Source organism: Hibiscus syriacus, unplaced genomic scaffold, assembly GCF_006381635.1.
Source record: "Hibiscus syriacus cultivar Baekdansim isolate YM2019G1 unplaced genomic scaffold, ASM638163v2 tig00117034_pilon, whole genome shotgun sequence".
Lineage (NCBI taxonomy): Eukaryota > Viridiplantae > Streptophyta > Magnoliopsida > Malvales > Malvaceae > Hibiscus > Hibiscus syriacus.
In genome coordinates, this window is record NW_024063533.1 from 1,433,288 (window position 1) to 1,505,376 (window position 72,089).

At 35.3% G+C, this 72,089-nt stretch overlaps 1 protein-coding gene and 2 pseudogenes across 1 annotated transcript; 2 read left to right on the forward strand and 1 right to left on the reverse strand.

The window, feature by feature from the left end:
- Positions 1 to 2,300: 2,300 nt before the first annotated feature.
- On the reverse strand, positions 2,301 to 3,137 carry LOC120196601 (annotated as a pseudogene).
- A 25,734-nt stretch (positions 3,138 to 28,871) lies between these two features.
- Positions 28,872 to 29,664, forward strand: LOC120196409. The gene is made up of 2 exons (XM_039198219.1): positions 28,872 to 29,338; positions 29,455 to 29,664. The coding sequence occupies exons 1-2, from the start codon at positions 28,922 to 28,924 to the stop codon at positions 29,560 to 29,562; spliced, it is 525 nt and encodes a 174-aa protein (XP_039054150.1). The 5' UTR covers positions 28,872 to 28,921; the 3' UTR covers positions 29,563 to 29,664.
- Positions 29,665 to 31,047: 1,383 nt separating this feature from the next.
- LOC120196410 lies at positions 31,048 to 38,411 on the forward strand (annotated as a pseudogene).
- The last annotated feature ends 33,678 nt before the right edge of the window (positions 38,412 to 72,089 follow it).

Sequence of the window (72,089 nt, forward strand, 5' to 3'; positions counted from 1 at the left end):
AGTTGGTAATTTTCGAAGTGAAATAGGTGATTCTGGGTAAAAGTACGGTACTAGAAGAACAGTATCGATACTTAAGGTTAACTAGGATGAAATTATAAGAATCAGATGAACAATATCGATACTAAATGGTAGTAGTATCGATACTGGTAAGGGTTTCGATACCAATAGTAAGGTATTGATACTATAAGTAAAGATGAAATTACAGAATGTCAAAATGGTATCGGTACTGAAGTGGGCATCGGTACCATAGAAGAAAAGTATCGGTACTGTGGGTAGAGTATCGATATTCAGCCGAAATATTTTTATTAGGTGTTTCAATTCGCTTAAGTAAAGATTATGTGGTTAAATGTTTTTGAGGTCAAATATTTATATTGATTATGTAATGTGTAGATTCGATCGAAAGTAAATGTTGAACAAAGTGAGAAAGTAGTTGCTTAGGACTTAAGTGAGGTAAAAGGTGAGTGCAACTTACTTTTTATATATATTTAGAGGGTGGCTTACGATAAGCAACCTCGAATGTTTTTGAATAATGATTTGTATTATGTTATATAACATTTATATGACTTGATTTATTATTTGATTTGTTATAATTTTGGTACGAATTACCCAAACTATTTGTATATGATAATTTGAATAATTCTACATGAAATACTATGAGTATATGTTTTATATGAATAAATGATAATTTGAATAGTTCTATGATATATGCTATGAGTAAATGTTCTACGTGAGCTGTTTTATGTGAATAAATGTTATGTGAATATGTGCCAAAAGAGTTAGTTATGTAAATATTATACTCGAATGTGATCTATGAGAATAAAAGACCTATTGAATAATAAATGTGGTCTAATTATATGGAATAAGTCCAAAGTATATTTATGAAAATTAGGGGTATAGTTGACATGCCAAGAGTCGAGGGTTCTATGTGGTCCTTCGGGACAAACCTATGTGGTCCTTCGGGACAAACCTATGTGGTCCTTCGGGACAAATATGTGGCACTTCAGTGCAAATTATGTGAGCAGTGGTGACTACATTAGTGCACAATCTCAATGTATTCACATACCTTGAGTTCTCAGCCATATACGTTGGGCAAATAAAACAAACGTGATATAACTTGAAAAAATAAGTAACAATATTAATGTTAATGAAGTGTTTATTGATTCCATATGAAATGTTTTTAAGGAAATGTAAAAATCAAGTGTTAAATAGATATAAAGTAATAAATGTTTAGTAATATATGTTATAAATTATGAAGAGTATAGTGTTTTTGTACTTGATGTTATTTGAAAAAATATAATTGTTAATGCTTTGATATACTCATTATGTCTCACTAAGTTATAGACTTAGCTTGTGATTGTTTCACACGTAGGTGCAAAGAGCTTCGAGGAGTAAGTCGAATAAGCAAGGGAAGGACAACATATGCCTGTGAAAGATATCAGATCAGTGAAATGTAAATTTGTATATGTTTTGTTCTTTGAAATGTTGTTGGCATGTACTAAATGTTTAAATTGTAGATGTTCTGATATGTTTATAAAAATGTTTTCATTTGTCAATAAAAGTCAAATTTTAGTCAATTTTTAGAGAGTCAAAGAGTTGGAAGTCAATGTGACACCTCAGAGTTGTATCCGGGTCGGATACGGTCCGAGGTGCTACAGATGTAACATGGCTATGTTGGAGAGAGGGATGAAGTACCAATGGTGCGAAGACGGGAATGGTGCACAAATAGGATGGTGTAACACCACACATCGATGATCGCATGGGGTTTCTTGTGTACCCATTTCACTTGTTGATAAAGCACGATTGAAGACAATGATGACAATGACAACTACAAAGAGGATGAAGGTTAAGGTTAGGGTTTAGAGAAAATGATTTTTTTTCTAAAAAATACATTTTAGATTTTTATGAAGAGTGCAGATAAGTTAATTTTTGAAACTTCAGATGTTAAATTTAAAATTAACCTTTTTTTCAACGTGCCATGTCGGTAAGTAATGACAAGTAAGCAAAAAAAAAAAAGGCAAATCGATAATGCAAGTGATAAATTATTTATAAAAAATCAATGATAAAAATAAGATAAATTAAAATAAAGGAACCATTCTAATAGTTCACCCAATTTAATCTTAAACATGAGACTTTATCAAATTTTCATTTATAGAAATTTTATTGCATCTTCGAAATAAACATTCTAGAAAAATGTCCCCAACATTACAATTAAGTGGTGCAGGTGATCAAATCAAGTTGAAAATCAACAAAACAAACTCTCACATCTTTTCATGTCTCGACAATCTTCACGGCGAAACTCCAAATTTTCTACAGTTTCATATCTTGTCATGAGATGAAGATGATTTTATTTCGTCCAAAAATGCTACTTCATGCTTATGTTGGACATGGAATCCTGGAGGTGGAGTCTTGCCACAATCGATGAGTACCTGAAGCCCAATTGGTATTATAATATTAATGTTCAAAAGCTTGGCCTTGATTGTGGTGCAAAGACAGATCGCGGCATCCAAGTCCAACAGCCCTTGAAGCAACGGGCAACATGTGTCCTTTGCGCTGCTGCCTATACCGATGTGCACTAGGCCACCTAACACGTCAACACACGCACCTAACTTGAGAGTGTCAATGGGGCATGTTTGCTTCGCCGGAGGTGGTGGATATAACACGGGTGATGGTGGTGGCGGCGGACATGGGGTCCTCCGGAGGTGGCTTCACTACGGGAGGACTAGGTATATGGGAGGCTTCGGAGGCAGAGTTGGCGGCGATGGTGGCTTCACAATTGGAGGACTCGGGTATACGGGAGCCTTTGGAGCTGGTGGCTTCACAAATGGAGGACTCGGGTAGACGGGAGGCTTTGGTGGCGTTGGAGGATTGACGACGATGGGAGGTTTCGGTACATAGGGAGGCGGCGTGGGGGGATGTTTCGGTGGTTTGGGGTGAAATGGAGGCTTCACAATGGGAGGTGTTTTGGTGGAAGATTTGGAGGACAATTTGGCGGCGGGGTTGGAAGGGGACATTCGGGACATGCAAGACAAGTGAGCAAAGCTCCCAAGTTTAGAAGCAGAACAATCAGGTTGGGTAAACTATGCTTCCCCATCATTAAACTCCTTGCTTTATGCTCACTGCCCCGTTCAAATGCTGTATTTATAGATATATCATGCAGAGGAGGGAGTATACATCATGCATAGTAACAATTCTGGAATCATTCATTGACTTTAGTACTCCAAGTTGCAAAATTTGAATCAAATTTTCATGCAAAATATCTCGATTATATCTATATGACAAGATTTTCTAAGTTTGAAGATAAGGGAATCGACAAACCGCGTGCTTGATTTTAACCCGTAGTGCCCAGTTGGATCCGTGATTTGCTGCAATTTGCATGCGCTTCTTTCGCACGTCCCATTTTCTTTACATCAAATAAAATATATGTTTGCAGAGTTTCTGATCGGCTTCACATTGGCAACGACATGTCCTCCATCCTCATCCGGAATAATTTTCTTTGGTTTTCACCGTTCGACAGTGATCAGGCCTTGTCTAATTTAGACCACTCTGTGAGCCATGTTCCATTGTCGGCCGGATACTTGCAAACAAACACTGCACTACATTAGATCGTCAGTCAAAGATAAGGAGATGTAATATTTAATGATAGAATATATTTGTATACATAAATTACATTTCAATTGGGAATGAGTAACATTAAATATTTAAGGAAATAATTTTATTGTTTTTGTGATCTTAATCAATTCGACATAATAGTTTCTACTTAAATCGGTTAAAACAAATAAGTAAAAACACTCATTTGGGATGTTATATTTATTTGAAAATGTTTAAAATAAATATAAATAAATTTACTTTTTATAATATTAAAAACATTTTTAAAGTTTTAATAATATATAATAAAAAATAAGATATTTTAAAAGAATCAAATCTATATCCCTTAGAGAAATAATGAGATCTTGTTTGTAAGTCATTACACATGATTAGACTTGTTGTAAGATAGTTTGACTCATGCATAAAACTAAAACTTTTGTGTAATGTTTCGTACCCAGCAACTCAAATACCCCAAAAGTTAGGTTCGAGTTCAGGAAAAAGAGTCGGAGCATGGAGATGGTGATGATCGTAGTGATGACGAGCTTGTGGACGAGGCTCATAGTGACCATGAAGATGAGGATCCAAGCTATCCGAGAGCTTCACAACTCATGTGATCTCTTTAATATAAAGACGGTCCTTTACTTAAAGGATCGATTCATATGATCACAATAATTATTAGATTATATTATTAAAAATTGATCTCTTTTTATAGAAGGTAAAAGATGAAAATTTATTTCCTATTAGTTTTAGGTTTAACCACCAAAATTCTGTAAGAAGAAGGATCCAAATTATAGTAAAATGCCATTAATTTAGGAATTAAAAATAATAATAATAAGATGTATAAATTTAGGGTTTCAAAAGTAGAACCGACGACTTAAGGGGAAGAATTAACCCTTAGAATTTAGAATAAGAAATTTATAGAGTTAATCCCTGATCTATTTAATATTTTCAAAAGGGCACATAATTTTTTAGATTTATATTACTAACCCTAGTCTTCCAAATGTTTACAAAATAGACCCAATTTTGACTTCTTTCTCAATTAAGCTCCAAAATTAAGATCGCAGCCACTATAAATTCTAAATCATCTCAACTGAAATACTAACCCCAATTTTGGAGTGTGACAATGACCACAAACATAGCTCAACCTTGTGAGGGAAGTTCAATGAATGTGTGAATGATTTTCTTGGAAGCTGAGTGATGTGTTATTGAAACTCTAAGCTATCGTCCATATCTTCAATTAATAATTTGATTATGAATTTATTGATTAATATAGTGCATTTGCGTTGTATATGTAAACTCTTTTATTGATGTTGAATAAATTGTTAATTGTGATTAACCCATATTTGAAATGTGAATAATTATTTAAGTTGCGCTTATGAATGATTAAAATTGTAAAATTGATTAAACCGAGCAAGTAATTAAGATATGGTTACATGTGTGGAACGTGACTTGTGAAGTGCAATGTTAAACTTGCATAAATCCTTATGAAAGCAAGGTAAAAAAGATTGGGATTTTTCAAAATAGTAACTTGTGGTGTCATGTATGAGATACTTTGATAATTGGAGATGCTAGTGTAGTAATGGTTAACGTGTTAGTATACTTATTGAGGTGTGTTGTTTGCTGTTGTTTTGGTTGTTTCTAATTTTAAGGTTTTGTCTTGACTAATTTGAATTTTTCGCGTCGCACACCTGATTTTGGTAGGAGAGTCTCTCAACAGAGATTTTCTACATAACAAATACTTGAACTCGAGATTTTGCTTAACCGATATCAAACAATTAGAGTATGCCCAAAGACCATATGGTGTGTAAACACTAATTTTTTCATATTATATATTATTATATTAAAATATTATTATTATTATTGTTATATATATATTATATTATTATTAAATAAAATAATAATAATAATAATAATAATAATAATAATAATAATAATACAAACCCACATCCCATTTACAAAGAACCCAGGCCCAGTTACAAGCCCAACTCGGTGGCCCAACAGAAACCCTAAATGATTAGGGTTGTATCCCATGCACCCAGCCGCGTTGGGAAGATGAACAACCGCCTCTGATGCACCATGCAGCCGACACTCCACTGCCAGGTGACTCAACCAACTGCCACCACCACCACGACCGACTTCTCCACTGCCACGGCGTCTCGACGAAGCCTCCAAAAATGCCACGAAGCCACCCACGTCGAAGCCCTATGGTAAGTCACCATCATAGCTATGGTGACTCACCGAGGGCCATTCCTTTAACCGGTCCGAGGAAGACACTGTGGTGGCTATAAAAGCCACCGCCGAACCTGTAAAGAAGGACCATGACAACAACACATCAACCAACAGAGGAGAAGAAGAATATACGAACAAGAAACGAGCAAACCACAGCAACACCGGCGATAGAAAGTAACGAAAAACAACCGAGAGAAGAGTGAAGAGACTTACCAAGCGGCGTCGGAAGCCAAATGTCGTCAAACCGCCGTTTAATCAAAGGTAGAATCCTTCAATTTTGTTTAAGATTTATGGCCATTGAAAGTGTTTTAAGAGGAAAATATGCTAGATTTAGGCTTAAGAGTAAATAAGGCTATTTTTCAAGTTCCAGCCACCGTACACAGTGGTCGGCGGTGGCGCTTGACGGCGGATTGTGGCTGTCGGTCGGTGGCCGGACTCTCTCTAGCGACTCTCTCCGACGACAGAAGCCTAGAGAGATTTTTGATCTCTCTTTTAGAGAGAAAGAGGAAAAAAGAAGAAAAAATGAAAGGCTTAAGCCTTTCTCGGTCGGGGTTTAGGGTATTTATACCCTCACCAAAACGACGTAGTTTTGGTGAGGGCCTCTGGGTAATTTTCCACATGGGAAAACCCTTTCTGTAGTACTCTCAGTTTGTAATGTTTACGTTTTAGTCACTGGAATTGATTTTTTGAGTATTTTAATTTGGTCTTGTAATTTTCTTTTATTTTATTTTAGTCCTTTCCAGTATAATTATATATATTAGGGTAAATATCTTATTTAGTCCTTTATAATTTATATTAATTTTACTTTAAACGTATTAATATTTAGAGAAATAACCTCAGTGACCAAAAATCCCATATAATATACGATTTTAACCAACTTTTTCCGGATTTGCCAAAATGACCAACAAAATCGCAATGCGATCGCTAATTCGCAACGTGATCTCCATTATCGCAAATCAGTTTCCAGATTCGCAACGCGATTATGACTATCGCAATGCGATTTTCCAATTTCACGTTGCGATTTTCCCAATTCGCAATGCGAATAAGTAAATCGCAACGTAAATTGGGAAATTCGCAATGCGATACTGACTATCGCAACGCGATACTGTCTTTCGCAACGCGATACTGACTTTCGCAACGAGATAATACATAATCGCAATGCGATTTTCAAGGCACCATTAGTATCGCAACGCGTATTTTAATTTCAAATTCCAAACACGAATATTAATATATTGGAACACTGAATCGTCCACAGTATATCCCGTAATCGCAACTCATAACCTAAAACCTAAAATCACAACTCAGTCCCATCTCCATCTCTCACTCTCTCACCCATCTCTGACGAAATCCGTCCCCATCTCCGACGAAATCCGTCTATCTCCATCTCTCAGAGCCACCCTCACAATCAGAAATGGAAAATCAACCAAATCAACCACCGAGGGTTAGTATTTTTAATTATTTTCTCTTTGAAATTTGCATTATTATTAGGTTTTTCATATTGAAATTGATGATAAATTTACTGGTAATTTCAATAATAGATTAACAATTTCACTTAGATTGCTTATTAAATCAACCGAGAATCGCAACGCGAAATGAAAATTGCAACGCGATTTTATTCTCTCGTTGCGATAGTCAAATTCGCATTGCGATTGTCATTTTCGTGTTGCGATTTTCATTTTCAGAAACTATTCTTCTGCAAATTGAAACTTGAATGAATTGCATTACTTCAACCAAAAAACAAAGACAAATAAGAAATTCACAGTGTTGCAAATTTAAGTTGAAGAATAAACTACTACACTTTATGTTTATTATTGTTTTGGTATATCTTCACAGTGTAGTTTTTGGTAATCTAACTTATTATGTTTATTGTTTTTGTAGAACTTTTATTCGGCTTAATTGACCTTAAGAAATAAAGTCAGCCTGGCCAAAACAATTGCGTCGAAGCTTTCACCTGCACAAAGAAAAATGTTTGAGGATACTTGCTTCGGGCCATGGCTGAAAGTAAACATCCGGTGGAGATGCGATGTTGAAACACCTGTTTCTTCAAACCATGACTAGAGATCTACCAGACTATACAACGTGATGAAGAGATATGGTTTGATTTTCCACCGGCGTATACGTGTTTTGGGCGGGAGGAGTTTGCTTAATCACCGGTCTACGCTTCGGACACGATGATGTAGGTCGGTACACTAGACACATTACCCGCCCATCATGGTTATCCCGTGTTTTCTGAGCTGGAGAGGCCGATCTACATGTGGAAGACCTGACGAGATTATTGAATAAGAAAGATGGTTTTACTCGGAGGATGACGTCGATGTTGTCCGAGTATGCCTTCTAATACTTTTGCATGCCGGCTTTTAGGCAGAGAGGCCAGACAACCTACTTCGAATGATCTAATCAAATTGGTAGAAGACCTAAATGCGTGGAACTGTTTCTGTGGGGCTCGTATTTATGGAAAGCTACATGGAATAAGTTATCGTCTGTCTTGGATGATCGAAAAAGTTTGCATGGCGATGGTTCCAAATACACTTGACAGGCTTTATTTGGGCCTTTAAGGTAAGAATTTTTATATATGTTTCCAAAATTATAAGTAATTATTTAATAATTACTATGTTTGTTATTATATTGTTTGTAGATTTGGATATTTGAGGCCTTTCCCGCCATGAAGACATATGCAATAAAAACTTCAAATGATATTCCCAGGGCTATTTCCTGGAAGAGGAAACGGACATTGTAATGGGAAGATTTACTACGGTATACGACAATAAATAAGTAAGTTAACATAAATACTACCATATGTTTATAAACAAGTTATTACTAGTACACGTTTAACTTTGTTGAGCTTTATGTTAGGAGGCCAACACTCCATTACAGAGGTTGACACCCACGGAAGCTGAGCTTGCCACTGATTGGTGGCAAGATAGTAAGCGTTTTTTTGATGGCACGGATGATGAGCAGCCTCCACTTCGGGAGCCATCACTTCACCCAGAGCTATCACCTCACCAGAGCCATCACCTGATCGCCGACTATACACCTCCACAACGACAGCATCACCTATTATGTCACATCATCGAGCCTCTTCTCCCCATCACCGCAAGATAGGCGACCGTCAAAGATGCCACGACGTTTATCTCCCTGTTCTCCACCTCCACCTCTACGGGATGAGTTAGGGGAGTTACGTGATGAGGTCAATGCCTTGCGTGAGGAGGTCGGTACTTTACGCAAAGACGATGGTGCATGTCGTGTTGAGGTGTCTACTTTACGAGGTGAGGTAGCCGCTCTACGTGAGATGGTAGCATCGTTGCAGAATGAGGTTCATACTCTACGCAACGAAGTAAGTTTAAGATTTTTCATATTTAACTTGATGATAAATTTACTCGTAATTTCACTTAGATTAACCATTTCACTTAGATTGCTAATAAATTCATTCGGTTGCTGCCAATACTGCTAAACTATTTTGTTAGTATTTGTTTTTGGTTTTGTTTTTGTCTTTTGGTTGAAGTAATGCAATCCATTCAAGTTTCAATTTGCAAAAGAAGAATAGTTTACTTTCGCAACACGAAAATGACTATCGCAATGCGGAATTGGCTATCGCAATGCGAAATGAAAATCACAACGACAACATCGCAATGCGAAATGAAAATCGCAATGATAAAATCGCAACGCGAAATGAAAATCGCAATGCGATTTGTGTTTCGCGTTGCGATTTTGTCGTTGCAATTTTCATTTCGCATTGCGATTTTTATTTCGCGTTGCGATAGCCATTTCCGCGTTGCGATAGTCATTTTTGCGTTGCGAAAGTAAGTTTCGTGTTACGAAAGTAAACTATTCTTCTTCTGGAATGTTTATATATGTTGTCCTTTTAAATGTTTATATAAGTGCTTACTTCTGGAATATTATCTGATGCATTTTGTGAACTATGATAGAATAATGACTTGGGTGAATACAATGCAAGTTTGAAACATATTTGTCTTGTTTAATATCATGTCTATTTACTGATTTATGTATTAATTTTTTTAGCGGCCCCATAAGGTGGATGATTTACGTCGGGTTTTTCTTGCACGACGGAGTTCACGCATCAGACGGCGTGCACGTGCTATTACGTCTCCGTTCACCCCAATGGTGCGAAGACTCCGCAAGAAGAAGCCCGACTCACCTGTCATCCCTCAAGAGTCCCCCCCACCGTTCAAGAGGCCACTGTCATCGTTGAAGAGGTCCCTCCCACCATTCCAGAGCCCGATTCACATGGGGTAATATATCGAATTATTGAGAAATCCCCACCGTTGCCGGACATGATGGATTAGAGTTGGCTCTCGTATGAGTTATCGGCTAGTACCCTTCCGGTATCTGAAGTGGAGAGGAGACAACTTCCGGAAACAATTCTGGATAATACCCTTTGGGCTAAGACCGCAGTTGATTTTTATCTACATGAGCGGAGCCAAGGGTGTTACACTGACATAAGCAAACTCAACGATGAGATGTATTTGTTGCTTAATCGATCTTGGTGGGGTGTGTTATTAGGGGTTGAAGACAGTGGCTATTTTGATGGGGAGGTAAGTCTTATATTTGTCTTATATATGATTTTGATTAATATTTTTAAAAATTAATGTAATTCACTAATATATGTCTTTTTTTGTAAAACAGCATATCGATACGTGGGTGTCACGTCTTCTAATAATAAGGAAGCTTAGGAAAAATAAAAAAAATTCACGATATACAATAATGCCGGTGGCTTTTCACGCAGTTCACTTGAAGAATCAACGAGATGAATCATTTTCGTTGGGCAATGGACAAGCTAAACTTTATCCTGCATGGTGGGAGGTCGATAAGGTTAGTGTTTATTTTTTAATTTTTTAAAGGTGTTCATAAATAAGTGCGCAAATAAATGAATTATTACTTATGATTGCATGTGTTTATCCCTGTTTTGGAACGTCGTCATTGGCTTCTCGTCCAACTTCAGCTCCCATCCCTGAAGATAATAGTATATGACAGCATGATAAATTACATATCACTGTCTGATTTGAGAGATATTATCAAGGGATGAAGCTCTCATTTGGCTAAATTCTTGGATGAGATTAATTATTGGACTCATTCTGGACACAAGAAGCCAAAGAAGTTAAATGTCACAGTTGTCAGAGACGAGACCGCGCCACAACAATCGCCGGGAGCCAGAGGGGATTCTGGTCCTCTCGTATGCATGTGCTTGGCGCGTTTGACGATGGGAAGCACAGAGTTTCTACCTCCCACCGATAGAGATAGAGCTGCAGTAGGCTTGTGGTTTCGGCATTATATGGCTAGAGCGATATATTCGAGACGCTGCCTACCTGCATCCGCGTTATGAAAGTATCCATTGTTAATTGGTAAGTCAAATGCAAGTTTTGTTAACATATATACTCCTTTTGGTTTGAAAATGTTTGGTTAAGTACCTAGAATTCAATAATTTGTTGTTTGTAGGTTTTATATGTGTAGGAAGTCTTGTTTGAGCAAATGTTTGGTTTCTGCAGGTTAATCCTTAAGTGAGCTGCGTGAAATGGATGTACGGGTGCAAAAATTGATTCATTGATTCAATAATTGATGAGGAAATAAGAATTATTATTATTATTTGATTGTTTAACTGATTTGTAAAAAATGATTTGTAAATGTTGATTTGTTTAATTGATGTGTACATAATTCTTATTTGTGCTTGTTTAATTAATTGAAATGTAATAGTTGATTTGTTGATTTTCAATCTGCATTATGTTGAAGGCAAAACAGACTATCGCAACACGAAAATGACTATCGCAACGAGAGAATCGCAATGCGAAATGAAAATCGCAATGCGAAATGAAAATCGCAATGCAAAATGAAAATCGTAACGAGAAAATCGCAATGTGATTTTCATTTCGTATTGCGATTTTCTCATTGCGATAGCCATTTTCGCGTTGCGATAGCCATTTTCGCATTGCGATAGTCATTTTCGCGTTGCGATTTCCCCGTTGCAATAGTCAAATGAATGTCTAATAAGTGATAACAACTGAACAGATCATAGCAATGTTCAAACTCAAGTTAGTAATACATGCCTAACTGAAAATGTTAAAAGTGCACACATAAAATACACATAATACAATGTTTGCATTTAAAAATCACCTAAGTTAACAGTCCCAAAAGGTGAAGCCGGTTGTGATTGGGATTTTGAAGATGATTACGATTTTGATTGCCTTTTGCTTGACACCATATGAGCTTTGGATTTTGATGAGGATCCATATTTTAGTAGAGGAAAAGATGATTGTGATGGCACTGGTGAACCACATGTCAACCTTGTATGACCACTTTCCTTGCACCGACTACATGTCGATCTCTTCTTCTCTTCACCCTTAGACGATATACGATCGTGACTTTATGGTCGGCCAGGTAGCCTTCTGTCCATAGCTGATGGCAAAACTGTTTGTAAGTCATATGGTATGTCCCACTCAGAAGGATGTTGCGAAACTAAAACCTGTTGCGAACTTTGAAAATCGCATTGTGATTCTGTATTATCTCGTTGAGATAGTCAGAATCTCGTTGCGAAAATCAGAATCGCGTTGCGAAAGTCAGAATCGCTTTGCGAAAGTCAGTATCGCGTTGCGAAAGTCAGTATCACGTTGCGATTTTGTATTATCGCGTTGCGATAGTCAGTATCGCATTGCGATTTTCCAAATTCGCATTGCGATTTACTTATTCGCATTGCGAATTGGAAAATCACAACGCGAAATTGGAAAATCGCATTGCGATAGTCATAATCGTGTTGCGAATCTGGAAACTGATTTGCGATAATGGAGATCGCTTTGCGAATTAGCGATCGCATTGCGATTTTGTTGGTCATTTTGGCAAATCCGGAAAAAGTTGGTTAAAATCTTATATTATATGGGATTTTTGGTCATTGAGGTTATTTTCTCTAATATTTATGGCTAATTTACACTATTAATATTCAAATATTATAATATTTCAAATTAGAGCTATAAATTTTAATATTTTACATTTTATTCATGTTATTTTAATTTTTTTATTTCAGTCATTATGTAATTGCAATTTATTATCCTTTAAATTACAATATGTTTAAATTAGTAATTTAATTATTATTTTGTTATTATTTTAGTTATATAAAAATATATTTAATTAAATATTGTATTTATAAAAACAAATATATATATATATATATATATATATATATATATATATAGTTTTATTCATATATATTTTTTCTTCATTTATATTTCTTTAATTTTAGTCATATTAATATATTTATTGATTACTTTTATAAATTAATAATATTTATTTATTTTTAAATATTAAGAAAGGGTAGTCTTAAAGCAACTAGATGTCATATTCTGATATTTTAAAAAATAATAAATAAATATCATGCTTATAAATATATATACATTTAATTAGTTGTTATTATTTTTAGGAAAATTATTATATTCTTATTAATATTTATTTTTATAATATTAAAGAAAATGCAGTCTTAAAGCAACTAGATGTCTTTTTGATATTTTTAAATAAATAAATATCCTCTTTACAAAAACCCTAATATATATATATAATACTTTTTCCTTAGAAATATCAAATTGAATCTGAAATAAAAGGATCATAAATTAAATTCACATTTGAATTCTTAAAATCTATCATTAGAGACAATTTATAATCAACAAGTACCAATTTTGGACGTTGTGGGAGTGCTAATCCTTCCCCAAACATAACCAATCAGGAATCCTTTTTTTTTCTAAAAAGAATGAATTTTTGCTTAAACGCAGACCATTTTATCTTTTAACTGATGTTTTCTTAAAAACTCTTTTAAAAGATGATTTTTAGGTATTCGACCTACCTAACCCAAAAAGGTCGATGGCGACTCCCAAAACATTTTTTAATCAAAATCATTTTTTATCCACATTATTTTTCCCGCCAAGTAAAATTTCATGCCCGGACGAAAACCAGTTACGACAGCTTGGCGACTCCACTGGGGACTATGGTCAAGCTTTGAAATTAATTATAAATTGTCTCTATTAATTAGAAATTAAAAATTCATATTTATTTAATTTATAAGTCTTTTCTTTCAAAAATTTTTATGGTTTTATACTATTTTTATATATATATTCTTCTTTATTAATGTTTTTATTATTTTCATATATTAAATTTCATTTTTATTTGTTTGTCAAAAGGTTTGAATATTTCTCCTCACACACAACACTTGTATTGCATAACATAAGCTTTATAATTAAGCTTGTCCCTTTTAAGTGGGAGTGAAAGCGACGTCTCCGTGAGAATTTATTCTCCGTGTCAGACATAGCAAGTAGATTTCGGGGTTCATATACTCTATGTCTTCGTGAGCATTTATTCTCCATGTCAGGCATAGGGAAATGTGTCCCCTCGAATTGAACTCGATCCACTTAAGTCTGTAATGGACTAGGATTGAGGGTTTGGCAGCCCAAGGGGGCACCAACAAGGACAGTTCGTGTACCTTTACTCCTAGAACTGAAACCTTGCATATAATAAACCCTAGAAATTCTCCTGATCTAAGACTGTACTGAACCTCTGTCCGTATGTGTACACAAAGCAGAAATAAGCTCTAGCTTTTAATTTATTTTCTTTTCTTTTTCCTGAATAAATGCATGCGAACTAGAAATCATGCAGTTAGGTTAATTTTTCCAAACAAGCATGAAACTAGAAAGCAGAGGTTAGGATTTATACCTTGATAGATAGAAATTTTTTTCTTTCCATTAGTTGGTACTAACCATTTTATTTTTTTCTTATTTTTTCCCATACATGTTATTTTGCTCTAACTTGTTTATATTGATTTCTTTTGATTGCATTGCATGATCATGGCATAACCAAAAGGTGTTGAATTGAAAGACTATTCATCAAAATGGAAATAATTCATAAATGGACAAAAAGTTTTATGATCAAGCAAATTATGATGCACCCAAGGAAAGACCTCCTGAGGGAACTCCGAAGATAGAGAAGAGCTATACACCCAAAGATTGTATACCCATTGAAGAGCAAAGGAGATACGAGAAATAAGAGAGCAGATGTCCAAGATGATGGGTATAATATCTGTTTTGGCCAAAGGAAAAGAGATCCCTGCACAAAAAGAGAGAGAGCTCAATGAAGATAAATCTGCAATCTCATATATGCAATGGACTTCTGATCCTAACCAATTTGAGAAATTACAGACAGTCATCATTCATATTCACAAACTGTCTGGAGATACCAAAGAAATGGTGACAACTGTAAAAGCTCCCAGAGATGAGGAAAAATCATATAATATGAAATCGTCAAAGTTTAGTTTTCTCATGACGTCTAAAACTCAGGTTTAATCCAAGACAAAAGGTGGTTGTTATTTTGATGTTATCCCTATCATATAAGTTGTACGAGAAGCTACTTAAAGCGCGAGAAGCAGCTTTGCATTATATGAAGCCGTTTCAACCTCCGTATCTGAATTGGTATGACATCAACGCTTATTGTGAATATCATGTCGGAGCTCAAGGACATACCATTAAGAATTGCCTTGCCTTCAAACATCGAGTCCAATGTCTTTTGGATCATGGAATCTTAGAGTTTATGATAAATGATCAACCTAGTTTATTAACTAAAGGTCCTACTAGATTAATACCAAAAGTGGTCAAAGGTAAGCGGATCAGTAGGAGCGTCCAGAAGAAAGAAGATTTACTGATAAACGAGACTCAAATGCATTATTTAAAGAATGAAAACAAGAAATTGAGCACAAAAATGAAAACCATGCATGAAGATTTCCAGAAGTTCAGTCAAGCCTTTCAAAATGCTGCCATAGGAAACACCCCGGAAGAGTGGGTAACAGGTGTCACCAAACTGAAAAAGAACTGCAATATAAATGAAGGATGAGCCAAGAATTTTTCTCATGATTTACGAGTTGCAGAAGAAAGATGCAATACATCTGTCAGTGAATTGAAAATATGTCAAGTCGAAAATCACATGTTGAATAGTGCTATGACCAACATGGAAGCATCATATCAGATTCATCGATGTGAGATCGATACTGAATTAAAAGCCACTATGGCCAAGAACAAGACATTGAAGAAATGTTTAGATGATTATGGAAATCTTGTACGAGAACTTCTTGAGCACAAAGATTCCCTCATAAGAAAAAATGAACAACATTATCTACAACTCCGAGAATTGACACAGAAGATGAAGGAAAAAGATAATATCATGAAGGAAGTTGCTGCTCACACAAACAATGTGGCTCATAAGCTGGTAGACTTAGCTGGCTTCACGAGAGAATTAAGGCAGATTGATAACTCCACACCTGGGCATGAGTGGAAGTTAGTTTGGCTTTTAAAAGAAATAGAGAAATTAGGAGTGAAAGCTATCCCCTACATGTAAAAGTTTTGTTTGATGCACGAAAACTTTTGTATTCAATGAAATCTGTTCTAAGATGATCACTCTTGAGTAACACCTTTTCATACATGCATTTGCATTTCACATCATTGCATTTTCATTTTGTATTCATACTTTTATGTTTACATCTTTGCATTGCACAGTTTGCATTCTTATTTATGCATTTTCGCATTGTTTTATTTATTTAAAGTATTGTTATATGCATTAATTATGAAAACATGTAAATAATTCATGAAAGGTTTCTGCAACAGTAAAACTAAGATCATTCATTCATTTTACTTTACCAACATCATGAAAACAATGGAGCAATCTTATAAAGGACTACAAGATCAGTGGCCAGAACAATTGATAGGGTTACCTCATGATACAAGGAAAGAAGCATCGGATTCAATACCAGATGGATCAAATCAAATTATTTAGAGGGTGTCATCTGATAAAGAAGAGATAATAACTGATAAAGAGCAACCATGCTATCAGATTGAAGAGTCGAGAATGATAACAAACCCTGGGCATCCCACTTGAGCCCAAAGAATAGCCTCATTAATTATTCACAGTATGAGGAGAGATTCAAGATGATGGATGAAGCAATTAGAAATATGAAAGGTGTTAATACTTCCCACAAAGAATTAGAAGCAAGAGAGCTCAGCTTGGTTCCAGATTTGATTATTCCCTATAAATTCAAAATGCATGATTTTGAGAAATATGATGACACCAGTTGTCCCCTAATCCATTTGAGAATATTTTGCAGAAAATGGAAGGATATTTAAATTCTGATGATTTATTAATTCACTCCTTCCATGATAGACTCATTGGACCAGCAGTAGTATGGTATAATCATTTGACCCAAGAGCAGATTAAGAGATGGGTGATTTAGTTGATGCATTTTTTGGGACAATATCGGTATGTTTAAAGGCTTAACTCCAATGCGTATGGATCTTCAAGGAGTAAAGATGAAAGCCAATGAAGGGTTTAAGGAGTATGCCTTAAGATGGAGAGGTGGCAGCACAAGCACCTCACATGGTAGAAGAGAGATATCACGTATGTTTCGAAATTTCCTTCCTGCTCCTTTATTTGAGTTAATGTTGGCAAATCCGAAGAAGGAATTCGAGAATCTTATGACAAATGGAGAATTAATTGAAAATGTAATCAACAAAGGAAAATCAAAAGTCGCATCCAAGAGCCCGAAGGATAAAAAAGAGAAAGCTGATGATGTAAATGAATGGCGCATCCAGAGTCCCCGCAACGACAAAAGAAAAAGAGCAAGTAGTTGTTCGGATCGACCAAAGAAAGTCACACGATCAAGAAATACTTTAAAGGTGTTCTAAACTTCTCTTTTAGACTTGTACCCTCATTTGATTAAAGGTCAATACATCACACCAAGACCAATGAAGATGCCACCAAACCCTTCTGCTCATAGTTATGATCAAGATAGCGTTTTTGATTTCCACTTGGGGGTATTAGGGCATTCCACGAGCAATTGTAGGTCACTGTTAAAAGAAATAGAGATGCTTGTTGAAAAATGAATCTTGACACAAGAAATGATCAAGAAATGGGGGGCAAATAAAGATGAAAATCTTGGGCCAAGTACACACCCAACATTCAAGGAATGATGAGGCATGATAAAATAAATAAGTGGAAGTTGTTAGCTACCACTGTAGTACCTTTCTATTTTCAGCATCTTGTTTGAACTTGTCTTTTGTTCCTTTCTCTGTCTTGTTGTGCAATAAATAAACTTGTGTTGCTTTTATGATTATTAGCAAGGAATCAAATTTTAATCTTGAATTTTTTTAGTATCAAGTAGATTAAATATTCTTTTTCAAGAATTATAGATCTTTGGCAAGTGGTAAAATTATACCTTCTATCCAACGCCAATTACTTGACCCTTACTAAAACCAAATCTTGACCATACAAATATCTGAGACTCTGAAGTCATGTCTCTACCTACTTTTGAGACACCAAATCCAAACGTTTACTTTCTTGGGTAGAGTTGATTGGTTTATAACATTCCACCACATTTTTCATTCCAAATACAAAACCATCATAAACCAAAAGACCTCAAAAGAACCAAACTTTCAAATTATTCGTGAATCTTCCTGCAAGAAGAGACGAGATGAGGCATCATGGATCAACTTATCGAAGATAATTTCGAGTGATTGGGGTATACTCAAAGAAGAAGAAAAAAGATTGATTTAGATAAATATATCATGCATTAATTACATTGTTTTCATGTAAATAAAGTTAATCTTGAATATTCATCCCCTTGGGGACATCTCTTTTTACAAAGGCTTCTGTGTATGAGATGACGAACGACATTGTTTCATTTATCCTTTCAAATATATGTATATATATATATATCCCTTGTTGTCCCCTTTTGAGCCTATAATATTTTCTTCTAATTTAACCTTAACCAAGGATCACCCTCTACATTGGGGGGCAAGAAGAAGGATATCTGCTCACAGGAATAAAGATTGCCAATTACGAAGGCAAATCTTCATGAAATGAAGAGAGTTTTAAACTATAAAGTAGATCAAATACAAAGTTCTTGAAGATCAATCCAGTCAAGAATAACGAAAAATTTCCTAAATACGAGAGGAAAAGGAGGTTCTCAAAGAAATTGAAGTCCTATACTCATTCAAAAAAAAAAGGAAAAAGGAAAAATTGAATCAAGATGGGTGACTCATTAAGCCTCAAGATGGGTGACTCATATTCAACAAGAAGCACAAGAAATGCTGGAGATGAATGAATCTTATGGAAAATTCCCCACAAAGCAGATCCAAGTCAAGCAACGCAAGATTGAATGCATCAGAATGAATTATTCTTGGTTTAATTACCCTTAAACTTGTTTAAGCCTTTTTATCCCTTTCTTTCGTAACCATAAGCCCTGGCCTACGTTACGTACCTGAAAAGTCCATTCTAATCATACATGGATTTCTATGTGAAAGAGATTATCTTCAGATTTTATTTCGCCTCTCAGGATTGATTTTTATTTGCAAAAATTGTTTTTTTAATCTTTAATGCGTGATATGAAAATGATAAAAGGGGGTTCAAGATGTAAATTTTTAAATAACATCTTGGAACCAAAGGAGGATTCAAGTCGAAAATCTAAAAAGGCGACTCGAATATTGATGGTGCAACAACGAAATAAGAGATGATCTTAAGCTCTTGATGAAGCACCACATATCCCAAAGACGTTCCTGAGATTCTGGAACTAAGAAGTATCTCTATGAGATGAGCATAACAACCCTTCCTTCAAAATAGTGGAAGCTCAAAGAAGACATATATGCTGGATCAACCTGATAGACCTTACTTTACCAGAATCAACCTAAGCCCTAAATCAGTCAATAATTTTGACATTTGCCATAGGACTATGATTTTTTTTTTAAAAGTGTAATTGATTTATTGATATTCATTAAATTCATGCTTATGATTTGATTCTATTGTGAATCTGTGATAAGCAACACTTTACAAATTCTTTCATTCTTTGATAAAGAAAGGAGGAAAACATTTTCAAACAAGACAGTCTCAAATGGGAAGGTTCTTGAAGCAAGTTATGGCCTATTCTACCTCTATTGAAGAAAAAGAATAAACGAGGCCAGAATGATAAAGCATTTCACTTTCTTGAAAGTAAGTGGTCCAAGAAGCCAGAAAGTTTGGAGAATTAAGCTTATGACGCTCTCCTGTGACATAATTAGCAATCCATCAAGAAAGATTATCACTTATCTCATGCTGAGGGTGATAAGTATCACCAGACAATTTATTTTCCCCAGCCATCAATCCATGTCTCTAGCAGATTCTCCAATCACAGAGTCATAAGTATCATTAGGTGTATTATAGGAAGAATAAGTCACCACCTGCACTCTGGTTATACCATGATACTGGCTTAAGTCTTGATACATCATTACTACTTCTTCCATGTCGATCATTTTCCTTGTCAGGATTATCTATTATGTCTTTCAGAAGATTCCTGAACTTAAATTTGATACGGAACATATTACACTTGTATGCCTTTCATATTGGGTAACATTGGTTATAGGATTCCAAAAGTAAAGATAACCAGTTTTACTATCAACTAAACCTTTCCATGGTTCGGGAAGAGTGGGATATGTAGGTGTATATCTTGAAGCAGCAGAAGAGGTAGTCACTGTAGCAGTCATTGTAATAAAATGTACCAACAAAAATCTTCTAGTTCATCCTGATGATGTTTATTTCTTCCGGTAAGGTTGTTACACTGGATGCCACTGACAACAAAGTCGAATTCGCCAAATCTACTCATTAATTTCTCCAACTGATCACTATTCAATTCTTGCGCATCTATTTTCAAAGGTATGCAAAGACAGTATAAGGCAAATTCTGCATCACTGATCCCAGAAAAAAGAGACAAGATATTGATACCACCATAGAACATGTCTCTAGCAGATCCTCCTCCTCGTGTATGGTTTTTAGGGAAACCTAGAAGCATTTCCACCTCATCAGGTTTAAGTGGAACAATTTTATTCCTTCCAACCTATACCAGATTCCATTTTCGGCACTCATCAAGAACATACTTATGGACACTTGAAGGTGGCTCATCTTCATAAGCTTCAAGAGCCTTAAGGATCATTTCTATCAATTTGGCACTTCCTGTACATGTTTGTAAACAGTTCAACTTTATTTTTGGATCCCAGGAAGGCCACCATTTTTTTTCAATGGAAAAACATCATGTATGGTGCGTGGAGGAAGTAGAATAAGAGAAAATATGTTCTTAATTGGTAGATTATGAATATAACCCCTTTTCCGTGCAACATCAGAAAAATACTTCGAATCTACAAATTCTGGCTCTACATCGTATAAGTACCGTGACATTTTAGTCCATACACCAATTGGAGCAAGTGCCATGTTCTCGTAGTAGAAATAAGGAGGCCCAATAGCATCTTATGGAAGTGTTCTTTGAGTTATCTAATCTGGTTCGGTAGGAACCCTAAAACCAATCATTGGATTTGGAAAATGAACTGCATGTTCGTCTTCATTAAGAAGCTTCTTTTCAAGCTTCCTCTGTTTCTTCATTTTCCAAAAAAATCATAGCCCAAGTTTCGTCTTTTCTTGTAATTGGGGTCATTACATAATGGCTTCTTATCTTCTACCGGAAGAAGTGCGTCAGCAGCCTTAGCCATTCGAGCAGCACATATAAAATCTGTCAACTCTGTAATTGATGAATCCATACCACATCTCTCCATGGCTATTGAAGCCTCAGCCTTTGAGTACCCCATTTTCGTCAAGTATAACAGTTTATTCTCCTCATCAAAATTAGAATTCAGGATTTCCTCGGTATCAGAAGAACTATCAATATCTGTGAAATCATCCTAAAAGATCGTTTCATAATCAGATGAGTAGTTATCAGAATCAACATGTTGCATGAGTGCGGACTTTTCAAGAGCATGTACCACTGTATATGTAGTCTTGCTATTGCATCAAATAAGATTATTGTTCACATAAATTGGTTTCTCTCCCACATAAAAGTATATTCCATAACCTTCACTGAAAACAAGGTTTAAGTGTCGTCCTGGAATGAATTACCAAGTAATTTATATCACTCTGACCGACTAGATCCCTTCAGATCCAAAAAATGGGCACCTCATTAAGAAGAGGCACATATCTCAGACATTTCCGTTAGAATGATTAATTACTTCCTAAGTTTGTGACAGCATAAAGAGAATTTCTCAAATTACTTGACAATACTGCTATTTTGTAACACCAAAATGAGAGCATTCAAGATTAACAAATTGGGGCACGAATAAAGCCACAAGTACCCATAACAGTGCATTGTCAAAATTGGACCTCGTGGGATCATGATATTCCAGTCAAACAGACATTGAGAGTGAATCAGAACAAAATGTTGGGGCATCTCGAAAGCCCATTTCAGACAGAAATGATTCATGTGGGGCATTCTGATTGCCCACATTAGTATGAATATTTGGGCATTTTGAAAGCTCACATAAACAAGAAGCAAATTCTGAAAGCCCATTTCAATCATAATCAGGAATATTGACGCATTTTGAATGTTCACGTCAACAAATGCTGGGGCATGCTGAAAGCACATTTCAATCAAAAATTGGAATATTGGCGCATTTTGAACGTCTGTATTAGCAAATACTGGGGCATGCTGAAAGCCCATTTCAATAAGAAATTGGAATAACACTTTGAACGTTCATATCAGTAAATGCTGGGGCATGCTGAAGGCCCACATCATTATGTGTTAAAGATCATTGCTTTGATTAAATATTTCCAATAAGACAAAGGAATGAAGAATGAAAATGGTGAAACAGTGACAGTGAAACAGACTATACATAATTGCTTCATTCATCAAGAAGTTACATCAGGGTCCTAGTGTTGAACAAATATTACTCAGCAAATATGGTTTTAATACCCAATATCTAACCATGTGTCACATGATAGAATGTTCTTTGTTAAGATATATCACGGCTGTATGGATAAAGATGGTCATCAGGCAGACTATTAGATCTAGGGTTCAGTTCCTCAAAATCTCGGCTTTGAATTTTGTATTCTATGTTTCGGTGATGATTAGACATATTTCTTTAAGATTCATTACAGTTAGTTTCAATCATACTGTTGGAGCTACGAAGATGTTTTTCACATCAGTTTTTGTTTACTTGATGACATTGAATAAAGAGGCTCAGCTTACACATATTGCAATTTCCCGTTGTTACTGGGGTTATCATTACCAATCAGTATGAATTGAGTTTTCATCTATGTGGTTTATCATGTGCGTTTTATCTACAGTAACAAGAATTCCATGAACCTCCTTATGTACATAGATCTTATAGCTGATGTGTTTCTACTTCCTACAATGCAAATTATGGAAGAAAACGTGATCGATATCATACTTTCCTTGCTCAAGATGATATCAAGATCAGTTGGTATCTTTTATTTAATTCGGCACTAGCATATTTTATGAATTTGACCAACTTTTTGGTCATGAAACACTATGCAAAGAGCTTTATTGATGAGAAACCTAGGTAGAAGCAACAATAAAGAATGAATGTGTTGTCAAATGTTTTACGAACCAGTTATTCTGACACTGAACCAATGTTGCAATCATATGGAATTTCCATTTATGGATCCAAGATGAATTTTGACTTCTTCAACCCCAAAGTTAGAAGATAGATATGATGAAGATTCTTTCCACAAAAGGGAAGTTGAAAATTTTAACAACAAAAAACTAGTGGATCCAACTAAGATTGAACAATAGGTTATTGTTAAACATCTCGACATGATATGGTCCAAGTTGCCTTGCTCGAGATCTGATTAGATGTGGAGACATGAAAGGAATTAGGATAAATCCTCCTTATGATGTGTTTCAAGAGTCAAATCAGAATAGACGTTGATTTCCTAATTAATTTGCTGAGTCAGACATATCTACATCTATATTCTTCAAAGATGATAGACTCTCTTTTCAAAGATGAAAGCTTTATTGGATTTTTACACAAGTCCAAGCAAAGAAAGCCGATGTTATCAAAGACAAAAATGGGGCATCAAAGTCATAATTATGATTATGGCAAGTTCCATAAATAAAACATTTCTTTGAGACTTTCATGAAACAAAGAAGACACAAAGATAAAATTTGATCAAATGGTTCTTCAGAAATATAGCATAAGTTGCTACACTCCAAAGGTAACCCTGGAAATAAATGATCAAGTGAAGGAATACCGAGTTCGCCACTTTGAAGTCAAATGAAGATTGTATCAACATTCATGCATTCATAAGAACATCATTTGCACAATAAACAATGCATTAAATTAATACATTTGATTGTATTCAAACATGAAGTTTTACAGATCTTCGTATGAAAAAGAAAATTCATGATGAAAAATACCTTACAAGAATAATGTAGAATTTAAAACCTCGAATGCATGAATCACACAAACATCTGAGGAATAGATGGTCGCAATCCACAAAAGAAGTATTATTTTGGGGTATGTTACCCAATCAACAAGTTATTTCAATGAGAAAATGATTTTCAAAGTTTCTCATTTAATTTTTTCTAAAAATGAAATTGTTGAATAGTAAGAAAATGATTTCCATAGTTTCTTACTTAGTAAACTATTTCCCACATCTGTAAGCCATTCAGTGCATGATATTTTTAAAGCCTCTGGGTCATCCGTAAGTCCTACAGTGCATAATGTTTTCAAAAAGCCTTCGGAAGCTTTTTGATATTTTTAAAGCCTTCGGGTCATCTGTAAGCCCTTCAGTGCATGATGTTTTTAAAGCCTCTGGGTCATCCGTAAGACCTACAGTGCATGATGTTTTCAAAAAGCCTTCAGAAGCTTTTTGATATTTTTAAAGCCTCCAGGTCATCTGTAATCCCTTCAGTGCATGATGTTTTTAAAGCCTTCGGGTCATCTGTAAACCCTACAGTGCAGGATGTTTTCAAAAAGCCTTCGGAAGCTTTTTGATATTTTTAAAGCCTCGGGTTATTTGTAAACCCTTCAGTGCATGATGTTTTTAAAGCCTCTGGGTCATCTATAAACCCTTCAGTGCATGATGTTTTCAAAGCCTTTGGGTCATCTGTAAGCCCTTCAGTGCATGATGTTTTCAAATACCTCAGGGCCATCCATAAGACCTATAGTGCAGGATGTTTTCAAAAAGCCTTCGGGAGCTTTTTGATATTTAAAACCTCTGGGTCATCTGTAAGACCTACAGTGCAAGATGATAAGACCTCAGGGCCATTCATAAGACCTCTGGGCAAAATGTTTTAAACATTTACATCCTACTCAAAAGAAGCCAAATGAAAAAATTATTGTTTTTTTCATCTTTGCTCTATTCTTGTTAAAACAAAAATGAGCAAAGAGGGGCAACTGTAAACACTAATTTTTTCATATTATTATTATTATTGTTATTATTATATATATTATATATATTATTATTAAACGAAAAATAATAATAATAATACAAACCCACAGCCCATTTACAAAGAACCCATGCCCAGTTTACAAGCCCAACCTCGGTGGCCTAACAGAAACCCTAAATTGATTAGGGTTTGTATCCTATACACCCAGCCGCCGCTAGGAAGAGGAACAACTGTTGGGAAGAGGAACAGCCGCCGATGGGAAGAGGAACAACCGTCTCTGATGCACCATGCAGCCGACGCTCTACTGCCAGGTGACCCAACCAGCTGCTGCCACCACCACGACCGACTTCTCCACTACCACGGCATCTCGACGAAGCCTCTAGAAACGCCACGAAGCCACCCACGTCGAAGCCCTATGGTGAGTCACCACCATAGCTATGGTGACTCACCGAGGGCCATTCTTTTAACCGGTCCGAGGAAGACACTGTGGTGGCCACTGAACTTGCAAAGAACGACCACGACAGCATCACAACAACCAACAGAGGAGAAGAAGAATATACAAACAAGAAACGAGCAAACCACAACAACACCGACGATAGAAAGCAACGAAAAACAACCGAAAGAAGAGTGAAGAGACTTACCAAGCGGTGTCGGAAGCCAAACGTCGTCAAACTGCCATTTAATCAAAGGTAGGATCCTTCGGTGGTCGGCGGTAGCGCTTGGCGGCGGATCGTGGCTGTTAACCAGACTCTCTCCGGTGACAGAAGCCTAGAGAGATTTTTGATCTCTGTTTTAGAGAGAGAGAGAGGAAAAAAGAAAAAATGAAAGGCTTAAGCCTTTCTCGGTCGGGGTTTAGGGTATTTATACCCTCACCAAAACGACGTAGTTTTGGTGAGAGCCTCTAGGTAATTTTCCACATGGGAAAACCCTTTCCGTAGTATCCCAATTTGTAATGTTTACGTTTTAGTCACTGGAATTGATTTTCTGAGTATTTTAATTTGGTCTCGTAATTTTCTTTTATTTTATTTTAATCCTTTCCAGTATAATTATATATTTTAGGGTAAATATCTTATTTAGTCCTTTATAATTTAAATTAATTTTACTTTAATCCTGTATTAATATTTATGGCTAATTTACACTGTTAATACTCAAATCTTATAATATTTCGAATTGAGCTATAAATTTTAATATTTTACATTTTATTCATGTTATTTTAATTTTTTTATTTCAGTCATTATTTAATTGCAATTTATTATCCTTTAATTATATGTTTAAATTAGTAATTTAATTATTATTTGGTTATATAAAATATATTTAATTAATATTGTATTTATAAAAACAATATATATATATATATATATAGTTTTATTCATATTATTATATTTTTCTTCATTTTATATTTCTTTAATTTTCATATTAATATATATTATTTGATTAATTTTATAAATTAATAATATTTATTTATTTTTAAATATTAAGAGAGGGTAGTCTTAAAGCAACTAGATGTCCTATTCTAATATTTAAAAAAAATAATAAATAATATCCTGGTTATAAATATATACATTTAATTAGTTGTTATTATTTTTTTAGGAAATTTTTATATTCTTATTAATATTTATTCATTTATTAATATTAAATAAAAGACAGTCTTAAAGCAACTATATGTCTTTTTTCTGATATTTTTAAATAAATAAATGTCCTCTTTACAAAAACCCTATATATATATAAATATATATATATATATATAACTTTTTCCTTAGAAATATCAAATTAAATCTGAAATAAAAGGATCGTAAATTAAATTCATATTGGAATTCTTAAAATCTATCATTAGAGACAATTTATAATCAACATGTACCAATTTGGGCGTTTTGGGGTGCTAATCCTTCCCCAAACGTAACCGACACGAATCCCTTTTATTTTTAAAAAAAATGAATTTTTGGTTAAACGCAGACCAGTTTATCTTTTAACTGATGTTTTCTTAAAACTCTTTTAAAAGATGATTTTTAGGTTTTCGACCTACCTAACCCAAAAAGGTCGATGGCGACTCCCAAAACATTTTTTTAATCAAAATAATTTTTTATCCACATTATTTTTCCCGCCAAGTAAAATTTCGTGCCCGGACGAAAACCGATTACAACATGGTGATTGAAATAATATATTCGTTTACCGATTTTATTGAATAAAGGCATTGTCACTATTATTTTCATTTATATGTTTGTGTTTAAAATAAACTGAAATATAATAAAGTCCCTAGAATAACATTATTATTATTAAAATATCCATAGTCAAGTATATTATGGGCATGAACAATAATAATACGCTTAAGACTAACATGTTATTGATTGATGACAACGAGTTGTCATTGACATAGAGATGTCAGAATTGATACATGACTATCTTGTTAGAGAACAATGTATTGGATTGACCACCATGAGCATATGTCTTGGATTATTATGTAACGGTCATAACATTGCTCATTGTTATGACTATATGTATGATCCTCAGACTTGAGATCAATGTTATCCCAACATATATTGTTGTATGTTTGATACAATTAACATACTCCGTAACTGGTTGCACTTAAAGACTGTTATTGAATATATCTCGATATGTATGGGTGGATGATTAAGATATGATTTGTCCTCCTACATAATAGGAAATATATCACATGCCACTTGATTGAGTGAGACTAGAAATGCATCACCATGCTCGAATAAGTTGATATGAGATATCACAAATTATTCATTAATTATAGTCTACTCTAGATATCAACAAACAATATATGGCTATAAAAGTGTGACTATTCCAACTATTCTATAATAAAGGACAAAAGGATGTAATACATAAAAGAGTTAATCATGAAGATGATATGTCAAATCATAATTTCTTGTAACTTAGGTGACAATGATATATTGCTAGATGTCACTCATTGTATGTAATATTAGAATTGTTCTAATAATTACTACTAACGTTACAAGAACCTAAAAGGTCATACCCTAGGATGAAATGAGCAAAGTGTACATTTGTTGTATGTTACTAAATGTGTATGGAGTTAATATATTTATATTGATGTATATTTTGTTGTATGTTACTAAAATGTATCTGGAGTTAATATATGTATATTTGATGTACATTTGATTTTAATTATTCCAAATATAATAATTAAATATTAAAATAATGTACTTTTGATTATAACTCTTTTAATCAATATTTTATTAGGAATAATTAAATAAGAGTTTAAATAAACATTAAAGATTATAGTTTAGATTATAATTCTTTAATGGATATTTAATTTGAATTAATTAAATAAGATTTTTATTAATTCGAAATAACTTAAAATCCCTAAGAGGTTAGGGTAACTAATATATTTAAAGTGAGGTAAGATCTCTTCTCTCTTCAGCCGTTTTTCTTAAAACTGTTTTTGAAAAAAATAAATTTTGCTCACAATCGGGTGAACTAAGTAGAGGCCGAAACATGTTTTTGTGAAGTCTTACAATTTAAACCGTTCGTAATCACCATTAGTCATTGTTGCCTTTGCTGTTTTTCGAGCAACAAATTGTGATGTTTGCTTTTTAAGGTGAAATTGTATGTATTATGGTATGACAAGCTAATAGGTTCAGAAAATTATAAAAAAAAAACATCGAGAGCAGAACAGGAAAGAAATAAAAACAGGGATAATAGAGGCATTTAATTGTAGACGGCTAAAAATATCGAGTGGGAGACATTCGGACAAAAGTACTTGCAACGGTCACTTTTTTGAACTTTTTTTTCCTTCATGTCTTGCAGTGCAACTTCTTCATATGCTTGAAGAAACTGGAAATAAACACGACATTCCTTCAAAAACACAAGTCGTAAACGCAAAACCCAACCATGAATGAGCAAGAGAGTTTGATCATGGCTTCAGCCAAAGTGGTGGAGTATTTGGAGCCGTTGATGTCAAGGGAACTTCTTTGCAAATTCCCAGACAACTCCGCCTTCGATTTCGATTACACCCAGAGCTCGCTTTGGTCTCCTTTGATCCCTCGCCCTTACAGTCCTGCAGTCTTGGATTACGATCCCATCATTATACCTCGAAACCTCGCTTTCGACGAGGGGTTCGGGTTCGGGTTGGAGAAAAGCAACTGCAGTGCCAAGAAATTCAGACCCAACCTGAAGAAGAAGAAAGCCACCGCTGCTTTCAACATTAATCTCCAGCTTTTGAGAAACAAGAACAAGACGAGGAAGAACATAGCTTCTGGATTTTCCCCAACTCCTGTCAAAGGCGGCTGTGCCCCCATCATTACCAAGGTAAAATATAGTTTTTTTTTCTTTTTTCCCATCATTTACTGTTTGCTTGTTTTTAGCTCCAAAAAGTTCAAAATTAAACAGAGTAAGGTGATGTTTGTTTAATGTGTTGTATACAGGGGTGGAGTAAGATGCTGAAAGCTGCATCGAAGCATTTCAAGAGAAAGAAGAAAGAGTCAACGGTCCACATGAAGATTCCAAACTATTTGAGAGATTCAACTATATGAATTTGGTTTATTGTTTTAGAGGTTAAAGATAAAGCCTGAAATATTCCTCCGGCATGTCTGTATCTAATTCCTTCAATTCATTTCAGTTCTGATAAAAAAAGCAGCATTTATTTCATTCGGCATGTCTGAAATATTCCTCCGGCATGATGTTAGCCGTATCGTTGGTTATCAACTGTAACTTCAACTGTTTTCTTAAACTTTATTTCATTCCCAGAGCTATATGTTACTCTGTCTTTTACAAGAATTCTCTAAATATATAAAATTCTTGAAAAGAAGATGAATTTCCTTTTTCTTACACTAATTCTTGTTTGATACATATCCGAATGGAAGGAAATGACCGAATTCCAGGAGTAAAAGACAGATTCACTCGGTATTCAGGGTAAGGATTGAGAAAAACATGGACATAAAGACTAATATTTAGTAAAATTATATTTTCTCTGCTGATATTTTAGAAGTAACGATTTAACCACCGACCTTTTTGATTTATAATAAATAGGTTATTCACCGTTAAACAACCATTATTAAGACTAACAAAAAATTGATATGGCACGCGACCTGGTACTGCTTTGCTACACAAGACAACCACACATATCGAGTTTGACTCCCTATAACTTTTTACTATCACTTACAAGCCTAAAATTGACTCCCTCAATTTTGTCGCCGCTAACCCTAAAGATGATGCTAACCTGAGTCACATGGATCAATGGGAGAATTCTTGCTCTGCTCCAAAATCGAGACTGCAATGCCTCGACATACTCAAAGCAAGGAAAAACTTCATTTTGAGGTTGTTCACTTTCAACGTTAACTATGTGCAGTCTCTGAAATCAGAGTTGAAATTCATGGAGAACACAAGGTATGCCTCTTCGACCATGTTTGTCTAGTTTTTGGTTCTCGCGACAGCAATAGCACCCACAATTAAAATTTATTTGAAACGAAGAATAAGCTTGATGATGGAAAAAGCAAAAGATGATGAAGAAAATAACATGAGAGGAAAGTCAAATGACCTATCAAAAAGTATCCTACATGATTAAAAGGTGTTAAGTCAAATGATTTAATGTGTCACATTATTTTATTACTGTAATAAATAATTATTAATGATAAGTGATCGATTATTATAAATTGATAATATTAATGACTAATTTATTACTTTTGAAATTTTAATAGACAAAACAAAAATTTAAATAAACAATAATGACTACTGTGCAATAAGAAAATGAATATATTTTGTAAAATCTATATCTATTGTAAGTAGCGCAGACGCGGTTTCTCCTTTGGCATTCATCGCGGACAAACCCTCTGGTTCCACAATCGGAAATTGGCTCTTTCTACTTGCTTCAACCAACTTTTAAACTTTGACTCGTGTTTTTCAGTCAATTGTTGCCGCTATCAAGTCAGTTTTTAATCTTGGATACTATAAACTTACTCCTTCTACCTCTATAATAATCTGAATCTGGGGTTTTTTTTCCAAAACCTGCACTGACAGATTCTCTTGACACCTACTTTATTTGCAATCAGACCCATCTTTTCTTTTGAACCCCTTCTTTAGATCTGGAGATCAATATGTTTTATTCTCTGATGCAGTTCTTCTCTCGGAAACAAATCATGTGATGCAAATTAGTTTGGGATATTACGAGGAAATTGTTTAACACCCATCACTTAACAACATGAGTATCGAGCCGTTTAACAGGTATGCCTTTCCTTTTACTTCAAATTAGGGGCAAGAGGATATACAAAACCAAGGATTATAAATTGGCTTACTTAATTTACTTATTGGTCGGAGTGTTCATTTCCCTCATGTTTTATCATATGAGTTAGAAATAAACTACCTTCACTAGTTAATTTTTAGTCAATCACATGGCTTAATTTGAACAAAGATAAAATAATATATGAAGTATTATTTTTTACTCAATTTTCTTTATTTTATAAATTGCTTTAAAGTTCATGTAATAATTAAGTTTCCCCCCTTATGTGATTACTTGTGTACTAAACATGACAAAATATTGGGATTGGGAAAACAGGTTGGTGAAACTTGCTGCTCGGGCATTTTACGATAACGTGACAACAAAAGGAGATAATCAACCTAAGATGGGTCGAGGGGATAATAGAGGGATTGCTGTTGTAGTGCTTGATGCTCTTACAAGGTACTGATTCTTTATTCATCTCTGGAGAGGAACTAAAAATAGTTTTCTTTCAATAGTTTGTGAAGGAAAAGAGGCGAAGTGGTTTTGTTTGTTGGAGAGATGGGAAGGTAGCATTGAAGTTCAGGGTTGGAGTGTATTTTTTAATAGGTATAGTATGGTGAAATCAAGTGTTAGACCAGATGACAACTTTTGCAAGTTTTTTTCCCCCAGTTCAATAAGAAGTCTTGCCGTAGGAGGTTGGGATTAATAATTTTTGCTAAGTATATTTAATGATCCCTTTTAAAAAAAAAGTACATTTAATGATACCGTGATGCCAAATATGTTTATTGGCAAGATTAATTTCTTGTTGCATGCAATAATCATGCCAGTTTGTTTTAGCTGTGCTTCAGGCTTACAGTTTTTGAGGCTCCTTATTCTGTTATTTTAATTCATTTCTTGCTTTCACCTAGGAGACAATGGGTTAGGGAAGAAGATTTTGCAAAGGAGTTGAAACTACATTCTAAGCAACTTCGGCGGATTTTACGTTTATTTGAGGAAGAAAAATTAGTCACCCGTGATCATAGGAGAGAGGTCAGAGTCTGCTATAGTCCCTTCTCCTTTTTCTTCCTTTGAAATAACATTTCATTGTTGTCACTCTGTGATTTTGTCGGTAAGTGTTCATTCTGTATCTGCTGTGCATCATAGCTGTCTTATTCCCTATTAATTTTCAAACATGGACCCTGCATATTAAATGATCGAAGTTATCTTGCTTTTCCCTTGTTGCTGCCTTCAATTGTTCCCTATTTTCACATAGAAATGAGGCATAGTGGTGGTGAACGTGACCAAAAAGTCTGGTTTCCATTTGCATTGTATATGTTTTATTTATTCATTAAGAGTTGGAACTGTTTTTAATTGTACTGTTATTAGACCCTTTACTTTTTACCTTGCATACTGACGTTTGATTTGGTCACAGACAGCTAAAGGGGCAAAGATATATAGTGCTGCAGTTGCTGCGACAGTTGATAATCAAGTGGGTGGAAAAGAGGGAGAGGAGAAGATTAAATTGCACACTCACTCATACTGTTGTCTAGATTATGCACAGGTTGCTACTTATTTATTTATTTATTTCCTTCTTTGCTTTTCCAATTCTAAGCTGGTTAGATTCAATTGTTAACAAAGGATTAGATAGAGAAGGCACAAAACCCAGGGCTATTTCTATGGTACTTAACTGGTAACGGTGGTTTCAGTCGGTATTGACTTGATTTAGAAAAAAATTACCAGTTTACAAGCAATGTACTGTTTTAGTTTTTTTGTACCGATCTGTACTACTACGAATTAGTCCACACCGTCCGCATTCCCATACTAGTAAATGCAAGGCTTTGTTTCCTTTCTTCTTTCTTATATTTTTTAAAATTTATTTATCCATCACCTCTATTTTCATAATTTCATTCAGAAATAAACATGTTCATTAAATTAGGCTATTGAACGTGATTAGTAACAATTCACCATATTTTATACTTATTTTATGTTTAAAAATTTTGCATTTAGATAGTTAACGGTTTTAAAATTTTATCATTTGAATATATCTGCATAGATGTATGAAGTGGAAGTTTATTTTCACTTGTCGTTAGAGAATTTAAAAGCGAGCTATATATGAAAAATATTTAAAATATACAGATAAAAACCGTAAAAGGGACATCGAAACACACTGGCACTAGTACATACCAATAACAGAAAAAAAATGTGCCTACTGACATGTAATGATTGCCTTGATAAGATCTATTGTTCCTTTTTTTATCCATTTATCATGTGCCGAGCAGATTCTGACTTCTGAGTTTGTGAAAATCTCTGAAGCAATGTGTTCTGTAGATATATGATGTTGTTAGGTATAGACTTTATCGTATGAAGAAAAAAAAGGATGAACTTGAGGACAAGAATACCGTTCAGGAATATGTATGCCCTGGCTGTGGGAAAAGGTTTCTGCCATTTCTTCTCTCTTTTTTCCTCTTCTCGTTTTTCTTTCCTTGTTTCATTTGAAAAGCATTTATAGTTTTTTTTTTATAGAAAATTAGTAACAATGAAAATTGAAGCTGTCCTATTACCATGTTTTCAGATACAATGCTCTGGATGCATTGCGATTGGTTTCTTTGGAGGATGAAATTTTCACTGCGAAAGATGTAATGGAGAATTGGTGGCAGAGAGTGACAAGTTAGCTGGACAGGATGTAGGAGATGGAGATGACAATGCGAGACGAAGACGACGCGAAAAATTGAAGGACATGCTTCAGAAAATGGAGGTAAATTTTCCTTTTAAATTTCCTATATGTTACCTTATCGAGCATATCCATCTGTGCTTGGTCCATGATGTGAATCTATTGAAATAATAAAGTTAATCCTTTTATCACAACTTAACTAAATTTATAGTTTGTTTACACTTCAATATTAACAGTGGGAAATTAGTCAGGTCCATTCTAATTCAGCTTAATTTTTTTTCTGTTATGGTTCCGAATCTGTGATCAAGTCGCCGGTTCATTCATAGGAAAATCTGCTTCGATCTAAGGGCCTTTCCCTTGTTATGATTCTTGCCGCTGGAGTAACCTATGATGAATGCGTGGAACTCATCAAAGGGAGTTCCTAACCTTAGACTCATTAGAAAAGAGTCTTAAACCTATGTAATTAAAACAAACTTCTGACTTAATTTTATTGCTGCCAATCAGCCTCTTTAAATAGAGGTTGTATAGGTTTTCTTGTTTGAATAAAAGACTTAAACTAAGGAAATTAAAGTAAGGATTCTAAATTAAAAGAAAAAAAGACTCCTAATGGTGTAGAAATACTTTTAAATAAAGATCTCCTAATACCATAAAAATACTTGCAAAAGTAAGTTCATAATATTTTCTTTCTAAAAATAATATTGCCTGCAAAGGCAACCCATAATATTTTCCCTGGGCTTCTGATTGTGAAGGAATGTTGTGTTTCACTTGAATTCTTCTTGAAAGGAAAAAAGGAACTTTAACTAAAGACTGATCATTATCTCTTAGTTGAGACATTGGCGTCGGTACATGTCCAACAAGCCTTGTGATTAGTCTCTGTTCTTGGCATTGCTATTTGCGTGATATAAGTATATAATTGAATATTTCTCGTACCTTAATAGACCATATAAAGAGCAGAACTTTGAAGTTTACATATCTTCCACATGAATAAGGGAATTCACCTTCAGCTTCGATCATCCCTCTACATTTTGCACTCGAAATATCCTCCAAACAAAAGCCTTTCCTCTGTTATAAAGTTCAGAAGTTTCCTATCAATTCTTAATTGCCTGCTGCTATGCTTCCCTACATTTGGAACAATGGTGAATTAGTACAGCTCCTCTATTCTCACCTTCTGGACAACTTACCTTCACTGTTTTGCATCTCTCTCATTCTCAGCTGATTGGGTGATATTTAAACTTATTTTGTACCTCAGAAAATGATATTTTTGTATACCTTCTCGTTTTCAATACTTCATTAACTTTTGATTAGCATCATTCTTTTCCCCTTCGAATGTTATTCCATTCATGCAACAAGTTGCTCTGATAAATAGCATCTTGAACCATGCCTGTTGTAGAGAGAAAAGTCCTAAAGGAGATTGGAGAATGCCCTCCCTAGAAGTCTAGAACCAGCATTATCGTCGACACCTTTGTATTGGTAGAAGTTCAAACATGCTAGATATGAAGTCCTGTTGGGAAGATGTGAATTAAGGGAAAGTAACCTCCTCTTCTTCCTAATATCAGACTTTTGAAGAAGTTAGCTTGTTAGTCTACTGGGAGAGTTCATGTCTTGGTGTCAAAGTCCCGATAAGAATTGGTAGACCTGATTTTTATAAAAATTTCTGCAGTATATGTTTATAGAAAAATGCAAGCCTTTTTGACTTCATTCTTTTCCTTGTGTGTATTTGTTTTGCAATTTTAAAGTTGAGACTTGACACAATGGCATGACTACAGTTGCAGTTTAAACCATTAATGGAACACTCAATAGAGTAAAAGATATGCCTATTCCAGAATTTGGAAGTCTCCAAGCATGGGAAGCCCGAGCTAGTGCTGCTGGGTGCTGTAAATGGTGATTCTGGTTCAAATGATCCTTCCAAAATTCTCAGGGTTATGGTGGGACACCTATGCCATTTCTTGGGGAGACGAAGGTAAGATTTACTTTCAACTGTATTTCTCTTTGTTGCCTACCACTAGGAGCAATGCTTAAAATTTCCTAGACTTTGTTCTTCTTTGATCAGGAGACAAAGTTAAGATTTAATTGAACTGTAATTCTGATGTAACATTAGGGGTGGCCAAAATTCGGTGGAAATTGATCAAACCTTTGGTCAGTTTTAAAAGTCAGTTAAGTCATTTACTGTCGTTGATATTGATGCTAGACTTTGGCATATTAATTCTACGTGAATTATTGTAGTTTAATTTCCTATTTTTTTCCTTTGAATGGTATTTACTGTCATGCATCCACAGTTCCTAGATTTTTCATGCAACATAATAACTTAACTAATGCATCTGGTGCCTTTGTGAAAGTTAGTAATCCTTGCTTCTTATATAACCAGCTATTATGCTGAAACAGATTTCCTTGTAGACCATCGCTATTATTTAGAGTCAGTCAAAGAGTTATCACTTTCATAAGTCTGTTCTTTTTTTTTGATAGGATCATAAGTCTGTTCTTCAACAATCAGTTTATTTTCAATGCTTAGTAGTTAAGTGTTGTTTCTTGAAGTGTGGATTTTATATTCCTTTTTACTAAAGATTCTCACCTACTGTTTGCCATGCCATTTCTTAATTTCAAAAATTGTCTTTTACCGTCAGTGTGGATTTGTTTTTAAAGCTTCTTGGGCCTACCTGGCAGGTTGAAGTTGACTTTTCTGGTGTTGATGGCAATGAAGATGTCAAGTCTGAAAGTGCAAGCACATCCTCGAAAGTTTTGCCCCCTTGGATGATAAAGAAAGGAATGAACCTGACAAAGGAACAACGTGGAGAGGTCAAGCAGGAGTCAAAGATAGATGGCAGCAGCAACACAACCTGATCTTTCAGATGACAAGAAGTCCACTGTTGAAAATGATGATAAGAAGAATATACAGGTATGTACTATGAGATGGGTTATTATTTTTTCTCTGCTTTTATTATTCCTTCACTTTGCCCCACCTTGAAGTGTTAAACTTACAAGAATGTCTTTCCTGCTGTTTTGAAGGACGGTATCTTAAAGCTTATTATGCTGCTTTGTATAAGAAACAACAAGAACTAGAAGAAGCCGCTAAGAAACAAGAATTGTCAGATGTTCCTCCAGCCACTAGTCTTTCTGACTCTTCTAATCGTCAAGTTGGTATGAAAGTTAAACGTGATGATGATGAGGGAGACAATGATTTTGGCTGGGAAGAAGCTCCTATTGCAGGCAAGTGCCGTTTTTTCTTTTCTATTCAGAATATAACTTGGTTTCTCTTCAATGACTATGAAAATGTTCAGAATTTGTCTGATTTCTTTAATTAAATTAAATTCTCCAATATAAACAACATACTAAAATTTGGTACCCTAATCTGATACTAATAAAAATGTGTACTTTTGTATCTAAAGTGCATGTCCCCACCTTTTAGCTTGAGCTATCTCAAACTAGTGCCACCTTCCCGTGTTTGCCAAAATGGAAAAGCTTTTTTTTAAATGCTGCCTTTATTGAAATACAATTATATATTTAAATTGAAGTTGAATTACTGTTTGCTAATAACCCTTTAATCAATGTATAAAACATAAAGGATTTGTATTGTGGGAAATGTGAATGTCTGAGGTGGCAACTATAGAATGACCAGATTGTAGCTAGTTTTATATTCTTTTGGTCAGAAGTCTTATATTTGTGCTAGTTAAGGTGTGCATAATTACAATGGATAGTTATTTTCATAATTGGTCACTGCCTATTGCAGTTTTATCCCCAATCAGTTACTATATATACATAGATACATATTACAAGAGGATTGTACATTTACCTACTGGTAGGGTCGCCCAGCACCCTGTTCAAGCAGTTAGCCCATCTCCATGTGCATGCCTTACGAGTTCCATCCTGTTGCCTTTTGATATCCATTACAGAAGCAAGTTGATACAAGTTCAATCCTCATGCCTCGTGTATATTTTTTATACAAAACTGTCCAACTAGTTATATAAGTTCATAATGATTATGATGTTGGTGAATTCCAGGCTATACAACTGAGAGTTACAAGGTCGACCTGAATGTCGAAGCAGAAGAATCTGGAGATGATGAGGATGATGTAGATTGGGAGGAAGGGTGAGAGCAAACAAGGGTTCAGCTTCCTTTGTTCGTTAGTATCGGTTGCAGTGGGAAATCTGATGATGATTTTCGTGCTCTTAATTACTGGATTTTAGCTAAGTCATTATAAACAGTGGACAAAGCAATAGGGTTAGGAAAGCATTTATCATAATTTTCTAACCTGTTTTGAGTTGTACTTTACCTAGGTGTTAAGTGGAACTGTGTATCATCTATGTTGTAGGCATTAGTAAGAAGACGGTTATTATTTTTTTCCAAGTACAAAAATTTAACTTTATATTTGCACAAGAAAAAGGGAAAGCAGCTTTGTCGTTCTGGGAAGTGGCTCAGTTGATTAGTATCGGCTGGGCGAGAATGTACTTTTTTTGGGATAAGTTTTAATACCTAAACTTCTAATTTTTTCAAAATCATAACTAATGTTTAATTTTTTGTTTCATTTTAGTATCTCACAATTTAAAATAGGGTTGTTCATAGATGGTTAACCGTATCGTTTAGCTTAAGTGGTCGGTTAATCGTATCGTTCATAATTTAACTGTTAAGAAACGTTTAGCCATTAATATTTAGCAGTTATTAACGGTTAGGTTACATGTTAACATATGATTAATCTATTACGGTAATTTTGTAAAATTAACACAACATAAACGTTTTAAAGTTTCATAATTCATACTACAAAAAAGTGCAACACTTAACACATACTTGCAACGGTATAATGGAATAAAATAAAAGTGTAGCTCTTAACAAATACTTACACCGGTATAAGTATGTACATCTCCCTAAAGGTATAACACTTAACACATATTTAAACTGATGTAAGTATGTACATCTCCTAATATTATTATAAATTTAATTTATTAACGGTTAATCGTTGGTTAACCATCATTTTTAGCGGCTAGGTTAATCAAAATCATTTAGCATTAACGGTTCGGTTAATTAACTTGTTAAGTGTATCGGTTATATAGATTAATGGTTATGGTTAACGGTTACAGGTTCTTTTTAACACACACTAGTTAAAAAATTAATGGTTACGTCATTTTTATGGGTAAATTACATCATTCATCACTTAACTATATTGTCACTCCTATTTTGGCAAGTTAAAAAAATCAATTTAACTACTCAACTTTCAAATTGCTCATATTTTAATCGCTTTAATTTATTTTATTAATAATTTTTGTAACATAATATTTTTAATATTATTCATTAATATAATTAAAAATAGAAAATAAATTTGAAAGATAGAGTGATTAAATTAGGAGTATTTTGAAAGTAAAGTAATTAAATTAAAAAGAATTAAATTTTAGTAATTAGGAGTAATTTGAAAGTAAATGTGTCATGGGAAAATCACATGTTAAGTTTTTAACGTCGATGTACTAAAACGAAATAAAAATTAAACGTTAAATATGATTTTGAAAAAATTGAAAGTTTAGGTATTAAAAAGTATAAAAATTGATAGTTTAGATACTGAAAGTGTAATTTACCATAATTTTTTTTATTAAATTTTCAAAACGTTATTAGAAGTCTTGTACTTTTTTTTTATATATGTACAACTTTATATCTTTTATGGAGAGGGTTAACTTGTTTTAATTTTCATTTATTTAATGTTCAGCCGAATATAAATTGACACGAGTTTAATTAATTTTTTAAATTTTCATTTTTACTTATAATTTTATTGGAGATGATATGGACTTATTTTTTTTTCAGTGAAACTAGAATTGGAAATATTTTACAAAAGACTAGGAAAAAAAACACCATGACTTATTAGTTACTAATTTAAAGTTTCATATTTATATTTTTTTTATTAATCTATAGTGATTATAAGTGGTAATTTTTTTAAAGACTCTTAACCATTTGACAATAAACGCTCAAATAACATGCAATCTCTAGTGCTCGAATTCAGGACCTTTAAGGATATCATTGAGACCACTTGATTTGTGTGAATTTCATATTCATATTTATTTTCTCTTGTTTAAATAAAAAAAACTTTTATCTATTTTGAAAAAAAAAGTAAATTATGTATGTTTATTTGATTGCTTTGCTCAACTTCTGAATTGGTCAAAATTTCAGAAATAATGATTATGATTATTTGTAAATTAATAAAAATATTTATAAATTTTATTAAATATATTTTAATCTGAATTAAATATTAAAATTATTTGTTTGAGAGTGACCTGTTTTTCCAGATCAGAAAGTTAATTACACAAATGATTTTTTTTAACATTAAATTGTCTTTAATTCAGAAAAAACATGAGATTAGCACATTTCCATTGTCTTTAATTGCCCTGAGAATCATGATTTGATTAATTTCAAATATTTCTAAGTCATATGCAAAAAATATAAATATTATGTATAATGTATGTTTTTTTTAAGATTCTTCTCTGATAATTAGATCATGTGGCCTCAATGGTTTAAGATTAAGTCAGAGAGTGTTTGATAATCTATATAAAAAGTTATATATTTTATTGAAAATTATATATGCATTTGTTATTTGATTTCACATTGTCGAAACGATTTTTCTAAAAGGTGAAAACGTGAGATTTTGAAAAATCACATTAATTTTTAATTTACCTTTTTCAATTGATTTTTAATTTAAAAAACAAATGCGATTTAAAAACCTCTCGTTTTAAAAAATTTGAAATTTTCTTTTCGTTAAAAACATATTGTTCAAAGAGTCGCCACCAATATTTGATTAGGGTGTGATTGGGCACCCAAAGATGTTTGTTATTTTAAATAAAAATTAATTTTAATTAAAACAACAAATTAAGGTCTGTGTTACCAAAATCCGAATTCGGGAGTCGGTTACGTGTAGGGAAGGATTAGCGCCCCCACGACGCCCTAAATTGGTACCTAGTCGATTAATTAACATCCTTGCATTGAATTTTACAAATTCGAACTTTATTTGATTTTTGATCCCATAAAACAATGACGTAAATTTAAAAACATTCAAAAGCACTCAAACAAATTAAATTAAAATTACCAAGCGTTTTAGAAAGATAAGAATGTTCGATTATTTACAAATATCGAGACCAGATCTTAAAAATATAACAACATTTTCTCGATATATTTAAATAAACGAACATTTCTTTTTCTCTCGTTCCCAAATTTTAGGTGACGAATCAATTTTTTTGTTTCACTTTCGGGATGCACTTTTATTTTAAAATCATTAAAAGCGGACCTCAAATCAGTTATGACTGCCCACTTAAAACAATTTTAAATTAAAAGGGTATTACCCTTAATCCAATTATGTAATATGTCGAGTTATACAAATGAGGATATCATACAAATTGTGCAAAAAGTATGTAATGCCAAAAATTAATTAAACAAAATTAAAAATATCATACAATGTGACATACAAAAAATTACATACATATGTTTTAATTTTAAAATTATAAATAATGTATACTAACCTATAATGTACAAATGTGATTCAAATATAAAAAAAAACATGACAGGTTAAACTATAAATTTTAAAATATATATATACATATTAAAAATGACTAAATTAAATAAATGTAAAATTCAACATACAAATAAAAAAAAACTAGGGACTTAAATAAAAAACACGCATAAATATAGAGAATTTAACATAAATAATATAAAAAAAATACAACTAAAACTAAAATTGGGAAAACAACGACATCAGGACAAACACAAAATGGCAAAATTCGAAAACAGTCTTAAAGGTGATTAAAGTATAAATAAAAGCTAAACCTATGAGGACTAAATACTAATTTACCCAAGAAATTAATATGAAACCTAAATGTAAACTAACCTACATGGACACTAACTCACGCAGAACCCAAACTATTTAATTTAAATTCTAAACAATTTAACTTTCATTTCGAGAATTAATGCAGGCTAAACTTTCTAGAGTTGGTGTTGAGACTACAAGCGTGTGTCAGAGACTGCAAGAACGGATTAGGTATCATTGATATGAAGACGTGGTTTCATTAGATCAAGGACATCAACACCAAAGGGATGAATCTGGTGGGTGAGATCAATTGTTCTTAAAATTTAAAACCCATCTTCCTCTCCATTCTTCTCTTTCTCGACCACGCACAGTGCCACTTAACCCTTGAAAAAAAATGAACCAACTCATATCCTCTCGTACAACAGCGTCGACAATGACTTACACCCCCTTTGAACCCCGATAACCTAAAATCGAGCCAACTCATTTCTTCACTTCAAACTCCCTAAAAAACTGAACACATAAGAGCCTAAACGACTTTCCCCTTTAACAGCCAAGAGGTCTCAAACGCTCAGTTTTCGATTCCGGCAACAAGGTTCCGATGAGACTCAACCCACTCAGGTAAACGAACCTTCACCCCTCTTTTCTTTTCATTTTTTTATTTTGGATTCCCGACTGGTTAATGATGACGATGGGTTTTGATAGTAATGGGTTTTAGGGTAAATGATACATGTGGGGAAATTCAAAAGAAATTACTTAGGGCTTTTTCAAAATCAAAGTGGTGAGTTCTTGTGGGGCTTAATAAAAATGTGCATCATTGTTGGGGTTTTGAAGTTTGTTTGGTTTTTTTTTTATTTTTTAAAAATCCTATCAACAATTGTTGCTAACGGATTGATTTTCTAACAGGATCGGAGACCCCTACTCCTTCTCCACTACCCGAATAACCCTAAATAACTAAGGTCATATCCCTAAAACCCTTACCACTTTACTTCTCATTTCATAATTTGTCTATAAACAACATATCAGTAGACAGAAAGAAATCAATACTGAAAATAACCATAAAACATGAATCGAAAATAAATGAGGAAAAAAAACCTCTTGTATTGCTTTTATTATCCTTGAATCGTAAGATTACACTATTGTTTCTTGTCGTATTCTTCCTGTTTCTCTCGAAAAATACCTCCAATTCTAATGTTTTCTCTCCTTTGAATATGGACAATCTGTTTACACGCCTTGTTCTTTTTCTCCCTATATGTGTTTTCTGTTGTTGTTTTTTTTATAATGGTCTATGGTTCCTCTCTCATTTTTGCTCTGTGCTCTCTAGTTCCTCGTTCTCTCGGTTAATTTTTTGTTGTGCGTCCACTCCCTTTTTTCTGCTCTGTTCCTCTATTAAATCTTCCAAAAACTGACCCCCACCTTCTGGTGGTTAATTCAAATTAAAACAAACCCCATTTACAGTTTCTTTTTGCTAGATTAAGAAAGCTGAAATCCTTTTTATTAACTCCCGATAACTGATTTTAGTTTTCCAGGGAGTATTCACGTGGGCTTGAGTTGGGCCTTCAATTGCTCAGCTTCGGGTTTGCTCCGATCTAGCCCCGAATAAAAACGATCATCTACAGCTGCCCCTCTTTGCTTATTATCGTGCAACGAGAATAGAGCAAAGATCAATAGATGATCGAGTTTATCCGGTCTTGAGAACTTCAAAAGATTAAAGCACTTCATTGTTACTTCGGGATAAATGGCACTTGAAAAATCTTCAAATGATAAGTCCGCTCCTTATTTCTTCAGGGAGTATAAAACTTGAACAATCTTCAATAAACAAGTCCGCTCCCTATCCGTTCAGGGAGTATAGAACTCGAACAATCTTCATAAAACGGGTCCGCTCTCTATTCCTTCAAAGAGTATAGAACTCGAATAATCTTCATAAAATGAGTCTGCTCCCTATCCGTTCAGGGAGTATAGAACTCGAACAATCTTCATAAAACGGGTCCGCTCTCTATTCCTTCAGAGAGTATAGAACTCGAACAATCTTCAATAAACGGGTCCGCTCTCTATTCCTTCAAAGAGTATAGAACTCGAACAATCTTCAACAAACAGGTCCGCTCCCTATCCGTTCAGGGAGTATAGAACTCGAATAATCTTCATAAAACGAGTTTGCTTCACCAATCTTCCGTGAAGGCTTACAGATGTTTTGTTTCACTACTCTTCCGTGAAGGCTTGAGATTGACCTCTTTCGAAGGTCCAACATTTCTGAAAATCCATCTCCATCGTGAAAACTTGTCTGGAAGCCATTGGATATGTGAATCTACTTTGGCTCAGTTATCGTCTAAACATCATTCTTTTCAAGATTTCAAAACTAGTTATCTTCATCTTGATGCTTTCATATCTTCAATCTTCAACTATCCCTGTGAAACCTGTAAATACTTAAGTCATCATGCAATTATGAATGTCATGATCCTATTCATGCCTATAATGTATGCAATTATGAAATTCAATGTGTTTTCTTCTTCGAATGAACTCTATCTCCTTTTGATCTCGATGGAACTCGGTTACTCTTGGTAGAAAACATTGACCAATTCACCCAGTTAACAATCTCAATACTATATCTCTCGGCTTAACAGGACCTTGACTCATTTCTTTTTTGAAACCCGCCAGTACCCATGACCAACTTCTCGATCAATGACAATCTCTTTGTCTTCCTATCATGGCTGGGATTTTCTATGAAATTCAAGGTTTTAGCTTCCCGTAACCACACAAGCTTACATGTTTAAACTATTTTCAACTTCAGAATACCTGCATTTTCCAAAACCTTTTGCACAATAATACAAAATGATCTCATGTACTTCAAGTTAAGTTATATGTTTTAACTTTTCAAAATAATATACTTACAAAAGGGAAACGAACAAGAAAATACATCTCTTTATTTATATAAATGCCGAGAATTTTCAGGTAACTACATGGCAAACTTTTAACTGGAAGAAGTAAAAGAACAAAAGAGTAGGCGTCTTCAAATATCAATAATACAAATGCTTTTGAACTGGCACGCCGTTAGAATGTCTCGAGTGTAGCTTCTGTCCAAAAGATCTCCAAAATGATGCTTAAGAGTATGAAGCTACTTCTAAACTCCCAAATCTCTATCATTGGATGCCCTAAACCAGTATTGAATCTCATGTGCATTCAATTTCTCTTGGTTATTTCAATCGAGACTCATTAATCTTTGGTCTCAATCTTGATTACCAACTGTCATTGTCCCATATCATGAGCTCTTTCCATTTCCAAAATCAATTCAGAACCTTCCACCGTGCACGAATTCTGAATTTCAAACTCAACTCAAGTCGCCCTTTGCGAGTTTTCAACTTGAGACCTCCTTTGGTTTCAAGACGCCCTTTTCGGGTTTTCATCTTGAACCCTCCTTTTATTTCTTTTTTTTTCTTTCATTTTTCATTTTTCATTTTTCATTTTTCATTTTTCATTTTTCATTTTTTTTCATTTTTTCATTTTTTTATTATTTTTCCTTTTTTATTTCTCCTTTTTTTTCTTTTTTCATTTCTTTTCAGGAGAAATATCTCTTAACAGTGTCAGAATTCACTGGATATGGTAATTCTGATCCGTCTATTTCAGTTAGGACTAGAGCTCCCCCAGAAAAGACTTTCTTGACAACATAAGGTCCTTCCCAATTGGGCATCCATTTTCCTCTCAAATCCTTCTGAATAGGCAAAATCCTTTTAAGCACCAAATCTCCCTCATGGAATTCTCGAAGGCGAACTTTCTACCAGTGCCCGTATCATACGGTTTTGGTACATCTGACCATGACAATAGCTTTCAAACTCTTTCTTCAATCAAATTCAACTGGTCATACCTAGCCTGGACCCATTCTGCCTCATCGAGCTTTACTTCTGACAAAATCCGAAGTGAGGGAATTTCCACCTCAATAGGTAAGACAACTTCCATCCCATATACCAGAGAAAATGGAGTTGCCCCAGTTGACGTTCGTACAGAAGTTCGATGGGCAAACAGAGCAAATGGCAACTTCTCATGCCAATCTTTATAGGTCTCAGTCATCTTCTCTATGAGCCTTTTGATGTTCTTATTAGCCGCCTCTACTGCCCCATTCATCTTCGGGCGATAAGTGGTGGAATTATGATGCTTTATTTTGAACTGTTTACAGACGAGTCCATCATCTTATTATTTAAATTCAACGCATTATCGGAGATAATCCTCTCTGGTAACCATATCTACAAATGATCTTCTTCTTTAAGAATTTGCATATTAGACTGGGTACATTTGCGTAAGAAGCCGCTTCTACCCACTTGGTGAAATAATCTATGGCTACCAGAATGAAGCGATGACCATTTGAAGCTTTGGGGAAAATTTTTCCAATAACATACATGCCCCACATTGAGAATGGCCATGGAGTTGTCATTACGTGCAACGGATGAGGAGGAGTATGTATCCTATCTCCATAAATCTGACACTTGTGACATTTTTGGGCATAATTGATACAGTCTGTTTCCATAGTTGACCAATAATACTCAATCTCATAATCTGCCTAGCCATAGCATGCCCATAGCATGGGTACCACATATTCCCTCATGCAGTTCTTCAAGAATCAATTTGGCTTATTTCGCGTCACACATCTTAACAAGACCTGATCCAACTTTTCTTGTATAGAGTCTCACCATCAAGCACATACCTGATGCCATTCTTCTAATGGTTCTCTTATCATTCTCAGTGGTATGTTCTGGATACTCTGATACCTTATATATTGCAGATATCATAATACCAGGGGTTTTCATCTTCTTCCTCTTCAATATTAAAATAATGGGCTGGATACTCATAAGCTTTCATTTCAATGGGCATCATATTTGAATGCCCGTTCATCTTAAATGCCCCTGCCAGTGTGGCTAAGGCATCTGCCATTTGATTCTCTTCTTTGGGGAGATAATTGAAAGTTACTTCTTCAAATTCTTCAAACAAGTTCCATAACTAACTTACGGTATTCTACAAGCTTGGGATCTTTTGTCTCCCATTCTCCTCTGAGCTGGTATATTACCAAAGCTGAATCCCTATACGCTTTAAGCATTTTTATTTTGCGATCAACGGTAGCTCTAAGACCCAGAACACAAGCTTCATACTCGGCCATATTGTTTGTACAATCAAAATTAAGCCGACTGGTGAAAGGATAATGCTCTCCTTCTGGTGAGACCAAAATCGCCCCGATTCCATGTCCAAGCATTTGAGCACCATCGAAGTTCAACTTCCAATATTTACTAGTGGATGCCACTGCTTCTTCTACCGAAATGGCCATTAAATCCTCATCTGGAAAATCAAAGCTCAACGACTCATATTCTTCCGAAGCCCTGCTTGCAATGAATTCCGCTATAGCACTTCCTTTAATTGCCGTCTGGTTTATATACTGGATGTCAAATTTGGACAATAGGATCTGCCAACGAGCTAATCTTCCAGATAATGCAGGCACACCCATTAGATATTTCAAGGGATCAAGCTTGGATATAAGCCAAGTAGTATGATACAACATATATTGTCTAAGCCTTCGGGTAGCCCATACTAAAGCGCAACACAACTTTTCAATGGGTGAGTATCTTGTCTCACATTCAGTGAACTTCTTGCTGAGATAATAAATAGCCCTTTCTTTCTTCTCAGTTTGGTCACGTTGCCCCAGCACACGCCCCATTGAATTTTCATAAACTGACAAATAAAGAATCAAGGGTTTGCCTGAGATGGGTGGCGTTAAGATTGGAGTGCTCGACAAATATCTTTTCACTGCTTCAAAAGCTCTTTGACAATCCTTACTCCATTCCCCTGAGTTATTCTTACGAAGAAGGCGGAATATGGGATCACACTTTTCCGTCAGCTGTAAAATAAACCGAGCTATATAATTCAATCTCCCCAAAAATCCTCTGACTTCTTTTTGTGTTCGTGGGGCTGGCAAGTCTTGAATAGCTTTTACTTTATCTGGGTCTATTTCAATTCCTTTTTGGCTCACTACGAATCCCAATAACTTCCCAGATGTCACCCCAAAAGTACACTTATTTGGGTTGAGTTTTAGCTGGCATCTTCTTAGTCTTTTAAAAAGCTTTCTCAAATTCCCAATATGTTCTTCCTCTGTCTTGGCTTTGACAATCATATCATCGACATAAACTTCTATTTCTTTATGCATCATGCTGTGAAATAACGTCACCATGGCCCTTTGATATGTTGCCCCTACGTTCTTCAGTCTAAACGGCATTACTTTATAACAAAACGTTCCCCACATGGTAACGAACGTCGCTTTTTTCATATCTTTAGGGTTCATCTTAATTTGATTGTAGCTAGAGAAACCATCCATAAAAGAGAACAAAGAATTTCCAGCAGTATTATCCACTAGCGTGTCTATATGTGGCAAAGGAAAATTATCTTTTGGACTAGCTCGGTTGAGATCCCTGTAGTCGACACACATTCGAACTTTTCCATCCTTCTTCGGTACTGGGACAATATTCGCCACCCATTCAGGATATTTAGCCACTTTAAGAAATCCGGCATCAAATTGTTTCTTCACTTCCTCTTTAATCTTGAGTAGCATCTCAGGTCTCATTCTTCTCAGTTTTTGTTGTACCGGTTTACATTCAGGCTTTATTGGCAGTTTGTGAACAACCAACTCTGTATCTAAACCCGGCATATCTTCGTATGACCAAGCAAACACATCCTTGTATTCTTGAAGCAATTCTATAAATCATGTCGACCTCTAACTGCAGAGTAGTACCAATCTTTACTTCTCTCTTATTCTTCTATCCCCAAATTCAAAATCTCAGTAGGCTCTTTATGAGGGTAGAATCTGCTTATCTTCATTCTCTACCATTTTCAGCAATTCATAAGGTAGTTCACATCCCTCATCATCATCACAATCCTCGATTTCCCCTTGACATATAGGCTTCTCGAAATAAATCTCCGGGTCAGAGTCATTGGCATTCATATTATTGATATCTGAGCTCCTGAAAAAATAATGAAAGAGAAGATATATATACATACGGGAGGATCGTTTCCCATATAAATAAATAGAAATAAATAAATACATATATATATACAAAAAAGAATGAATGAATGAAATGCATGGGAGAATGTTTTCCATGGAAAAACAGAATGCATCTTTTATTGAAAGTAAGAAGAAAAAACAAACAGCTTAACCCTTTACAGAAAATCACCTATTGCCCCAGGGTATGAACAACAGGGAGAAAGTTCCAGTGCATTACTCTGTAAAATATTTGTAAACTACAGGTAGTTCTTCCCGGTCCAATTGTTCAACACGAAGCCCGGCGGTGCAGGATAAATGCCCATAATTCTCATTTCCTAAAATTCATCATCAGTTATAACGTTAATGCCTAAATCTCCCAAGGCATCCTCAACCATCACCTCAGTGTTCATTGAATTCCCTTGAAACATATGTCCCCCAGATATGAAAATATTGCTCAACGGCGGGAAGATCATGGGTTCCCAGCTAAGGTCTTCACCAACTAGTCTGGTCTTTCTCATTCCTGACCCTTCTTAATTCCCCTCTTATCCCTCAGAGTTGGCTGATACCCCAAACCAAATCGATCTCTTTTAGTAACAGGGCATATTGGATTCACCGGACCTTGCAACTGTCGACCAAACCCCTTTCCAACTTTTTGCTCCTCTTCCAAGAGTCAATTTGAGCCCCATCTTGGTATAGTTTGACAATCGAGGCTTTGGTATCTTCCTGCCTTTGACCACAAACGTAGCATTGACTAACTCCAACGATCTGAAGAACACTCGACGACTTGTCATCAACTTCAATATACGGAGCAGTAGTAGAAACAGAAGCAATAATGTCCTCTTCAGCATGAATACATACCAACCTTCCATCAATCACAAATTTCAATCTCTGGTGCAATGTGACGGAACTGCACCGGCCTGATGAATCCAAGGCCTTCCCAACAAACAATTGTACGTAGGCATAATGTCCATTACGAGAAATTCCACTTCATAAGTTGCTGGACCAATTCAGAGGAACATCAATCTTGCCCAACACTTCTCTTTTAGTCCCATCGAAAGCTCGAACCACACTTTGACAGGTTCTCATAAGTGTACTATCTAATGGAAGCTTCTTTAGTCACTAAGGGCATCACATTCAAAGCTGAACCATTATCAACCAAAACCCGGGACAACACATGCCCTTTACATTTAACTGTAATGTGCAAGCCTTACCAATCATCCCAGAAGGATCTCATCCTCAGAAAAAGATAAAAAATTATCAGCTTGTATATTGGAAACTAATTGGTCCAACTTTTCAATGGGCAACTCTTTCGGAACAAAAGTCTGGTTCAAAACCTTAACAGAGCATTCCTATGGGCCTTGAACTCAAAAGTAATGATAAAAAAGAAATACGGGCAGCAACGTGTAACTGTTCAACAACATTGTACTCACTGTGTTTCAGAAACTTCAAAAATTCTACTGCTTCACTCTCGGTTACTGGTTCATTGATAACATGCTATCTTCTTCTGCACATCAACCTTTTTCCCCTTATCAACTGCAACCTTTTATCAGATCTTAGGTGGATTAAGAGAATACAACTACCGCTTCTAGTAAAGTGCCCCACCTCATCTACTTCATCATTCTCTTTTATTACATCTCCCATCTGGAAATCATATCTCCAAGGCACTTGTTTATTATCCCGATATGGGAATAGAGATGGAGGTGTAATAACCACTTTTAGAGTTACCTTTCCAGTCAATCGATCCTTGGGAGTAATGATTAGGGGACAATTAGCATTGTAAACCCCTTTAGATGATCCTTCTGAAGCACAAACTTCCGCTTCCACTTCTTCAGTAATCTCTTTAAAAAACTCAATTTCTTTATTGTCCATTATGTCTTGTACCAAAGATAGGAAGTCAGGACATTGCTGAATACTGTGTCCTTCACTGTTATGATACTGACATACCTCTCCACTGTTAAACTGTTCACCCACCAAACTGGGCTTCAACCATCCTACCTTAACCATCTGGCACCACACCCAACTCATGGGTTATACCACCTCACTAACATTCCTTACAATCTTTTTCCTCTCTCTTCAGTAATCGCGTTAACTCCTGCCCCTGCATGGCTTGGAAACAAATTCTGAGCTATATTCGGCTACTCACTGTCACCAAAGTTGATGACATTCCTCCTTCTCAAAGCTTGGACAACCTTCTTAAAAGCAGTACAATTCTTAATAATGGAATGCCCAGGGTTCCCTGCATGGTACTCACACTGAACACTAGCATCATACCATTTGGGAAAAGGAGGTTGCATTGGTGTCACGTGATACGGCGAAACCACATGCCGATCATACAAAATCTAAAACAATTCCTTATAAGTCATCGAAATTGGATCAAATTGAGGCCTCTCTCTCCTCTGGTCCCTTGCCCCTTGTCTATTATCATTTTGTGTTGATGACCCTGCTCCTTGAGGACGGGAAACAGTGATGTTATTAGAATCGTACTGCCTCACATTACTGACTTCGTTTTTCTTTTTTCCTCGTTGGTGGCCTCTTACTAGACTCTCCTCCCTCGAGCTTTCCACTCTTAATCGCCATTTCAATCATTTCTCCTACTGTAACCACATCGACAAAACTTCGAAAAGGATTACCGATAAGATGCAAGAAAAAAGGAGCCCTTAAGGTATTGATAAAAAGCATATTTGTTTCCTCCTCTTCCAATGGTGGATGGACTTGCACCGCTACATCTCTCAATCTTTGAGCATATTGTCTAAAACTCTCGTTAGACTTCTTTTCCATTCCTTGCAACATCATCCTGTTGGGCCTAACATCTTTCACATGTTTGTATTGCTCAAGAAAGGACTTAGCCAAGTCTTTCCATGATTTAATATTAGCTCTACTCAGCTGGTTATACCACCGGATTACCGAGCCAGTTAAGCTTTCCTGAAAGCAGTGTATCAACAATTGATTGTCCCCTATGTATCTGGTCATCTTCCTACAAAACATAGTGATATGCGCAGAGGGACACCTAGTACCATCAAACTTCTCAAAGTCAGGAACTTTGAACTTTGGAGGTAAAACCAAATCCGGAACTAGACTTAATTCCTTTGCGTCGAATCCATAGACACTAGTATCTTCCTTCATGGCTCTGACTTCTCTTTCTAGTTGTTTCCATTTCTCTTCCAACGGATTGTTTTGGTCCTTCTTGGCTTCTTCATCAAGGTTCGGAACATGATAATATTGATGTTCTTCCTGATATGAACTAGATCAAGGTTGTACGTTAACAGAAGCACCGACTGGATTAATGTGCACCTTCCCGACATGAACAGGGGTCACTTGAATGTTCTGATATTGTTCTAGGGTTAACACTGGATGATGAAGTGGTTCCTCAGTTACACCTTCTGGCATAGGACTTTTCCCATGTTCTGGATTTCTTCATTCCAATATACTCGCAAACTTGGCAAACATCTCCTTTTAGGCATTCATCATATATTCTTGCATTTTCTTGATATTATCTTGTAACTCCAACTGAGCCTTCTCAATTTGGGCAAGTTTGTCCTCCATAACTTTCTTCCTGGTTCTGTAGGTATGCTTGGGATTTTCCAGTATTACTCTGTCATAAAGTTATTTTGTTAACATTATTGTTTATTAAAGAATATGATTTATATGATTATGAATGAATAAAATGTGATGCAAAAATTTAAATGTACTAAAATACATATGCAAAATACAGGGTGTTGATCTTGGAACGACTCCTTAGAACAACTCTTTATATTAGAACGACGTTCAATTACAAAGTTGAAACACATCACAAATAAATCTACACCATCTCTCCTATTTCCTGTACATGTGCAAGTAACTCCACGATCTTCTGGTTTTCTTCATCCTCGGGATCTATTTCTTCAGTCACATCAGCAGTTTCCTCAGATAGAATGACCAAATATTGAGCTATTCTCCGTGCATGTCCTAGGTAACAAGCAATAAGGTCCTCTCTTTGCTTAACTCTCGCCTGAGCTCGCTCCCATCGAAAACGCCACTGTATATCCCCCTCATAAGGAACTATCGATAGCTCACTTGTTTGCCTCTGAAAATCTTGAACCATGGCTTCAAGCTCACTCACTTGTTTTTTTCATACTTTCAACCTCCCTATGGCTCGAGCTACCTTCCCCGCTTCGGTATCGTCGCAATGCAGTCTCTAAACTGGAAATCTTCCCTTTTAACTTCTCATTCTGAGCGTGACTCTCTTGTAACTGCTGCTCTAAAGAATCCTTTTCTTCGATAAATTTTAACTGATGTCTGCTTGTTTTGTCTTGACTCTCTCCGGCTACTGTTTTGAGGCTCGCCACCTCTTGCCTCAATTCGACAGACTTACTCGAGCTAGAACTTGTCTGAACTTTTACCATTCGCTGATAAGTTGATCAAAGATCGTCAAAATCTAGCCGAAGTTGCTTCTCTACTTTTTCAATTTGATCTGCTCTACTCTTCTGAATGTCAATCTCCAATCCCTTTTGATACACTTCATCTTCTAGCTTCTGTAAAGTCATTCTCCATTGTCTCCGTTCTGCTTCGAAATCACGCTTAGCTAACTCTAATAGAGATGGCACCACTCTCAACTGTTCCTCCACCGGCTGAATATTTTCAGGATTCACTATCGGGATGTTGTCATTTACTCGACTGCTTCTCCACTGCTCGTACTTGAGATAACTCAAGATCATAAGTGAACAGATTCACACGACGAGTTTGCTTCCAGGCCTCAGCAACCTCTTTAACTTTACCCTTATACTGATCTCCTTTGAATGCAAAATCCGACCCTACCAAGTCCCATGTGGCTGGAATGAACTGCCTTGACCCATACTGTCTGGAAACTAGTAGCGGTGCATACCCAACAGAACCCATATACCTGGTAAAGGAACCCAATCTCGTACTCCACATCGGTAAAGTATAGCCGGAGAGACATTCCACGAAGCTCGCCACAAAATATCACCATCTCTGATATCCTTGAAGATGACATCTATTTTTCTTCGGTGAAGCCCCCAGGCCATTCTTTAGAAAGAAAATCCTTCAAAGGCAAAAACCCCTCTAGACACTCGTCCTGGTGCTCTTTCAACATGTTTGAAATGACTCAGAATCCACACTAGCAGCAAAGGCGCACATCCTATAAAGCGTCCTTCCCGCGCGCCTATAAGAACTCAAAGATCGGAACGTCTCAGCTAAAATGGCTGGAACAGGATCCGTGCTTGTCTAATCTTTCAAACAGGTCAACGACTGATACATCTACATATCCTAGTACCTTTGGAAAATAACGAGCCCATAAATCCCTAAAGCAAACAAGTCAACTTCTTTCTCCTATCAGGGTGATGAGCAATTACTTCTTTCAAAGCAGCCCAAGAGATGCACTCACTGTCTCCCTTCTTCTTAATGTTTCTGACTACCCAATCTTCACTCATTCCGGTCATCAATAGTAATTTCTTCTTAAACGAATGAGTGACTGGTAGCTTGGTATATATTCTATCTATCTGGGACCTCGGACAACGGACCAAAGCTTGATACTCCTCTATCGTTGATGTTAGATCCACTCTACCAAATGTGAAACACCTATAAGCCGGGTTCCAGAACTGTGCCAATGCTCTAAACAGATTTCGGTCAATAGGAACATCCATAAGATAAGGAATATCGCCGTACAAATGATAAAACATCTCCTATCAACTACTGTCCATCTTCCCCATATCTCCTTTAGCTCACTTAGATCATCTGACGCACGTTGATGTGAGTATAACCAAATAACTCCGACACGTATCCAGGCATCACGCTGTCCCCATTGGTCAGTTGGGACTGTTCCGACCACCTCAAAACATTGATATTATCTTCAACCTCTTTCTGAACCGTTCGTTCCATATTACTAGCCTTCTATATGGACATCGATCCTAAATCAACACCATGTAATGGATAGTGCAATGCAAAACAGAAAAGAAATAAAGCAAAGACAACAAAAGATCAATTAGTAAACATAAAACAATTAAATCGGGATAATAATTTGTTCAAGAATCCTACCCACATGCTGGCTACACCCATGTTTTATCAGATCCTACCCAACATGATATCTACCCCCATGCTTGTTATTCACAAAAATAAATCCTAACCGCATGATATCTAATTGCATGCTTATTCAAAAATAAACCTAACCGCATGATATCTAGTTTGCATGCTTATTCAAAAAATAAACCTAACCGCATGATATCTAGTTCGCATGCATTTACTCGAAAAAAAAAATAAATAACTCAAAAAAAGCTTTTCCTTGTGTACCTCCTCACGGGATTCTTAAGGTTCGGGTTTGGTTCAACCTAAGTTTAGGCTCTACGTTCACTATATGCCGGGTTAGGTTTTAAAGTAATAGGTTCTCGAATTGTCCTTGCCGGTGCCCCCTTGGGCTGCCGAACCCTCAATCCTGGCCCATCACAGGCTTTAGGGGATCGAGTTCAATTTCGAGGGAACACACCTCCTTATGTCCATACGGAGGTGATTACCATCACGAGGACCATAAGGCGTGAGCTCCAGGAGCGATCCACTATCCCATGCGGAGGTGAAAACCACACGAGGGCATAGTCTCTCACTCCTACTTAATTAGGACGGAGCGGGGTTTTAGCTCATGTCATGAAAATGCAACTGTGCAGTGTGTGAAGAAAAACGAAAAAAAACACAATACAAACGCTCAAAATTTCCTAAAACACACAATTATTCTGAAATCATTAGCAAACAAATCAGTACAACTATTTAATTGTTAATCAAATTAAATTACAAAAAAATCAAAATACAAACAAAACTTATTAAAAACCAAACAAGGGATCAAAAAACAAATTAAAACGAATTTGTAATTTTCAATTGCAAAGACAATTAATTAATCGACTATCGGCCTGACTCACTAAAAAAAATTTCCTAGAAGAGTCGCCAAGCTGTCGAAACGATTTTTTCTAAAAGGTGAAAAGGTGAGATTTTGAAAAACCACATTAATTTTTAATTTACCTTTTCAATTGATTTTTAATTTTAAAAACAAATGCGATTTAAAAACCTCTCGTTTCGAAAAATTTGAAATTTTCTTTTCGTTAAAAACATATTGTTCAAAGAGTCGCCATCAATCTTTGATTAGGGTGTGATTGGGCACCCAAAGATGTTTGTTATTTTAAATAAAAATTAATTTTAATTAAAACAACAAATTAAGGTCTGCGTTACCAAAATCCGAATTCGGGAGTCGGTTACGTGTAGGGAATGATTAACACCCCCACGACGCCCTAAATTAGTACCTAGTCGATTAATTAACGTCCTTGCATTGAATTTTACAAATTCGAACTTTATTTGATTTTTGATCCCATAAAACAATGACGTAAATTTAAAAACATTCAAAAGCACTCAAACAAATTAAATTAAAATTACCAAGTCGTTTTAGAAAGATAAAGAATGTTCGATTATTTACAAATATCGAGACCATATCTTAAAGATATAACAACATTTTCTTGATATATTTAAATAAATGAACATTTCTTTTTCTCTCGTTCCCAAATTTTAGGTGACGAATCAATTTTTTTGTTTCACTTTCGGGATACTCTTTTATTTTAAAATCATTAAAAGCGGACCTCAAATCAGTTATGATGCCCACTTAAAACAATTTTAAATTAAAAGGGTATTACCCTTAATCCAATTATGTAATATGTCGAGTTATACAAATGCGGATATCATACAAATTGTGCAAAAAGTATGTAATGACAAAAATTAATTAAACAAAATTAAAAATATCATACAATGTGACATACAAAATGTGATTCAAATATGACATGCTAAACTATAAATTTTAAAATATATATATACATATTAAAAATGACTAAATTAAATAAATGTAAAATTCAACATACAAATTAAAAACAGACTAGGGACTTAAATAAAAACACGCATAAATATAGAGAATTTAACATAATAATAAAAAAAATACAACTAAAACTAAAATTGGGAAAACAACGACATCAGGACAAACACAAAATGGCAAAATTCGAAAACAGTCTTAAAGGTGAATAAAGTATAAATAAAAGCTAAACCTATGAGGACTAAATACTAATTTACCCAAGAAATTAATATGAAACCTAAATATAAACTAACCTACATGGACACTAACTCACGCAGAACCCAAACTATTTAATTTAAATTCTAAACAATTTAACTTTCATTTCGTGAATTAATGCAGGCTAAACTTTCTAGAGTTGGTGTTGAGACTACAAGCGTGTGTCAGAGACTGCAAGAACGGATTAGGTATCATTGATATGAAGACGTGGTTTCATTAGATCAAGGACATGAACACCAAAGGGATGAATCTGGTGGGTGAGATCAATTGTTCTTAAAATTTAAAACCCATCTTCCTCTCCATTCTTCTCTTTCTCGACCACGCACAGTGCCACTTAACCCTTGAAAAAAAAATGAACCAAACTCATATCCCGTACAACAGCGTCGACAATTACTTACACCCTCTGAACTCCGATAACCTAAAATCGAGCCAACTCATTTTCTTCACTTTAAACTCCCTAAAAAAATCGAACACATAAGAGCCTAAACGATTTCCCCCTTTAACAGCCAAGAGGTCTCAACCGCTCAGTTTCCGATTCCGGCGACAAGGTTCCGATGAGACTCAACCCACTCAGGTAAACGAACCTTCACCCCTCTTTTTTTTTATTTTTTTTTTCTGATTTTGGATTCCGACTGGTTAATGATGACGAGGGTTTTGATAGTAATGGGTTTAGGGTAAATGATACATGTGGGGAAATTCAAAAGAAATTGCTTAGGGCTTTTTTAAATCAAAGTGGTGAGTTCTTGTGGGCTTAATAAAAAGGTGCATCATTGTTGGGGGTTTTGAAGTTTGTTTGTTTTTTTATTTTTTAAACGAATCCTATCAACAATTGTTGCTAACGGATTGATTTCCTAACAGGATCGGAGACCTCTACTCCTTCTCACTACTCCGAATAACCCTAAATAACTAAGGTAATCCCTAAAACCCTTACCATTTACTTCTCATTTCATATTAGTCTATAAACAACATATCAGTAGACAGAAAGAAATCAATACTGAAAATAACCATAAAACATGAATCGAAAAGAAATGAGGAAAAAAAACCTCTTGTATTGCTTTTATTGTCCTTAAATCGTAAGATTACACTATTGTTTCTTGTCGTATTCTTCCTGTTGCTCTCGAAAAATACCTCCAATTCTAATGTTTTCTCTCCTTTGAATATGGACAATCTGTTTACACGCATTGTTCTTTTTCTCCTATATGTGTTTTCTGTTGTTGTTTTTTTAGAATGGTCTATGGTTCCTCTCTCGTTTTGCTCTGTGCTCTCTAGTTCTCCTCGTTCTCTCGGTTAATTTTTGTTGTGTGTCCACTCCCTTTTTTCTGCTCTGTTCCTCTGTTTAATCTTCCAAAAACCGACCCCCACCTTCTGGTGGTTAATTCAAATTAAAACAAATCCCATTTACAGTTTCTTTTTGCTAGATTAAGAAAACTGAAATCCTTTTTATTAACTCCCGATAACTGATTTTAGTTTTCCAGGGAGTATTCACGTGGGCTTGAGTTGGGCCTTCAATTGCTCAGCTTCGGGTCTGCTCCGATCTAGCCCCGGATAAAAACGAGCATCTACACACATCATCTCTTCGAACACTCTCCTCAGTTTCCACTTGCAGCAATGAAACAAGCACAATTCATCACGTTTCTCTGTTTATTTCTAACACTAATTCCTTTCCTTGTAAGAGAAGACTGCACCTGCGATCTGGAAGATGAAGATCGCGATAGGTCTCGGGCGCTGAGATACAAGATGATTGCTATAGCCTCCATTCTCGTCGCCGGAGCAATTAGTGATTGCTTTCCTCTGCTTGGGAAGGCCGTCAAGGCTTTACGTCCCCTGTCTTCTTTATCATCAAAGCCTTCGCCGCGGGTGTCAATTTCCGGTTCGTACTCTTGCCACCCACGGCCATGCTCATGGTTCTGTTTCTATGCTCCAGAGTTCAGATTCAGCTCAGCTTTGTCGGCACCGAGTAGTATCTCAGGCGGCGAAGGCTTTGAAAAGAGATTTTTCTCGGGGGCGTAAAGCCTTGACGGTCTTCCCAAGCAAACAGCAATGGCTCGGGCGACGAGGATGGAGGCTATAACAGCCATCTTGTATATGAGCGCTCGAAACTTGTGACAGTGTTCATCATGGGGTTGCAGGTGCAGTCTCCTGTTACAAGGAAGGAATTAGTGTTAGAAAGCAGCAGAGAAACGTGAAAGAGGTGAGTTCGTGATCATGGCTGCAACCGGAAAGTGAGGAGAGTCGAGTTTGATGTTTGAATAGACAATGTGGAATCAGATATTGCTCACTGGTTTTTATTTTCTTCATGTACTTAAAGGCCTTTTCCTCCTCCATGTGAGGGTCACGTCAAGATTGTTGCTGAGGTGAGGGGCCACCTCCTTTGCATGAGATGCTGGCGTAGAGGCATATGGAGGGACCACATAGGGGTTTTGACCCAGAAAGATGTTTTTGGTGTGTTTCAACTGCCCCCAAAATGACACTATTTTAGGTAGGGATGTTGTTTGGTGTCTTGTCAAACTCCAATACAATATTTTACATATCATTTCATTTCATTTCATTTCATTTCATTTCATTTCAGAAGCCTAGTTACAGTGCACTTCATTTGTTTCTTGGGCCTACCTGGCAGGTTGAAGTTGCCTTTTCCGGTGTTGATGGCAAGGAAGATGTGACAGTAGAAGCACTTCCTTGGAAGTTTTGCTTTGCCACCTTGGAAGAATGAATCTGACAAAGGAATAACGTGGAGCGGTCAAGCAGCTCAGCACATCCTGATGTTTCAGATGACAAAGTCCACCGTTGACAACAAGAATATTCAGGTATGTACAATGAGATAGGTTATTATTATTTCCTCCTTTTATTTTCCCTTCACCCTTCAGTGTTAAACTTACAAGAATGTCTTTCCTGCCGTATGAAGTTGGTATGAAAGTTAAACGCGATGGCAATGAGGGAGACGATGACTATGAAAATTGTTCAGAAGCTCCTATTGCAAGTAGGTGTCGCCTTTCTTTTCTATTCACAATATAACTTGGTTTCTCTTTGATGACTATGAAAATTGTTCAGAATTTATTTGGACTTCAGAATTTTCCATTGTCTTTAATTAAATTAAATTCTCCATTATAACACACTAAATGTGGTACCCTAATCTAATAATAAAATGTCTACTTCTTTTGTTTCAAAGTGCATGCCCCCCCTCTTGCTTGAACTCCCAAACTAGAGCCACCTTCCCATCTTTGCCAAAATGGACAAGCATTTACTTCAAACCTAGCTCACCGTAGTATTATATATCGTCCGTCTATTTTATTCAAGTATGACAGACGATATGGATTCCCCGGTTTATCTTAATACTCGTCTTGTCTCCCTTATTTCTCTCTTTGTCGCAATATTTCAGTTTTTGTTCGAGGTGTGTGTATAGACACCGAGCTCACTGTCATCGTCAAAATATACTAATTAAGACCGGGTGGACAAAAACCCTACTTATTACTATCCCTAATTGAAAGTTATATTGAATAGTAAAAAATTGAAATAATAAATAATTGTGTGAACCAAAATGACATATCCATTTTATGTTCAACTTCTCTTTTTAAATCTCATATTCGATGATCGAAACACACTACAATCATCTCAACTAATCATATATAATCGTCAATTACCTTTAGTAAGTAGTAACATTTCAAATCAATATCTAACTATTTTTCAAAAATTAATCAAGAACCATTAAAAAAATAAACCACGTTCAGAAATTATAAATATCATAGACATTATTAATACGTTAATTATATTATTAAGCCAAATAGCTATCACATAATACAGGGCAGCTCCTTGAAGGATAGAAACACTGGCTCCAGAGAAGTAATCGATTGCTTTGCAACTTGGGGTTCGAAATCGGCAGCCAGAAGACCCACCAGCGCCATATATATTAGGATCCCCGCCGATGCTGCGTTCAACAACCCTTCAACGATGAGCGCTGTCGGGCTGCTCTCATCATATATGTTTGTTATTCCTATTCCTATTCCTATAGCGATTCCGACCAGAGTTGTCAGCGAGAAAAACAGTGCCATGATTGTCACTGCTCGGCACTAACATCACATGCTAATTATTTACCTGAGAAATGCATCCACCAAGTCTCATGCCTTCAAAGAACTGATGAAAGGTGAGGTGGGAAATTCTAACGTGCGGATATACAGTTAAGGAAAGACGTTATTGATTTTTTTATTATTTTTTAACATTTTCGGTAAAAAAAATACCTAAAACGTTATTATTTTTATCTAAAATATTAATGTTTTTTAACATTTCCGGTAAAGTGTCAAATAATAACAAAACCGGTTGAAAAAATAATGTTTTAGGTAGCGCTTTACCGGATATGTTAACAAAACCGGTAAAACGCCCAATAATAACAAAATCGGTAAAAATTATAATGTTTTAAGTAATTTTTTATTGAAAATGTTAAAAAAATAATAACAAAATCGGTAACACCTTTCTTTCCGCATGTGAGACTTCCCAAAGTTTTTGGACTTTCATGAGCACCCAGAGATATCCCTATGATCACATGTGTGACACTATTCCCAATTCCAAAACCTACAACAACATCAGATGCATCAATTTTAATATCGAAAGGAACAAATATATACGTACGTATGTGTGTGTGTGTATTATTCATGAAGAACAACAAATACCTGAGATACTACTTGGTGCCAAAGAAGCTGAGTTGAATCCGAACTGCGGAGCATAGAAACTGAACCATGAGCATGGCCGTCGGTGGCATGAGTACGAAACGGAATTTCGTTTTCTGTTCTCTCTTCACACCAACGTTTCTCTGTTGGGTTTTATGAAGATGAGACATAGCAAACACTTCAACTATTAATGTTCCGAACTTCCGATGGAAGCGATCATTGCTACTAGTCCGGCGAATGGAAACTTCCCCCAAGGATTCTCATTGAGGCAAGGAGATGTTAAGTTCTCGGTAGCGTCAGGAAGAACATGGATGAACCCAGTGGATAATATGACACCCGCGGCGAAGACTTTGATGATAAAGAATATATTTCTCTCGTGACGTAAAACCTTGACAGCCTTCCCAAGCAGAGGAAAGCAAACACCAATGGCTCGGCGAGGAGAACGGAGGCTATAGCAACCATCTTGTATCTCAATGCCCCATACCTATCGCGATCTTCATCTCTTTTACTTGTAATATTATTGGAGATGACATGCACTTATTTTTTCAGTAAAACCAGAATTGGAATTATTTTACAAAAGAGTAGAAAAAAAGAATGGAATTATTTTACAAAAGAGTAGAAAAAACACCATGCCTTGTTAAATTTAATTTTCATATTCATTTATTTTCTCTTGTTTGAAATAAATATATTATTATTTTGAAAAAGAAGAAGCAAATTACGTATGTTTATTTGATTGGTTTGCTCAACCTCTTGACTTTATCAAAATTTACGAAACATGATTGTCATTATTTGTAGACTAATAAATATTATAAAAATTATATATTTGTAAATTTAAATAATTTATTATTTATTATTAAATAATATTTAAGCTGAACTGAAGATTAAAATGAGAGTGACCTATTTTTCTAGATCAGCAAGTCAATTACCCAAATGAATTTGTTTTTTGGCATTAGATAAGATTAGATTGGGGTTTCTAAAATTTAGAAAAACATGAGATTAGCAAATTTCCAAAGTCCAAATGACCTCAAAGAACTCTTATGGACACTCACCAAAGTCTTTAATGGCCCTAGGGACTTTCACATGCACCCAAATCAATGTGAATATGGTATGTATATGGGTAAATTAAAAATAAATTTATTTTATTTTAAATAAAAATGGTAACTACACTTCTGGTCTTTTTTATTTCAGTCTGTTTATTTTGATAATTAATTTTTAAGAAATAATTTTAGTCAATTTTGTTATCCATTCATTACATTTTGGCCACTAGCTATTAACTCTCGTTAGTTTAATTAAGATACATATTATTAAATATTAAATTTCAATTTGATTCTTGAATTTTAGATAGAATACTAGTTTAATACTAAACTAATAACATATTAATTTAATCTTGAACTTTAGATAAAATATCAAGTTGACCCATGAATATGTTAAAGTCTCTGATATTAGTTATCGCTTATCACATATCAGTCGCCTTTAATTGCAATCACTGATCACTGCGCAATCATCATTGACAACCATTAAATCCCAAAAATTATAATTACTCTATTTTAAACCTTTTAAATGTGAATTCAATATCATTTTCACTGAAAAATATTCGAGCTTCGTATTCCTACTTAAGATAAATTCGATCATCGATTCTTTTGTTGAAAGATGCATTTGCAGCAAAAACACATATATATCTAAGGCTCTTAAAATTTTGATTTATCGTAAATAAGTATCTAAAGTATATTGTTTTTTTATTTTAATACCTAAAGCATTTTTTATCAAAGTATCTAAAGTTTTCTTTTGGTCAAAATAGGTACCTAAGTATTCAATTTTTATTTAAGTACCTAAAGTATTCTTTAAATAATACCACATGTCAAAATTTTGAACTTAAATGAAATAGATCGAATACTTTGTGCATGTTCAGATCAAAAAATACTTTAGGTACTTACTTGATCAAAAAATATTTTAAGAACTTAGATGAAAAAATGGCATACTTAAGTACTTAATAATAATATAAGTCTAAAATTTTAAACGCTATTCCATAAGGGAAAAAAATAATGTTATCCTGGTGCTTCGTTATTACTACCGCGACTACATGAATTCCTATCAAGACTAGACCAAAATTCGGTTTAGTTGTTCAAACCCGTTAAAATAATGCCTTGTGTGTATTATTATTCAGCTAAACTTCAATATATAGTACACTGTACAAGCAATAATATAAGAACTAAAAAATAAATGCTTCTAACAAACTCCTAACAACCTACTAACCAATTTCTAACAAACTAACTAATCATTTACTATCTTAACACTCCCCCTCAAGTTGGTGGGTGGAAAACATTTGAAACCCCCAGCAGTGATGTTGTTGTGTTCCAAGTGCCTTTGTCAAGATGTCTGTAGGCTGATCCCTTGAGGATATGTGTTCAGCAGTGATGAACCCTTCTTGAATCTTATCTCTAATAAAATGGCAATCAATTTCAATGTGCTTCGTTCTCTCATGGAATACTGGATTAGAAGCAATCTGCAATGCGGCTTTACTGTCACAAAACAACTTGGCTGGTTGATCCTGTTTCACTCCTAGTTCGCTTAGTAATCCACTTAGCCAAACTAATTCTGCTATAGTCATAGCCATACTTCTATACTCAGCTTCAGCTGAAGAACGAGCTATTGTGTTCTGCTTTTTTGACTTCCACGAAATCAAGGAATTGCCAAGTTTTATACAATATCCTGTTACATACTTCCTTGATATCGGGCAAGTTGCCCAATCAGAATCACAAAAGGAAATTAGGTCACATGTACATGAAGAGTCCAGTAAAACTCCCTGCCCTGGATTCTTCTTAATATATTGTACAACTCTCAAGGCTGCTTCCATATGCTCCTTTCCAGGCTGATGCATGAACTGACTTAGATGTTGTACTGAATAGGCTATGTTAGGCCTGGTGTTAGTTAAGTATATAAGCCTGCCTATGAGCCTTTGAAATTGTGTATTGTCTATCATACTTTTTTCATTCTGCTTCAAGCATTTTGTATCCGAAACAGCAGAAAGATTATTATTTTGTTCCAATGGCGTTAAAGCAGGCCTTTCTCCCTCTGTCCTACTATCTTCTATTAATTCTAGTGCATATTTGTGTTGGAATATGATCCCCTTCTCTGACCTCAACACTTCAAGTCCAAGAAAGTATCTCAATTCACCCAAGTCTTTCATTTTGAACTTAGAACTCAGTATACACTTGAGCTCTTCTATCATATTAGTATTACTTCCAGTAATTAGCATATCATCTATATAAACCAGCACAACAACCAACTTGTCTGCTACTCGCCTTGTAAACAACGAGTAATCATGCTTGCTTTGTTGAAATCCCGCTGATATAAGGGCTTCAGACTGCTTCTTGTTCCACTGTCTAGAAGCCTACTTGAGTCCATATAGAGACTTTTTCAGTCGACAAACCATGTGCTCCCCCTTGCTAGAAAAGCCTTCTGGCAACTGTATGTAGACTTCTTCAACCAAATCTCCTTACAAAAATGCATTGTGAACATCCATTTGCCACAACGGCCAGTCAAATATGGAAGTAAGAGTCAAAATCAGTCTCACAGTGGTGAGTTTATCAGCAGGAGAGAAGGTCTCCACATAATCAACACCCTTCTTTTAATTGTACCCTTTGGCCACCAAACGAGCCTTGAATCGTTCCACCTCACCCAAAGCATGATACTTAATTTTATAAACCCACTTGCATCCAATAGGAATTTTACCAGAAGGCAAAGGTACCACAATCCAAGTATTATTTAATTCTAATGCTTGAATCTCTTCTCTCATGGCATGCTGCCATTGCGGGTTTTGACAAGCTTTATGATAAGTGGTGGGTTCATGAAAATGAGAAACAGAGGCTAAAAAAATGTTGAGTAGACAAGGGTAAATGAGAGTAAGAAATGTACTTAGAAATGGGATAAGTAGTAGAGATGAAGCGGATTGGCAATTGCAGACATAATCATTTAACCAAATTGGAGGCTTGGAAACACGAGATGAACGTCTAGACACAACAGAATCCTGCGTTGAAGGAGGTATACTAGCTGGAGAAGGACTTGATGAAAAATTAGATGGACTACCAGATGCACCTGTTGAGAAATCAGAAGGAGAAATAGAGGATATGTGACATAGTACGAATTCTTGTGAAGAACTAGAAGAATTATCAACATGAGACATATTAGTTGGTATTGAAGAATCAAGGACTAGAAAATCAAAATCAAGAATATAATAATGTGAAGGAAAAAAAGGAGAATATTCTGAAACAGGAAAATGAAAGGGAAATAACTTCATGGAACACAACATCTATACTCACAAGAAACTGCTTTGATTAAAGACTAAATAGAAGGCACCCCTTTTGAGTTGAAGAATGTCCCATGAAAACACAAGGAAGCCTTAGAAGAAAACTTGTCAAAGTAGTTAAGCTTGGTAGCATATATAGACACCCAAAACCCTTAAATGAGAAAGATTGAAACTTTATGAAGGGCTTCAAAAGGAGTTTTGAATTCAAAATAGAAGAAGGTAACCGGCTTATTATATAACAAGCTGTAATACACTCTCCCAAAACTTAATAGGAACTTTTGAGAGAAAACAAAGTGCCTTTGCAGCTTAGAGAATATGCATAGTTTGCGTTCAGCAACCCCGTTTTATTGGGAGTCTGAACGCATGAGCTTTGATAAGAATTCCAAGGGAACTAAAAATTCAGAACATTGAGAATTAAAAAATTCAGTGCCATTGTCAATACGAATTTGAACAACAGCTGAAAATTGAGTTTTACAAAAGTGATGAATTTTTTAAGAGATATAATAGTGTCACTTTTCAATCTCAACAAGTGCACCCAAGTCATACGAGTAAAATCATCAACTATAGTTAAAAAGTACTTATGACCACTATGTGCAATTCGATAAGGACCCCATAAATCTATAATGAGACTAAAAGGAACTAGTGAATAAGTGAGGCTAACAGGGAATGAGAGTCTAGTTTGTTTGGCTAAAAGACATATGAGACAAGAGTGTAGCAACTTGGAATCCAAGTTACAGAATGTAACAAAGGTACTTTATTCATGGTTGAAATAACAGCATGTCCCAAACGAGAGTGCCAAAGACTTGTATTATTACCAGAAACAACAGTTATACATTCAGATTCATGACTACAATCAGACAATTTTGAATCAGAAGACAAACTAGAGGAAACACTAGAAGTTGCACAGTTGAAGAATAAGTGACGACAAACAGTAAGTAAAGTTGTTGATTGAAAAAAATAAAGCCCTTTAAACTCTTTAACCAATCCTCTTCATCCTTCCACTTGAGATGTCATGCAGAAGTCAAAAGTCAGGATAGAAAATAACGGAACAATGCAAGTCACGAGTAAGCTTTGAAATGGAGAGTAGATTGTGAGTAAAATTTGGGATATATAATACATTAGACAATTTTGTGGTTGAATTTAGGAAGCGGGAACCAACATATTTAATTGGGACAATTTTACCATTAGATAATTGGATTGACCGGGAGGAACACAAGTTAGGAGAATGCAAGCATTGTAAATCAGATAATATGTGATATGTAGCACCTGTATCTAAGACCCACGTTAGTGATTTACTAGAGGCATGTAAACAATTATCAACAATACCTGCAAGATTCACAGCGGAATCAACCGAAGCAGCAGAGGACAGAAGACTAATGATCTGGTTGTACTGCTCATGAGTAAAGGTAGGTGCCAAGGGAACCGATGAATGCGACTTGTCAGAGGCACCAGTAGGGTCAAATGCAATAACAGGGTAAGATACAACTACTGTAGCCTGAGCGTTCTTGCGTTTAGAGAACTTGAAATCGGGTGAAAACCCTATAAGAAGATAACAACTGTCTCGTTTATGACCTTTAATCTTGCAATAGTCACAAACACCTTGAAACCAACGACAATCAGGAGTCCTAGAGCTTTTGGAGTAAAACACCGACAAATCGAGATTGGAAGACACAACAGAGAGCTGAACTCGCTGAGACTCCTCTTGAGCAACCATGGAGTACGCCTGGTTCACCGAAGGAAGGGGTTGCATCAGTAGAATTTGACTATGAACCGATGAATAGGTCTCATTTCCATCAGAAATTGAAGAAGTTGATGCTGAGCAAGGTGCCTAGAGTACTACTATGAGCTTGCACATTCACATGACGAAATCGATAAAAGCATAGCATATTCATCCCACATTACCTTTAATCTGGTGAAGTAAGTCGAAACACTCAACTCACCTTGAGAAATGGTGGCTATTTCATGATGGAGAAGAAAATTCTTGAACCGTTTACTTTATCAAAGCGTTCCTTCAAGTCACTCCAAACCAAAGCCGCATTAAAGGCAAAAATGATGCCAGTCGAGAGCTCCCTACTCATGGCGTTGATAATCCAGGATAATACAATGGCGTTACATATTTCCCACTGAGGATGTAAATCAGGATCATAATGCTCCTTCTGGCAAGCACCATCAACGAAGCTGAGCTTGTTTTTTCGCCAATAACGCGATGCACATCGATCTGCTCCAGACGTTGTAGTATCTAATCCAACTAGCTGATGAGAGATTAGCATAGTAACCTGGAGTGTCTGATGATGCAAGAATAGAGGATGATTGAAATTAACAATAGCTGATTCGTTCATTGGAGGCATGACAAAGGAGATCGTCGAACAAAATCCCTAGGAGACTGATTTGGAAAAAGACGAGAGAGAAGAAAACTGTTGTGGAAACGAGACTGAGCTACACTAACTCAGTTTTAGAAACGGGCCAAATAGAGGAACCCAACAAGGAAAGGCCTGGTAACTGATACCATGTTAAAATAATGCATCGTGTGCATTATTATTCAACTAAACTTCAATATATAGTAAATTGTACAAGCAATAATATAAGAACTAAAAAATAACTGCTTCTAACAAACTCCTAACAGCTTAGTAACCAATTTCTAGCAAACTAACTAATCATTTGCTATCTTAACAAAATCGGCTGGAACCCAATGAACCTTCTTTCTTCTCTTCCAAATGATATGACTATAAACTACAAACAACTACCTCTGACCTATAAGATGAGAGGGCTTCTGTGGCAGATAAAGAGGTAGAGTTACCTGAGGGGCTAAATAGGGAGTTGATGCCATGCCAAAACACATTACGGTGATAATGGACGAGGACGAGGACAAGTGGCAGCGGGGATTGTCGACTTTATCCGGACACTAAACGCGTGTAAAATCATTATCTCAATAATCTACAGTGGTATGTACGACGTTGTACAAGTATGCGGAAGCATAGCTGAGAGAGCAAAAGATGGCCAAATTCAATTATCAGACATCAACTAAAGCTTAATCGAGCAAGAGCTAGAAACAAATTGTATGGAGTATCCATACCTAAATTTGTTAATAACAACAAGCGGTGAACTCATGATCAACAATTTCTTTGTTGTGGCAATTGGCTTACACCGATGTAACACCCCCAACCTATATCCGACCCGAATACGTCTGAGGTGTCACATTGACTTTTCAACTTTGACACTTAAAGAAATCAGGGAAATTTAAAACTTTCATTAAAATAAAAGCGATTTATTTACATAGATTGACCAAAACAACCAAAATCGATCAGAGCATTCATAATGACACTTTACTTACATGCCAACATACTACACGACAAAATAACATACTTTATCAGTTACTTCTGATCTGATCCGCTAGTAGTGCTCTATTCTTGCCACCCTATTTCCGCTCTTCCTGATTCTTGGTACCTACGTGTAAATCACTTAAATGTAAGTCACAGACTTAGTGAGGCTAACATAATGTATGTATTCACCTGTATAACCATGATTTATGAACAAGCTTTCTTACCAGAATCAGACATTTTAATGTTCAGTATCGATTACACTATAACATATATGATGATACATGTACTATAACATACATTCTCATGCCAATTCCACTTTAATTTATCTTTGGATTTCCTATGTACATTATTGAGAACAAAGGTATGTGAGTACATAGAGGTTGTGCACTATGCTATCACCACAGCTCGTATAATTCCCTCAAGGGGCACTGAATATTTGTCCCGAATGACCACTATATCCCGAAGGACCACTAATTGTTCCAAAGAACCACTATATCCCGAAGGACCACTGATAATCCCTCGACTCTTGGCACGTTCACATATATCATATGAATACATAATTTCAATTATCATTTTCAATCACTATAAAATAATACATGATCCATGTACATGAATATGAAATCATGAATTCAACTATCAGAGATAGACTTATCACAAGTCTTATCTCTATACACTTTAACTATAAAATTCACTCACATTGGCCTTGCTTTTTTCGACTTAATCCTAATCCTTTGTTTGTTCTAGAACGAAATTATGTTCTATATCTACATATTAATACATTGATACTAATCAGCATATTAATTAATATATTCTAAACTATCACTTCTTAGGCTAAAAAGAAAGTTATTTCCAACTTTTAATGATGGTATGCATCGATGCACTACACCATGTATCGATGCATCCCTTGACAGTTGCATCGATGCACTACCTATACATCGGTGCACAAATCTCATTCGATGTTTATATTTTAAACAGGTGCATCGATGCACTCCTTATGCATCGATGCATTAATGGCATTCGATGTTCATTATTTAAGAGTGCATCGGTACACATTAAATGTGCATCGATGCACACAACTCAAAAATTACATTTTAAACCCGAAAATCATCAATTCTTCACTCAATTCCTCTATTTTAAACACCTATCATGCTATTAAACCCAACCATCATTACTTAAACCAACTTATATACATGAAAATCATCTTTAACCTCAAAATCATATCCTTCATATATAATTCAAGAATCATACCCAAATTTCAATATGTTCTAAATACACTTCTAACACTTAAAATTCCTTGATTAAGTCGATGACAAGTCAAATTCAACCTCCAATTTCAAATATTAACTCTATTTCAAAATTTCCTTTAAGAACTCATAATCTTTAATTCTTCTTACACCCTTCATCTTGTTGTTTTACAATAATCTAAGCTTTCCTTAAGCTTAATTAGCATCTAAGGAGCAAAACCAAACTTAAATTTCAACTAACAAACAACTTATAAGAAATCTCACATTTGCTATGAGTTTTCACGTTGGGAGGAAAGAAGAGAAGAAGAGAATTCTAGAAGCTTATGTTTTTCTTCCTTCTTCCACGTGTAGCTAAAATAAATATATATATTCTTTAATTATTTCCCATACAAATGACCATTTTACCCTTATATTTATTCTTCCTTGCAATTTAACCCTATATCAATTACAATACTATTCAATTATTATGCTTTAGTCACCAAATTCTAAAATTTTACAATTTAGTCACTAACCTGGTATTGAAGTTGTTACAAATCTCCCCCCTTAAAAAAATTCATCCTCGAATTTTCATTATTATGCGAAGAGATGGGGGTACTGAATCCTCATGTCCTCTTCACGTTCCCATGTTGCTTCCTCTATCTTATGATTCCGCCATAATACTTTAACTATTGAAATGGTCTTGTTTCTTAATTGCCTAACCTCGTAAGCTAAGATTTTAATCGATTTTTCTTCATAAGTCAAATCCGGTTGGACCTCAACCTCTTCTGAAGTCACGATGTGGGAAGGATCAGATCGATACTTCCGAAGCTTTGAGACATGAAAGACATTGTGAATTTTCTCTATTTCAAGTGGCAACGTCAGTTGATATGCTACTGGTCCAACTCTCTTTACGATCTCATTAGGTCCAATGAACCGAGGACTCAACTTTCCTCTTCGACCAAACCTCAAAACCTTCTTCCAAGGAGACACTTTGAGAAATACTTTATCTCCAATTTGATATTCGATCTCTTTTCTCTTTAGATCCGCGTATGATTTTTGTCTATCAGCTGCTGCTTTGAGATTACTTTGAATTACTTGAACCTTTTCTTCCACTTCTTTAATCAACTCCGAACCAATAATTTCTTTGTCTTTAAGTTCTAACCAATTTAGAGGTGTACGATATCTTCTTCCATAAAGAGCTTCATAAAGAGCCATTTTGATGCTTGATTGATAACTATTGTTGTACGCAAATTCAACAAGTGGCAAGTACCTTTCCCATGATCCTTTGAACTCGATAACACAACTCTCATATCCTCCAAAATTTTAATTGTTCTCTCAGATTGCCCATCAGTTTAAGATGAAACGTTGTACTAAAGTTTAACCGAGTTCCCAACGCTCCATGTAATGATTTTCAAAATCATAAGTAAATTTAGGATCTCGATCTGAAACAATAGAACATGTACACCATGTAGACGTATAATCTCCTTTATATAACTCGACATACTTCCATGGAAAAGTCAACTCGTACTAGAATAAAATGAGCTAACTTAGTCAATCTGTCTACAATAACCCATATTGAATCTCTTTTATTCGGAGTCAAAGGTAACCCCGTTACCAAATCCATTGTTACATTCTCCTATTTCCACTGAGGAATAGACATAGGTTGCAACAGTCCTGACAGAACTTGATGTTCAGCTTTAACTTGCTGACACGTCAAACATTTGGATACAAATTCCGTAATGTATCTCTTCATTCCAGGCCACCAATATCGACTTCTGAGATCCATATACATTTTGTTTCCTCCCGGATGCATAGTCAATGGACT

What these genes read in the sequence shown, in the direction of transcription:
- LOC120196409 (XM_039198219.1), top strand. Translation starts at nt 28,922, where the DNA reads ATGAATGAGCAAGAGAGTTTGATCATGGCTTCAGCCAAAGTGGTGGAG. An exon ending in GTGCCCCCATCATTACCAAG is followed by an intron (nt 29,339 to 29,454) that starts GTAAAATATAGT and finishes TGTTGTATACAG; the next exon opens with GGGTGGAGTAAGATGCTGAA.